The 72,089-nt window shown below is 46.1% G+C and overlaps 3 protein-coding genes across 3 annotated transcripts; 1 reads left to right on the forward strand and 2 right to left on the reverse strand.

The window, feature by feature from the left end:
* The first annotated feature begins 21,371 nt into the window (after window positions 1-21,371).
* On the forward strand, window positions 21,372-26,264 carry LOC100381333 (uncharacterized). Its single transcript, NM_001345997.1, has 2 exons — window positions 21,372-21,654; window positions 26,034-26,264. The coding sequence occupies exon 1, from the start codon at window positions 21,427-21,429 to the stop codon at window positions 21,628-21,630; it is 204 nt and encodes a 67-aa protein (NP_001332926.1). The 5' UTR covers window positions 21,372-21,426; the 3' UTR covers window positions 21,631-21,654; window positions 26,034-26,264.
* Window positions 26,265-26,351: 87 nt separating this feature from the next.
* On the reverse strand, window positions 26,352-28,312 carry LOC100275538 (uncharacterized). Its single transcript, NM_001149594.2, is given in 2 exon segments — window positions 26,352-27,059; window positions 27,144-28,312. Coding segments are annotated over 2 exon segments (1,740 nt in total). The 5' UTR covers window positions 28,212-28,312; the 3' UTR covers window positions 26,352-26,387.
* Window positions 28,313-29,767: 1,455 nt separating this feature from the next.
* LOC100272516 (Cyclic pyranopterin monophosphate synthase mitochondrial) lies at window positions 29,768-34,503 on the reverse strand. Its single transcript, NM_001146985.1, has 7 exons — window positions 34,192-34,503; window positions 32,677-33,291; window positions 32,370-32,537; window positions 32,048-32,239; window positions 31,011-31,079; window positions 30,485-30,569; window positions 29,768-30,147 (listed from the first exon to the last, which is right to left on the reverse strand). Exons 1-6 carry the CDS (start codon window positions 34,243-34,245, stop codon window positions 30,486-30,488), a joined length of 1,182 nt encoding a protein of 393 aa, NP_001140457.1. The 5' UTR covers window positions 34,246-34,503; the 3' UTR covers window positions 29,768-30,147; window position 30,485.
* Window positions 34,504-72,089: the final 37,586 nt, after the last annotated feature.

Here is a 72,089-nt window from a genome sequence, read left to right on the forward strand (position 1 = left end):
ACACGCCCAGCCTGGAGGCCCAGGCCCACGCGTCATGCAACCGGCGCGCCGACTGCTTCGTGCAAGCAATTGCACCGCCACTTGCGCCACCACCGCGCCTCCTCGATTGCGGAACCAATACCGCGACTCGAGGCGACCCAGCGCACGACCCAGCAGCGCCAGCCTGGCGCGGCGGTCAATGCGGCCAAAAATAGGCCGGCAGTAATGACGGTGGCAGGCGGGCGGGAGCAGCGGTCACATCGTCAGCCAAGCTCACGTCCCATCCAGGGGCAGCAAGAGAACCCCCTCTCACGGCGTGAAGACAACGCGCCCGTGATCCGTTCCTCGAACGGCTCGCGCACGCGCAACGGCCACCCCGCCAACTACTCGCCCCGTCGCATTAACTCCGCGGCAGGACAGGCGGCGCCTCCGGCAGGAGAAGCGGGCGACGCTTCGCCTTCGCCATAATGACCGCGTCAATAAAGGTACGCCGCGTCGTTCGATTTCGTATCCTTTTCCTTTTTTCCTCTTTCTCTCTCTCTTGCAACAGGGACCGGGAAAGGGGAATACCCCGAAAAGGATCCTTCCCCAGGAAGGAACCAGGCTCCGAGCCTCCCTACTGATCAGAGGTTCGAATGCTGGCCCCCCGAAGGGTTCGACAGCCGCCTCAGATCGCATGGGCCCTACACCCACTACTGGTCAGAGGTTCGAAGGCCGGCCCCCCGAAGGGTTCCACGGCCGCCTTAGGCTACTCGGGCTCCGCGCCCATTACTGATCAGGGGTTCAAAGGCTGGCCCCCGAAGGGTTCACAGCCACCTCAGACTCCGGGCGAGGGATGACCATGGGTACGTTCGATACATAACCAAGGCTCGGGCTGCGCTCCCGAGGTACCCTAGGAGGCTAGGACATTTCCGAGACCAGCGGGAGCGATCTTGTAACGGAATCCCATCAGAGGGAGGCATCGAGCCCTCGGGCCCCGTCGCCAGGGGACCGGGTCCGGCAGATCACCCGCAGGTACTTTTGGGCGAGCCTCTGGGCCCCTAGCCGACCCCTAACGAACGGGGCACGGACGTCCACTCGGATTACCCGCTTGCAGCTCACCGGAGACACCATGTTCGGCGCCCATCGAGGGCAACATGGCGCTTTCCCCCCCTCCTCCTTGCGGAAAGGCGACGCAGGGGCGTATGTAAAAAAGCCGAGTCTGTCCCTGATCGCCCTCTCGCCCTGTGCGGAGGCTCGGGGGCTGCTCTCGCAAACCCGGCTCTGGCCGAACCGTTGACAGTGTCAACATACCAGCCCGAGAACTTGGGACCCGACCGTACACCCGGGCTACGGCCAGCTCGCATGAGGGAACAACCAGACCAGCCGAAGCATTACGCGAGGCATTAAGACCTCGAAGGAGTAAAACCACTCCTCCGAGGCCTCGGGGGCTACACCCGGCGGGTGCGCTCGCGCGCACCCACTGGAACAAAATGCAACCGAGAAAGGCTGGTCCCCTTGCAAAAAAGTGCGACGAAAGCCTCCAAGCGAGTGTTAACACTCCCTTCGAGGCTCGGGGGCTACTGTCGGGGACCATAATTAGGGGTACCCTCAAGACTCCTAATTCTCAGCTGGTAACCCCCATCAGCATAAAGCTGCTAAGGCCTGATGGGTACGATTAAGTTAGGGATCAGTCCATTCGAGCGACTCGATCACGCCTCGCCCGAGCCTAGCCTCGGACAAGGGCAGCCGACCTCGGAGGATTTCCGTCTCGCCCGAGGCCCCCCTCCAACGGCAAACGTATTTCCGGCTCGCCCGAGGCCCTGCCTTCGCTAAGAAGCAACCCTGACTAAATCGTCGCACCGACCGACCAAGTCGCAGGAGCATTTAACGCAAAGGTGGCCTGACACCTTTATCCTGACGCGCGCCCCCCGGCAGAGCCGAAGTGACCGCTGTCACTTCGCCGCTCCACTGACCGGCCTGACAGAAGGACAGCGCCGCCTGCGCCACTCCGACTGCAGTTCCACTTGACAGAGTGAAACTGACAGGCAGTCAGGCCCTGCCAAAGGCACCATAGGAAGCTCCGATCCGCCCGACCCAGGGCTCGGACTCGGGCTAAGTCCCGGAAGACGGCGAACTCCGCTCCGCCCGACCCAGGGCTCGGACTCGGGCTCAGCCCCGGAAGACGGCGAACTCCGCTCCGCCCGACCCAGGGCTCGGACTCGGGCTAAGTCCCGGAAGACGGCGAACTCCGCTCCACCCAACCCAGGGCTCGGACTCGGGCTAAGTCCCGGAAGACGGCGAACTTCGCTCCGCCCGACCCAGGGCTCGGACTCGGGCTAAGTCCCGGAAGACAGCGAACTCCGCTCCGCCCGACCCAGGGCTCGGACTCGGGCTCAGCCCCAGAAGACGACGAACTCCGCTTCGCCCGACCCCAGGGCTCGGACTCCGCCCTGGCCTCTGCCGACGACCTCCGCCTCGCCCGACCCAGGGGCTCGGACTCGGCCTCGGCCATGGAAGACAGACTCGACCCCGGCTTTGGAGGAGCCTCCACATCGCCCAACCTAGGGCGCGGGCCAGCTACGTCAACAAGGAGGCACCATCATCACCCTACCCCGAGCTGACTCGGGCCGCAGGGAACAAGACCGGCGTCCCATCTGGCCAGCACCGCCAGATAGGCAATGATGGCGCCCCGCATACTCTGTGACGACGGCGGCTACCAGCCCCCTTACGGAAGCAAGAGGACGTCAGCAAGGACTCAACCGCTCCGACAGCTGTCCCTCCGCCAGGCCCCATCGCTCCTCCGACGGCCACGACATCACACCAGCTGGGTGCCAAAATCTCTCCGGCTGCCACATCGACATGTACTTAGGGCGCTAGCTCTCCCCCGCTAGACACGTAGCACTCTGCTACACCCCCCATTGTACACCTGGATCCTCTCCTTATGCCTATAAAAGGAAGGACCAGGGCCCTCTTAGAGAGGGTTGGCCGCGCGGGGACGAGGACGAGACAGGCGCTCGCTTGGAAGCCGCTTGCTCCCTCACCCGCGTGGACGCTTGTAACCCCCTACTGCAAGCGCACCCGGCCTGGGTGCGGGACGAACACGAAGGCCGCGGGATTCCCACCTCTCTCACGCCGGTCTCCGACCGCCTCGCTTCTTCCCCCCTTCGCGCTCGCCCTCGCGCTCGACCCATCTGGGCTGGGGCACGCGGCGACACTCACTCGTCGGCCCGAGGGACCCCCCGGTCTCGAAACGCCGACATTACCAGACATTACCTGTTTTACTTTATAAGGACCCTCCCAGCTTGGCGACCATTTCCCAAACTTCCGGTCTTTATTCCTTAGAGGCAAGATGGTCTTCCACACCAGATCCCCTACTTGAAATGACTTTGCTTTGACCTTCTTATTGTAGGCCCTGGCTACCATAATCTTGTCCTTTTCTATTGCTCCCAAAGCTATCACCCTCTTGTCGGTCACCTCATCAATATTATCCATCATTGAATTATAATAATCAGTGATAGTTAGATCATTTTGTCTGGCGAACCTGACAGCATTCAAACTTATTTCCACAGGCAATACTGCTTCCTGCCCATATACAAGCTCAAAAGGAGATACTTTAGTAGCACTATGTTTAGATATTCTATGAGCCCATAAAGCTTCGGACAAAATCTTATGCCAATGTTTAGGATTATCAGATATTTTCTTTTTTATCAAATTAATCAATGTCCTATTGCTAGACTCGGCCTGACCATTGGCCTGAGCATAATATGGAGATGAATTAAGCAGCTTAATTTTGTATAATTCAACAAATTCACGTACCTCCTTTGACATAAAAGAAGTACCTTGATCTGTAGTTAAGGTCTGGTGAATGTCGAATCTTTGAATGATATGCTTAGTTATAAACTCAATTACCTCCTTGTGTGTCATGTTCTTTAGAGCAACAGCTTCAGTCCATTTGGTGAAGTAGTCAGTGGCAACTAACACAAACCGATGCCCCTTTGATGATGAAGGATGAATTTCTCCAATAAAGTCTAATCTCCATCCTCTGAACGGCCAAAGCTTGATAATAGGATGTAATTCGGCTGCAGGGACCAATTGTAGGTCGCCGAATTTTTGACATACTTGGCAACCCTTGTAGTACTTGAAACAATCAGCTATCATACTATGCCAATAAAAACCAGACCTTCGCAACAACCACTTCATCTTTGGAGCTGATTGATGAGTACCACAAATTCCCTCATGTACTTCGGCCATAGCTAATATAGCATCATCTGGGCCCAAGCACTTAAGCAGGATGTCATTGACTGTTCGGCGGTAAAGTTCATCACTCATCAAAATATACTTGAAAGTTGTTCGCTCAATGTTCTTATCTGTCCTGATATTGGGATTTCATAAATAATTAAGTATAGGTGTCCTCCAATCACTTGCATCGGCTTCATTGTCAGCCGAATTGATGAAAAGAACATTTCTGGTAACCCCGGACGGTCCGGCGTCATCACGCGGACAGTCCGCGACCTGGGAATTTGGCTTTGCACTAGTTATCAGATTTTCAGTTTTGTGAAACTTCCCTCTCTTTATCCGATAACCTGATGCATCTTGTGCCAAATCATTAGCTCTATGATTCTCAACTCTAGAGATATGCCAAATACTGAATTCATCAAATGAATGGATTATGCTCCAACATTTCTTAAGGTAACTATTTAGAGTACCATCAAAACATTGATATTCTTCTAACACTTGTTGGACAACCAGCTGAGAATCACCAAATACCTTCACATGTTTTACTCCCATACCATTTAAGAGTTCTAAGCCGAATAGGAGGGCCTCATATTCAGCTTGATTATTAGTGCAATAAGTTTTCAATCGGCTAGAGAAGTCAAAGGAGACATTACTTGGTGAAACAAGTACAATGCCAATTCCTTGCCCTTCATTGCAAACTGATCCATCAAAATATAAAGTCCAAGGAGTAATAGTGAGGTATGACATGTCTAGCTCATAAACATCATTAACCCGATGTTCTACAATAAAATCCGCTACGACTTGGCCTTTCATAGATTTCAGTGGTTCATAGGCCAAGTCATATTCTATTAGTGCATAAGCCCACTTACCAATTCTACCACTCATAATTGGGTTATGCAACATGTATTTGATCACATCGGCTTGACCAGAAACAGTGCAATGACTAGACAGTAAATAACATCTACATTTGGTGCAGGCATAAAACAAGCATAAACATAACTTTTCAATAAAAGTGTACCTTGTTTCAGCATCCACCAACCTTCGGCTTAGATATGTCACCACATGCTCCTTCCCCTCAGTTTCTTGTGTCAGAACAGCCCCAATGACCTTATCCTCAGCTGCAATGTATAATCGAAATGGCACTCCAGCTCGTGGTGCTTTTAATACGGGAGCCGAAGATAAGTATTTTTTGATGAGATCAAATGCTTCTTGCTGTTCTGCCCCCCAAGCGAATTCAGCATCATTCTTAAGCCGAAGAATAGGGGTAAACACATCAATCTTCCCGGCTAGGTTAGAAATAAACCTTCGTAAATAATTCACCTTGCCGAGGAACCTCTGTACCTCGACCTTACAGGTCGGAGGCCCCACATTCCGAATAGACTTGATTCGGTCAGGGTCTATCTCTATACCATGTTCATGTATGACAAATCCTAAAAACTTACCAGCCGACACTCCAAAAGCACATTTATGTGGGTTCATTTTCAAACCATACTGACGCATTTTATCAAAGGCTTTGCGCAAATCAGCTATATGAGAACTAAACTCAGCCGATTTGACTACAATATCATCAATGTAAACTTCCACAATGTTTCCTAACAATTCATGGAAGATCAAATTCATAGCCCTCTGATAAGTGGCACCAGCATTTTTCAGACCAAATGTCATGATGACCCACTCAAATAAACCAATGAAGCCTGGACATATAAAGGCCGTTTTAGACGCATCTTCTTCGGCCATGAAAATCTGATTATATCCGGCATTACCATCAAGGAAGCTAATAATTCTGTTTCCTTATGCATTATTGATTAATGTGTTGGCTATGGGCATGGGGTATTCGTCTTTAGGAGTTGCTCTATTTAAATTGCGAAAATCAATGCATACTCTAAGTTTACCTGACTCCTTCTCCACCGGCACAATATTGGAGACCCACTATGCGTATCTGCAAGGTCTGATAAAATCAGCTTCTAGTAGCCGGTGGATTTCGTCCTTGATGTGTGGGAGAAGATCTGGACGAAATGTTCTAGCTCTTTGCTTGAAAGGTCTGAAACCAGACTTGATAGGCAGCCGATGCTCTACGATCTCTCGGCTTAATCCAGGCATCTCAGTGTAATTCCAAGCAAAGCAATCTGAATATTCCTTCAATAGACCGATCATCTCATCTCTAGGATCGGTCTCCAGGGTCTTGTTTACAAAAGTCGGCCTTGGAGTTTTACCATCTCCTATGTCAATCTCCTCCAAAGGATCGGCCGATGTAAATCCCTGTCCTAGTTTATCAAGATCTCTTAATTCCTCTATCATGTTCCCCACAGAGGAATCAGAAGGTCTTTGTGTGACGGCGGACTTTCCGGTCTCGGGGACCGGATCATCCGTAATACTGTCCTTTTGCTGTGATACATGTTCGGTCTTAAAGTCCGAACCCTTTTGTGAAAGACCAGACCATCCGGCCTTGGAAGCCGAACTGTCCGTGATCAGAGACTCATGAACTTTGTGTGTATTCATCATTTAAACTTTATTTAGGATTTAGCCGATTCTCCATCGGCTCTAGCATTACAGGAATGAAACCTTTCTTATCTATACTTATGAATTGATAATCAGAAAAATCTACTCCTGTGAGACATGTAGCAGTCTCATAAGTCCAGAGTACAGGGGCATCGGCCACAGCGATGCAGGCCGATACATCAGCATGTACTTGTTCTATGTCATCGCCTACCCATTGTATTAGCATTTGATGTAATGTAGAAGGTATACATTGATTGGCGTGAATCCAATCTCTGCCTAGGATTAAACTGTAATTTCCTTCTACATCAGCGACAAAGAATGCAGCAGCAAGGGTCTTAGTCCCTGTTGGGGGCCTTCGGCTTACGAAGGTCCTCAAAAACAGGATTTAACAATATTTCTAGAGTTTAATGTGTGAACAGGCATCTTCGGACTCAAGTCGGTATCACAGCAGACCAGAATAATACGAAGGTTGATACAGCGCCGAAGGTGTGAGCAGGAAAGCTTCGGCATGATAGCAACAAAATGAAACCGACTTAAAGATGAAAAGACTATTCAGACCTCGATAGATTACAATAGAATTATTATCAAATGTAAAGGGCATGAATGTAATTTTGCATAGGCTGTGTCCTGTGCCTATAAATAGGTGAACAGTACCCCCGTACTGTTCACGCTGATTTGGCATTCACTTTTGTGTCACGCTTGTACTTTCATCTCCTTCAAGTTGAAGGTACATTTGTAATTCAACGTTATTTCTGTTTATACATGATAATAATATATAATTGTTTATGTTGTTCATTATATTCTTTACAATTCATCCTTCATCATTATATAATGTATTTATGAAAGTATGCCCTTCATAACCTTCGTCCGAAAACCATTATATCCTGAGAGGAATAATGCTTCGAAGGACGAAGGACTTTACCGATTAACATTTTCTATGTTGCCTTGTTCTTGACACATAGCATTTGAGAACAAGTCCCCAACATTGGCGCCCACCTCCGGTGAACTCACTTCCACTCTTTGAGTTTTTTGAACACCTTCGGCGATCATAAACCTTCGTTATGGCGCCGAAGAAAGCTTCAGCAACTGGGGCTGCAGCTCTGCAACCGCTGGACCACAATCAGGAGACAGTCTCCCTTCGGGAGGCCCGAAGCCAGAAAAGGAAGGCTGTCAGCCCGACACCACCAGAGGACGAGATAGATCAAGAAATCAGAGATATGGAGATGCTTCATCAACAAGTGCAGAGGAAGAAAGAAAAGATGGCCAGGCTAGCTGAACTGCAGAGGCAGATAGACGAAGCCTCTGAAGAAGTTCGTCATCTTGCCCAGGATGAGCAACACCGAAGGCCTCAGCACCAAGACCTTCATCAGGAGGGTTTTCCCAACGAAGATGACTGGTATGACAATTTCCATCATGGGAATTTTGTTTTTGACGATGCTTCTCCTCTGTCCGCTGAGCTGCAGGCTACACCTTGGCCTCCGTCCTACAAGCCGCCTCAGCTTCCCGTATTCGATGGCCACTCAGACCCGAAGCAGTTTTTGATGAGCTACGAAGCAACAGTATCTTCGTATGGTGGCAATGCTGCAGTCATGGCCAAATCTTTTGTTATGGCTGTCAGGAGTGTCGCTCAAACCTGGTATTCCTCCCTTCGACCAGGAACGATCACTTCATGGCAGAAGCTGAAGGACTTGTTGTTAACTAGCTTCCAAGGGTTTCAGACGAAGCCGGTTACTGCTCAAGCTCTGTTCCAGTGCACCCAGGATCACGAAGAATACCTTCAGGCGTATGTCCGAAGGTTCTTGCGTTTGAGGGCACAGGCACCAACGGTGCCCAATGAAATTGTCATTGAGGCCATGATCAAGGGGCTTCGGCCAGGACCGTCAGCTCAGTACTTCGCTAGGAAGCCTCCTCAAACTTTGGAGAAGCTGCTCCAGAAGATGGACGAGTACATTCGGGCCGATAATGATTTTCGCCAAAGAAGGGAGGAGGCTTTCAGGTTTTCTGAAATGACCAGGGGCTTCGGAGGGAGGTTCTACCCGAGGCATGTTAGATCAATTCATAACTCTACACAAAATGATGATAGAGGGAGCCAACAGCAAAGGCCACAATGTTCCTCACAGGCTTCGGGGCAACAGCAAGGCTCCTTCCGACCACCAGCTCCAAGAGGCAGAGGCGCCAGGGGCTTCGGAGGAAGATTTGGCGATCAACCGAGAAGAATCTTTTGCTTATTCTGTGGTGAGAACAAAGGTCATACCACCAGGATGTGTCACGTTACCATCCAGAAGCAAAAAGAAATAGCCGAAGCGGCAGCACAACAGGCTCAGCCGAAGCAGGTCATGCACACTGCTTCGTATCATTCGCCTTACATCCCAGAGTATGTAGGCAAGCACCCTGCAGTTTCTGTTGCTTCGGCGAGTCAACCTCAGGCTTCCTGGCAACAACCTCCGCCTCCACCACCGCTGCAACAAGGTCAGCAGCCAGAAGGGAGCCAATATGCTCCACATCAAAGGGACTTCAGAGAACAGTCCGAAGCTCGCACAGTCAACAGCACTGTGCCAGAGTCAAAGCACATCTATTGACAAATATCCTACCTTAATAGCAATCTTTTTCATTCAGTTTTATTTTCTGTAATAAAGGACATTGTTCAGGTTTCATGTAAATAGTTTCGTTGATTCCCACAAGGAAAATATATTTTCTTCACAGGCTTAAATTGTTGAAAGACTTGTGATAACAAAGAGGACCTTCGAATTATCGAAAATTCTTCGAAGCAACAAAAAGTCGTTCTAAGGAACGCAGAGTAAGTTTGCCGAAGTCACAAAAAAGTCGTTCCAAAGGGAGCGCAGTATAAGTTTTCTGCTCCAAAGTCGTTCCAAAGGGAATGCAGAGCATACAGCGAAAAGTCAACGCTGATACCGCCTAAGTAAAAGGCGAAGCGCGAAAAGTCAACGCGAATACCGCTGAAAGTAAAAGGCGAAGAAGCTCCTAAGGGAGGCTTACAGCGAAAAATAAACGCTGATTCCGCTGAAGTAAAAGGCGAAGAAGCTCCTAAGGGAGGCTTATAGTAAAAAGACAATGCTGATTCAAAAGATTATGTGTTTTGTCGCAGGAATGTGTGTATCTTCGGAATAAACACCATCTTACACAGCATAGCATCATCGCATCATTTCGCATAGCATAAGCATCATACATCATGTTGCATACGGCACAAGAAGGGGACATGACATCGATCTTCGGAAGAATGTTTTGAAAAGGGAAAATCATGCTAAGTAGCTTCGGACAACATTTTCACGAAGCTTGGATATTATTCATCAGAGCACCACGAATATTGTGGTGACAAATGGAAATTATTCTTCACGAAGCATGAAAAGAAGGGAAGGTGTTTTTTTCGTCAAAGACTCAAAAACGGTACGTATGTAAAATTTCATGCATCGTAAAGAATTAAATAATAAAAGCAGGTATATTACATTCAGGGCCACAAGATGTCACACATATTACATTTCAGAAGTATAATTTACAATAAGTATTTAATCTTCTTTCAGAACAACTTCTGCAGCCTCATTCAGGAGCCGATTGACGACTTCATCCATAATGGCTTCAGCTATCTTTTTAATTTCGTCGTCTCCTTTCGGCTGAGGGCCCGGAGACGCTTTAGCAGGATCTGAAGAAGAACAGGATACGGCTACATTGCTATTACAAATGGCAAACGAAGCTTAAAACCAAAAATTACAACACAATAAAAACTATTAGTTAATACCTAATTGACCTTCGGGCTCTGCGCTCTTTTCAGCAGCCTCAGCCACTTCTCTAGCATCGTGAATGCCCTTTTCACTTTTTTGAATAATTTCTCCGGCCATTTCTCGGCCACCATTATCCCAGATATCGGTGAAAAATTTTCCACCGATCATGCTAGCTTCGGCCGAAGGATCTCTTGCATCTTCAAAGGACAAAGCAGCTTCGGATTGTGCTAAAATTTTTACATGTTCGCAGCCCTTCTTCTCTAAAATGGTGGCAATTCCTCTGGCACCAGAGAAAACACATATATCTCCACGGCTATTTAAAATTTCTTCGAAGGCCTCAGCTTCGTGGTCGATCCATTCAATGGGACCTTCGGGATTGCCTCTCGTAAAGTTTTCTTCGCTTGAGAAGGCGCCAACCCTGGCGAAGCTAGCCTTTAACTTCTTAACACACTCTATAGATTTGTTATAGCATCTCTTCTTGGACGACCGAAGCTCTTCAACAGTTCCTTCTAAGTGATCTGCCCATTGGTCGCTGAGTTCTCGCTTTGTTTCTTCAAGTATGCGTTCTTCCTTGGCTCTGGCCAGTTGTTTCCGAAGATCTTCAATTTCGCGCTTCTGAGCTTCAGCTTAACTTTTAAAAGCAGCTTCGTCTTCTTTTATTTTATTTATCAATGAATGTAATATCTTATCTTTTTCGAGACCTTCGTTCCTCAGTTCAATTACTTCGGAACGAAGGTTGCTCAAGGCTATAGTACACCCTTCGTCTTCAGCATCTTTTTGTGCCCTGAGGGCATTGCTAAGTATCAGGCCCTGCAAAGAGAAATATGTGTGTGTCAATAGATTTAACTAAAGGAAAAATTTTGGTCCCAGCAAGAAATTACAAAGATTCCATTTGTTGTACCTTTAAGCTATTATATGCTAGACTGTCGGCCAAATCATTTTTCGATAACACTGAGAGCCCGTCTTCCAGTGTTGGGAATCCGAAGCTCTTGCTCATCTCCCGGCAGACAGAAATCTCTTTGCTGTCAGGGAGACAATACAAAAAGTCTTCTTCTCCACTGCCATTGAATATTAACGCCCCCTTTGGATACTTCAGTTTTTGGGCGTAGCGCTGGGCCTCTTGCTCTTCTTTTTCTGATATTTTTTTCCCCGAAGCATGACGAACAATATAATCACGGACTTTGGAGGATGCTTCGGGGGCAATGACACCGATTTCTTCAACAAAAGTTGGCTCTGTTATTTTTTCTTCCTCAGTTTCCAAGGATTTCATCTTCGCGGGCTCTGAGGACCCAGCTTCGGCTTCAGTTTCTTGCTCTGGAGCTTTAATATTAGAAATTTCAGTTTTCGCTTCGGGAATGGCAGTAGTCTTCTTTGGAGGAGTGCTTGAAGATTTAATTGTTTCCAGTACATCTAACACATTTGCCATTCTCTTTCTTTTCGGAGTCACTGCTGGCACTTTTTGATTTTTTACTGTCTCAACATTTGCTGCAGGACTCAAAACTTCTGATGTTTTTTCTTCAGTTGGTTTTTTCACTTCTTCCATTTTTTCTGTGGATGGCGCTTCGGCCATCCCTTTGGTTTATGGTAGCAAAATCTCTGGTTCTTTCAATTTTATCCTTGTTGGCGCTTCGGCCATTTCTGCAACTTCTGGCAGCAAGGTTGATTTGGTTGGCTTTTCAGCCTCGGTGGCCGAAGAAGTCTCTCCGGTGAACTCGGGCACCGAAGCTGGTTCAATATAGCGCGGCCTATGTGTGAGAACCTTTATCCTTTTTCTTTTCGGTTCTGGCTCGCTAGGAGCAGTTGCAGCTTCTTCTTTTGCAGAGGTTATGTTTTTTCTCTTCTGCCCTCGAATGGGATAGCGATAGTCAGGGTAGACGAACCCGATCGCATCAAACACCCGATTCAGCCTCTTCTTTTTTCGGCCTCCAAAGGCTGCTGACAGTGCAGTATCTTCAGCCTTCGAATAAGCCCCAAGCAGCTCATCACTTAAATTTTCAATGCTTTTTAACCAGTCATCATCTGGCTCAACGAATTTATCTCCGAACTTGAAGGTGTACTTCAGTCTGACAAGTCCACCTTCGTCGGCCTTTTTTATGGTTTCTTGCGGCATTTCCCATTTCTCCGCGAGCGGCCATACCCTGAAGGCAATATGCTCTTGTACTAAATCTCTCGTTCCAATAAAAGAACAGATAACGCCGAAGGCCCTCTGGCATTCTTCGGCAGCTTCATTCATTTCAACCTTCGGCCTCCGAAGGCCGAAGCTTTGCCAAATAAGGCGCATAATTATACCTTTGATATCTTCTCGTACTGACAGGTCATTCTTCACATAAAACCATTCTGTCATCCAGTCGCCGGGCCATCTCTTCCGAAAGGTTGGCACGGGACATCTTGACCCAGACCGAGAAACGAAACTTTAGCAGCCAAAATTATTATGATACTGTTCCTTACCCCAAGGTTTTATTTCGTATGATAATTCGTGTACATTGCAGAAGCTTTTTGCATCAGGCTTCAGACCTTGGCTTCTCACGGCCCACACGAAGATATTCAGCCTTACAATTGCCTCGGGGGTAAGTTGGTGAAGATAGACTTCGAAGATTTTCAACACCTCCACGACGAAGCTGCTCAAGGGAAATCGCAGCCCAGCTTTCAAAAAGCTTCGGTACACTACGACTTCATTCTCTTCAGGGTGTGGACAAGTCTTCTCCCCTTCGTCGGCCCTCACAATGGACAAATCCCGGAAATACCTTCCTCTCATATTGACAAGATGATTCTCTTTGATAGTTGATTTACCATAAACTGAATGGCTTGGTCGCCAGGGGCGATCTTCGGAGTCTTCACCACCGCTGTCCACATCATAACTGTCGCTGTCACCAGTATCCTCAGACAAGCCTTCTAGAATCTCCTTGGTGATTTTTTCTGTGTTGGTCTTCGACATCGCTATAAGAAACCCCAAGTTTTTCTCTTCGTCAAGACTCAGCTTCATCTCAGCAGCAGCCTTCTTATCTCCAGACATCTTCGGAAACACTAAAAAATTGTTTTCAAAGCCGAAGCTTCAAAGCTAAAAGCTCAGCAAATCTTAGTACGCAAAAGCTAAAAATCGAGTGAGCGAGAGCAGATGGCAAGAGAGCGTGCCAAATGAGTTTGCGGTATGACCGTATTTATACGCCCAGTGCGTTGAAAATTGAAAGACCCCGCTTGTCAGTGAATGTTGCTATTCTAGCAGAGGGAAGGTGTTTTTTCGGACCTTCGGCGTAAAGCCTTCGTCCATGTCGCAATCTAAATTTATTGTTTTAAACAAATTAATATTGCGAGGGGCTACTGTTGTGGGCCTTCGGCTTACGAAGGTCCTCAAAAACAGGATTTAACAATATTTCTGGAGTTTAATGTGTGAACAGGCATCTTCGGACTCAAGTCGGTATCACAGCAGACCAGAATAATACGAAGGTTGATACAGCGCCGAAGGTGTGAGCAGGAAAGCTTCGGCATGATAGCAACAAAATGAAACCGACTTAAAGATGAAAAGGCTATTCAGACCTCGATAGATTACAATAGAATTATTATCAAATGTAAAGGGCATGAATGTAATTTTGCATAGGCTGTGTCCTGTGCCTATAAATAGGTGAACAGTACCCCCGTACTGTTCACGCTGATTTGGCATTCACTTTTGCGTCACGCTTGTACTTTCATCTCCTTCAAGTTGAAGGTACATTTGTAATTCAACGTTATTTCTGTTTATACATGATAATAATATATAATTGTTTATGTTGTTCATTATATTCTTTACAATTCATCCTTCATCATTATATAATGTATTTATGAAAGTATGCCCTTCATAACCTTCGTCCGAAAACCATTATATCCTGAGAGGAATAATGCTTCGAAGGACGAAGGACTTTACCGATTAACATTTTCTATGTTGCCTTGTTCTTGACTCATAGCATTTGAGAACAAGTCCCCAACAGTCCCGATGGTTAATTCAACGGACGTGACTCCCCTGGCTTTGATCGAACTATCAGTTCCAACACCGCTGAGGGTCATGTTGGTCTTGACAAGTTCGTCATCTTGTTTACCTAATTTTCTGTACAATGAATAAGGCATTAGATTTACAGCCGCCCCTCCATCTACCAACATCTTAGCAATCGGTATCCCATCAATGTGGCCGCGCACGAAGAGCGGCTTTAAATGATTTACCGATTCTTTTGGTTTAGTAAAGGCGGCTTCTTTAGGACCAAAATCAAACTGGGCAACCACAGGTTCATCGTCGCCGATAATAGTACAATCGGCGGAAAATGTAATAATATTTGCATCCATACCTGGGCGTTCTGGAGAAGCCTCGTAGTCGACCAGGTCTTCTCCCAGCAAGTCGTCCTCTTCCATTGATGTTGTCGTGTCGTTGGAGGCCTCCCGGTGAACGGCGGACGGTCCGCACGCGGGGGCCGGACGGTCCGCGCCTGGTGCAGGTTGTCCAGAGGCTTCCTGGTGAACGGCGGACGGTCCGTGCGCGGGGACCGGACGGTCCGCGCCTGGTGTAGGTTGACTTTCTATTTCTGTGGTCGTTTGTTTTTTCTCAACGGCCTTCGGTCTCCATTTCTTTTGCGGTGGCGGGTATAGTGGATGTGTGTCATTAAATGTCTTTTCCGCCTCCTTCTCCTGGCTCTCCTTTCCTCTTAGGCGCTGTAATTTTCTCTTTTGGGATCGTGTCAATCCCGCTGGGCACCATCGAGGCATGGAGTATTTTGGATCGGCTGTTTTGATGGTAGCCGTATCCTTTTCAGTTGTGTTGGCCGATTCGCCGAAAATCATCGGCCCTTTATTGTCTCCCTGTATGACAACATCTGCGGTGCCTATTTTGATGATGTCCTTTTTTGTTGTTCTTTGAGTTGCTACAGGCATATGCCCCCCTGCCGGATTGGTAGGCCTAGGAGGCCGAGTAGTCCGGCAATCTTGTTGGGCCTGTGCCTGGTGACCTGATTCAGCAGCGCTCAATCGGTCTTGCACTGGCGGCGCCAACCTATCAAAAACGGACGTTTGGGGTGCCCCCCAGGCGGGGTACTATGGCATCCCAAATGGATATGGTGGCATGCCCCACATTTGATTTGGGACATATGGTGGAGGTAAGTATGTGTATGGATATGACATAGATGGATAAGGAGGTGGAGGGGTCCATGTCGGCATGTTAGGTCTCAATTGTACAATAGGATCTTTCATTTCTTCCGATTGGTGAGGTGGTCCAATCGGCCTGACCTGACGTTGCTCATGAATGGGTGAGCGGGGTCGCTTCGGTGGCCGGTCACTGGGGCCGGCCTTCTTTTTCACATATTTAGACAACAATTGATCGAAAGTTGGGCCAGGCTTGATCAGCTGACCAGCTGCTTTAAATGTATTTGTTTTCCACGTACCTATCTCTGGTCGTCGTGGTTTGAAGGTACGTGGTCGCTGCGAGTCCTGAGCATGGCCGGACCGTCCGCCAGAGTCCTCCGGACCGTCCGGAGAAGCGTCGGACCGTCCGCGTCGGGACGGCGGACTGTCCGTGATGCGCAGCACGGGTTCCCGCAACTGTCTCCCTGTCGGCGCTTGCCCCCCAGTGCTAGAGGCTGTGATGGTCACCTTCAGGGTCTCCCCTCCATCGGGAGTCTTCTCGGCCACCACTTTCCTGCAAGAAACTTTACAATCCCCATCGGCCTTTTTAGCATTACCGAGGATTGTTTCCTTGCCTTTGCCTTTATCGGCTGTATTTGGCCGAACCAGGACTTTCTTGCCCTCGAAGTCAATCATGTTCATCGGAAAGGGCTCTGTATCCACCTGCATTTCCTGAAATTTCAATCGTCCTTCGTTAATGGCCGATTGAATCTGTCGCCGAAATACATTACAATCATTAGTGGCATGAGAAAATGAGTTATGCCACTTGCAGTACGCACGACGTTTTAGCTCGTCGGCGGATGGAACAGTGTGATTTATTTTAATATTGCCATTTTTAAGTAACTCATCAAATATTTTATCACATTTACCAACATTAAATATAAACTTTACCTCCTCTTGCCGTTTCTTTTGAACCAGCTGTAAGGAAGCACAAGCCGAAGATTTGGCCTGCTTTGGCCAAACCATTTCGGCAGCGTACACTTCTGCTGATTCGTCATCTGAGCTACTTTGGTCGCATTCTACTATGTGTACGTTGTGACGCATTGTTTTAGCAGTTTCTTTGCTCCGGCTTTCGCAAGCCAAATCTCTCTGGTGTAACTGTGCTAGTGTAAAAAATTGGATGCCTTCTAATCTTTCTTTTAAATAATATCGCAGACCATTAAAGGCTAATCCTACTAGCTGTTTCTCTGCTAAATGAATTTGAAAGCATCGGTTTCTTGTATCTCGGAATCTCCGGATGTAATCATTAACCGATTCATCTTTTGTCTGTCGCAACGACACTAAATCTACCAAATCCAACTCATAGTCACCGGAGAAAAAATGATCATGAAATTTTTGTTCTAGATCCCCCATGATGAAATGGAATTAGGAGGTAAAGTGGCATACCATGCAAACGCGGTTCCTGTTAGCGATAATGAAAATAAACGTACGCGAAATGCCTCTGTGTCGGCCAATTCTCCCAATTGTGCTAAGAACTGGCCTATATGTTCGCGTGTGTTTTTCCCTTGATCACCCGAAAATTTTGCGAATTCGGGTATCCTGGTTCCCTGTGGGTATGGGTGGTGATCAAATCGGCTGTCATAAGGTTTCCGATATGATTGCCCCCCAGGGACCATGCTTACTCCGAGCTTATCTCGGAACGCCCCGGCTATTTCTTCCCTTACTATATCAATGGCAGCCAGTGCGAGACCATCGGCTCTCTGGTCAAACATAGGTGGGGTTGGCTGGATATTAGCATGTTGTCTTTCCCCCCATTGGTTTGAGTTACGTGGTGCATTTTCATTTGCCCTATATGGGTCATAGGTTTGATCGTTTCTTTCCGGCCTCCTGGGTGGGGCCGGAAAGCTTTCCTGGGCTCTAGATCTTGAATTAATGGGTTGATGCATTGTATAGTGCGATGGGAAGTGCTGCTGGGACGGGTGAGGATTCCGGTAACAATCCTCCTCAAAAAGGTCATGTGCGGACTGTCCGGACATTGGCCCGGACCGTCCGTGATTATGTGCGGACCGTCCGTTGTTGTACGCGGACGGTCCGACTGGGTAGTTTAGATTCTGTGTCGTGTGTGGTGATTCGGGCGCATATCTAGGTAACTCATTAAAAATCGGCCCGACTGTTGTTGGTCCGGACGGTCCGCGCTCACGTGCGGACGGTCCGGGCATGTGCAGATCAGCTGATTTGCTGCCGATTTGCGGTTGCTCAGGGTATGTGTCCATCGGCATCCCATAAAGGGGTTGTGACTGGTCGTGACAACCTATAGCCGATGTGTTACGCGTGTTACCTCCTAACTCAACCTCGTGCGAAGGAAAATTTGTGATACTAGATTTATCAAATGCACGCACTAGTTTTTTAAGATCGCTTTGCATACCCCCTATGATGTTCTGCATTTGTTCACGCTGATCTTCTACATAATTTCTAAGAGATTGCAGATCGTTGGTATTACTTACATTGGGGATATCTGGCGTGGGTTGGAGCGAAGCCGGATCCGTCGCCCGATGTCGGACGACCTTGTTGTTCCTGTCCACTTTGAAGTTGGCCAAGAATTTTGCTTTCGCCTCCTGGATCATCCGCTCCTTGTGCTCCTCGAACTGGAGCTGCTCGTCAGCCGGCAAGGTTTCCCAAGTCGGCTCTATGATGTTGCTTGGAGAAATATCAGAGCTATCCCTTGAACCGGCCATTGAGGGCCGATTTGATGAGCTTAGATATGTTTTTCCCCAGCGGAGTCACCAAAAAGTATGTTGACGCTTTTTTGGAGCGCCAAATACTCAAGAAGAACCGGCGGCGTTGCTCTCTGGTCAGGCGCGGACGGTCCGCGGCCTGGGGCCGGACGGTTCGCGACCTGGCGTGAGGCGACGGTGCTCTCTGGTCAAGCGCGGACGGTCCGTGGCGCAGGGCCGGACGGTCCGCGACCTGGTGCAGGAGCTCTGGTTTCCTGCCTGACGGCCGGACGGTCCGCGCCCTAGGGCCGGACGGTCCGCGCGTGCGCAGGGGCGGCGGAAGATCGCCGGCGACGCCTGGATCTCGCTCCCGGGAGGGACCCCGTCGGGGAGGAGAGATCCTAGGAGTTGTCTAGGCTCGGGCAGGCTGACCTAGACTCCTCTAATCAACGTAGAGTCGAGGAGAGGCGGAGAATTTGGGGATCAAGAGGCTAAACCTAAACTAGACTAGAACTACTCCTAAGGTAAAATGCGAAATAGAAGTTGTATTGATTCGATTGTTGATTACAAATCGGCCGTAGACCTCTCTATTTATAGAGGAGGGGGGCTGGACCCTTTACACAACTGATTCCGAGCTAATCCCGTGAATATAGCTAACAACCGTAGCACAAAACTCGAAACCCTAATCTGTTCTGCGCACGCGCGGACCGTCCGGCCCACAGGCGCGGACCGTCCGCTTGCTCATTTCTGGTTCAAACGCTCAGTCTACGAGTAGTGGCTTTCTTCCTCGATCAACTTCTTATCTAAAACGCCAAGAGAACACAGGCTGGCTAGAAGTCGTTTTGCCTCGTCCAAAAGACCCCCATAAGCAAGAGCCTCAAGGAGGATAACGTAGGTCGATTCATCAGGCATGCAGCCACTGGAGACCATATGAGCAAAGCAATCGATGGCAAGATCCGTTCTCCGATCTCGACAGAAACCAAGAAGAACATCATTGTAGAATGTAGTGTCAGGCGACAAGCCCGTATCTTGCACCCTGCGGAGCATTCTGACCGCCCTGTCGGTTCCATCTTCTCTACAGACACCATAGGCCAAAGATCTGTATGTGGTCGTGTCCGGGCAAAGGCCATTAGAGACCATCACACGCAACAAGTCAAGAGCTTCCTCCATTTTCCCGGCCTTGGTAAGATTGGAAATTACTGTATTATAAGTAATCAGATCTGGAGTACCATTTGTCATGCCACTCAGCAGCTCAAGGGCTGCCTGAGCCTTTCCGGCCTTCAGAAGTGCATCGACTACTATGCTGTAGGTAGATGAGTTCGGAACGCAACCATTCTCAGCCATTATCTTCAGAGTTTCGATTGCCTGCGTAAGTAATCCTTTCTGGCACAAAGAAGTGATTACCGTATTAAACGTCAATTCGTCAGGGGGACAGTTACTGCGCATCATGTTAGCCATGAGCTGCTCAGCATCCTCCCACCGGTCAACGCCACACAGGCCCTTCAGTAAAGTGTTGAAGGTAACTATATCAGGCTTGCACCCACAGGACTGCAGATCGCTTAACAATTCCATGGCATCGTCAATACAGCTTTCGTTGCACAGACCATCGATGATACAGTTGTATGTGACAATGTCAGGGCTGCAACCGTTCTCTGACATCTGCTCAACGACTCTGATTGCACGATCGACCAACCCTTTCTGACATAGAGAAGCAACTACTGTGTTGAATGTCACTTCGTCAGGGGGGCAATCGCTGCAGAGCATCTCGGCCATGAGCTCCTCGGCACGCTCCCATTGTTCTGTGCTGCACAGGCCCTTCAGAACAGTGGTATAGGCAATTGTATCGGGTTTGCACCCGTAGGATTTCAGTCTGCTTAACAACTCAACTGCGTCGTCAACGCGCCCTACGTCGCACAAACCATCAAGAATACTGCTGTATGTGACGATGTCAGCGACGCATCCGTGCTCTGACATATGATCAACCACTTCGATTGCACGATCAACCAAGCCTTGCTGACACAGGGAAGTGACTATTGTGTTGAATGTCACCTCATCTGGCGCACAATTGTTGCTGGTCATCTCAGCCAAGAGCTCCTCAACCTCCTTCCACCGTTCAGAGCCACACAGACTCTTCAACACAGGTGTGTACGTGACAGCGTCAGGTTTGCATCCATGAGACGGCAGGTTGCTCAATATGTTCAGAGCTTCATCAACGTCGCCCTCGTTGCACATGGCATTGATGAGGACATTGTACGTGACAATGTCCGGCTCGCAGCCCTTGGCGCGCATCTCGTCGAGGAGCGCCATGGCCTGCCTGTAGCCGCTCTCCTTGCAGGTGGCGTCCAGGAGGATGCTGTAGGTGACGACGCTCGGGGAGCATCCCCGGTGGAGCATGTCGTCGAACACCGCCAGGGCGTCAGGGATGCGCCCGCGGACGCAGAGCGCGCGGATGAGCGGGTTGAACGTGAACGTGTCCGGCGGGAACGGCATGCCGTTGATGAGGCGGCGCGCGTCCTCGATCCGGCCGGCGCGGCAGTACCCGTTTACCATGGTGTTGTAGGTGACGACGGTGGCGGAGGGGCCGAGCGCCGCGAACACGCGCTCCGCGTCGGAGACGCGGCCGTCCGAGCACAGCCGCTTGATGAGGATGTTGCAGGGGACAACGGGCGGGCAGTTCCTGCCGCCGCCGGAGGCCATGGAATCGAAGAGCACGAGCGCTTCGTCGATTTCCCCGCGCTGGACGAGGCTGCGCAGGCGTCTCTTGGCTCCCTCGCCGCGCCGGGGCGGGGCCCTCGGCTGCCTCCTCCACTTGGTGTCGACATGTTGGTCCTGCTGTTCTGGGGTGGCTCGCTGTATCTTGGACCTTGGATTTGGGGTGTGTAGAGAAGAAGAGGACGCAGCTCGGAGTGCGGGCTTCGGGAGCAGCGGCGCCGACGACGTCGCCGTCGCCATGAGATAGAGCCATAGAGGCATAGAGCTGTAGCTGAACGTCTGAACCAGAAGAAGCCGAGAGAACAAACTCTCGCGCTGTCACGACAGGTCGCGCGGGCAGAGCAGAGTTCGGGCCGTGTGAGCCCAGGTTGGGTGGGTGGACTGGGCTGCGTATATTACCTGGGCTTGGGTTATTGTGCGCGTGCCTATCTTCCTGCTTCGGACAGTTGTGAGAGAGAGGGGAAGGGATCGAGAGCGCGGCGGAGGCGATGGCGAGCGGAGGGAAGGGACTCAACGCGACTGGGGAGTTCTTCCGGCGGAGGGACGAGTGGAGGAGGCACCCTATGGCGGGGAACCAGCTGCGCCACGCCACACCCGGGCTCGGCATCGCCATCGTCGCCTTCGGGATCTACCTCGTCGGCGAGGCCGCCTACAACCGCCTCTACCGCCCCTCCGGCGACAACCACCACTAGATCGCCGGCAGGATCCGTGACTCGGTAAGCCCCCACCCGCGCCCGCGCCCGCGCCCTTGTTTACCTGGAGAAATGAGTTTGTTTGACCAGGCTTGGATTGAACAATCCATTTGGAGGATTTGATAGGGTTTGTTCATGTAGATCTGCCCTTTCAGGATTGCGTTCTATTGTTTCCTTTATATCGGGTTATGAATTCGCACACTGGACACAACAGCCCTGCGCGGTTATGTTCACCAAAGCTTTGGGACCAGACGCGTCTCTTATCTGCACAGTGTTCTCTATGCATTCACCTTTTGTCGAATAGCATGTCAACACACTGTCCGGGAACCAGTAAACCACTAAACATAATATATTTGAAATGAAAGGGTTAGACTTATTCGGAAATCTCGCGAGACCATTTTACTGACTACGAGAGTTTGACCCATAAACATTTATCTTCTCCACTTGTATCTATCAGCCGTGACACACCAGCTTAAAGGGGTGTTTCAATGCACTAGAGCTAGCTTTCAAAATTAGCTCAAAACATTCAAACAGTCTAGGTAATATTTCAGCTATTAGCTACTTTTAGCAAAATAGCTAATAGTTAGCTAGCTAATTCCACTAGCATTTTTTCAACTAACTATTAGCTCTAGTGCATTAAACACCCACTAAATATTTCAGATTTGAGAGAAATGACAAACTTCTGCAACTATTTATCTTCTCCACTGGTAGTTAGTACAGTACTTAGTAGTCTGCCAACATAATTATTGTGGCATCAAGACCATCAATTCTGGGGCAGCTCACTTGTATGTAGACTAGAACAGACGGCGCCCTTACGGCCGCCCTATCCAGGGTTATGTCGTGGCGGCGAAGATGTGGATTTAACAATGCACCAGATAACGATCGGAAACTTACATGACATAGACAATAATAGTATGATACATACCCCTTCTATCTTTTCTGCTAAACAATACTTTTGTTCAAAATCCTTCAGATGATCCTCTTTGATACAATTAAGGAGTTCTGTGATATATATACATCCTTCCAAGGCCGTTCCTCTGTGAAAAAGCCTTCGGGCAATGAAGAATCTTTTAGTTTGTCATATATTTCCTGGAGTGATGGAAAATAGATTAATAACAATGATTACGGGTTCTCAAGTTGATGCACACGAACACAACAATACACACAAAAAAGTTATTGTCAAGGCAATCCTTCAATATATTCACAAGAAATATCTCATTTGTAGACACAAATGATCAGGAACACACCTGAATATCCCCTCCCATTGCAGTCGCTTTGTTGTTTTCATCAGAGATTGTAGATCCCTTCTGTGCTCCCTGAATGCATATCCTTAGTTACAAAGTTATGAAGCAGAATGCCACAAGACAATGTGTAATAAAATATAAAGCCACAAGACATGTGTTCAGCATAAGAAAACAGACAAAGCCGCCTCTTTGCCATAAAATGAATCTCATCCACAAATAATTCAATCTTCCCCGAAACATAAGCCCAACCAGAACCAAGGCATATCATTCCTTTCAGCAGCACACGCTCTGATCCCACTGGCACCCTCAAATCCACGGGAACAGCATACACGTACTCATAAACGCAAAAATCACACATCCCTAAGCCACAACACACTCGTACACTAATTCCAGAACGAAGTTCCAACGGGAATACACATTACGACCCAATCCAGAACAAGCAAACAAACCACCCCGCAGCTCAGTCACAGCGCCCGCACGCTCACGCTCTTAACCTGAGAGAGGCAGCAAAGGTGTGATGAGGAGCAGACGAAGGGGAACTCACGGGCGAGGCCGCGGAGAGGCCGGTCATGCGCCAGAACATGGCGGCGGCGGTGGGACGACCAGCGGCGGATCTAGGGTTTGGGGCGCCGGGGAGAGCGAATCTGAGGGCGAGCCCACGCGAATCCGAGCAGCGGCGGCCGAATTGCCCGGCCGCGGAGGGCGGGTCGGATCGGTAGAGCGGATCGAACTGGGATCGCGAGATGGGGAGGGAGGCGCACGCTCGCTCGCACACACGAGACACGAGAGGATGAAAAAACAACACGCTTTCACCTGCGGGACCGCGTCGGCGGTGTGGGGCGGCTGAGATCCGTAGAGGCCAGCTATGAGGTCCTTCAGATCCGCGGGGCGCGACCCGTTGGATGGGACGGACAGAGCGCACTGGGGCGCCGTGGCCATCGGCGGCGGCCCGGCCGACCCTTCCTCCTCCTCCTGGCCGTCGTCGTCGGCATCGGCGCCGAACAGGGAGAGGGGCAGCGGGCCCCGCGGCTTCTCCCAAGGCGAGGAGGAGGGAGCGGCGGCTGGCACGGTCGTTGGGGCAGATGTGCCCGCGTCGGATCCGAGCCCGCTTGCCACAAAGTCGCCCCAGTCGTCGTCGAAGGTCGCGAAGGCGGCGGTGGGCGGCTGCGGCTGCGGCGCGGAGACGAAGGTGAAGTCCCCGAAATCGAGGTCGTCGTCGAGGAACGGTGCGGGCGACAGCGGGAACGCGACGGCGTCCATTGGCACACGTGGCGAGACGCGGTGGGCGGAAGCCCCGCCGAATGCGGAGGAGCCTCCAATTTCTAGTGGCTTTTAACAAGAAGTAATTAATTATATGTAGATTAATCACTTATTACTAACATAGTTTTTGGTTGGTGCGCTTCAAGTGTTAATGTAAATGGCGTCAAGTTACACTGCAAATGTAGGGGGATGGTAGACAGCAGAGATTGTTTGGCTCTGACCTGCTTTCAAATCCCATGGCACAATCACGATCCTCTCAGAGACTCAAACACCCAATGCTGTTGACCTCCCCAATGGACTAGCTTTGCCAGCCCCATCGACACTACTTAAACACTCCACCCTGTAGATCACCTTGACGGTAACCATGGCTGCCGCATACTCCATCATTGTCTCTGATGTAGCAAGGGTATAGAGATTGAGAGATGACAATAGAAAGATATCAGATAGGACCGACAAGGATCCACAACGATCATAAATCTGCTCTTTCTGAACAAGCAGAGATGTCAGGGACACCATGGGGTAGCAATGGTATTCATCTTTTTAAACAAGGTCCTGGGTGGTATTGGGGGGAGACGAGAGCCATGAGTATGGTATAATTTTGCAAGCAGAAGGGGGGGGGGGTGGGGGGGAGAGAGAGAGAGAGTAGGATTGGCAAGGATCCTCAGCAAATGGGAACATGCTCTTCCTGAGCAAACCGAGAGGTGGCCTGCTGACTGTGCAAAAGCAATGATGTTTGTTTTTTTCGAGTAAGGTCTGGGTGGTACAGAGGAAGGTAAGAGCCAAAAGATCTTGTGAAATAGATTACCATAGACACGGGTTAATAGTTTGAAATATCTTCTAAGGTGCATGTGCATTGTATATGATGTTAAGCAGACATTTGGCTGAGGTTTTTTCCTCCTCAAGTTTTATTACTGTAGACCTGTTTAAAATTGTGGAGATATCCTTTGGTTTATCAATAAACTGATTTCCCCATGCTTTAATGCCCTCTCTAAGGGCATGTTCGGTTGCAAGGGGATCGGAGGGGATTGAATGAGATTAAATCTCCTTCTATTCAATTTTGACTAGGAAGGGATTTAATCACCTCCAATCCCCTTCAATCCCTTCCTAACCGAACAAGCCCGGAAAAACGCAGGATTCCCATTCCTATGGATAGAGTCATAGAGCTAAGCCCCGTTTGTTCGGTTACACCAATCCAGAGGGGGGATTGGAGGGGTTTAAATTCCCGCCTAGTCATTTTTGACTAGGAGGGGATTTAATCCCCTCCAATCCCCCTCTGGATTAGTGTAACCGAACATACCCTTAGGATTGCGGGAACTTTTTCCTGTTTTTTATGTGAAAATGAACTGATTTCTGAGGAATTGATGTAGGGCCATTTTGGTTCGCACAAATAACAAACAGGAAAAACATGGGAAACTTCTCTCTGAAAACCATGGGGAAAAAACATTCACTCAAACCATGGGAAACTATAGAGTTTACTGTACTGTCTTTGGTTTCTTGTTTCCTCTGTTTTCCTGCGGTTCATCCAAACACCTACTCCTATAAAATTCATGTTTTTCATTCTCATGTTTTACATATGCATTCCTATCCTATTTTTCCAAAATATATATATAAATCCTGTGTTCCAAAGGAGGTCCTAAGTATCATTAGTTTTGAGGGTTTTCGCTTTATATTATGCTGGGGTTGGTCAAAATTCACAGCACATGTCTGCAAATGAAATCCAACGAATTACCTCATGATTTGGCTATTGGCTTTCTGGTTTGCGAGCTATGAATATGAATTTCCTCCTAGTCATAGCATTCCTACACTTGATTAATTTGCGTTCAATCTCTGTTTCCTCGTAATCCAATACCCAGCTACTTTAATGTTTGTGTGATTAATTGGTGATACTATATGTTGCAGGTCAAGAAGCTGGAGCCAACTTTACCAAGCACTGGTGCTGTTGATGTTTTTACAGTTTTGAGCTCATAAGGTCAGCCATGACCATATTGTAATCTGTGACCAGGTAGACTTGCCCACTGGTCCGTCCAACTATTGTCTTGGGACCCTGTGTTAATCCTTGCTATATGGATCTGACAGTGCTCATGTAATTCAAGAATCCTGGACTATCTTTTATGTGCTTATTTGAGTTTGCAAGTGCGTTTCCGTTAAAAGTTGAGATGTTCCATTGTTGGTTGGTGGAGTACATTACTTTTCAGAGGTCTAGTTTTACAAAAGTTAGCACGAAGAAATCATCAGTCTGTCTTTGGTAGTAGCCTACAATCTATGCGATCCAGTGTCCCGCCAAGAGCCGCGCAATTCCGACGTTGGCCGCAGCGAGTACTCGTCTCCCCAGAGCAGTCGTCCTCCATTCCTGCTCCGTTCACCATCCGCGCTGCTGCCATCATCTCCGCTCGTCGTATTGATTGGTTTCGCGTTTGCCCGTAGCCGTCTTGCCACTCTATCATCGCCTCGCCTGAATCTCCCACCCATGTCATCATCTCTGCCACCATTGCTGCTCCTAGCTCGATTCATTCTTCTCGGCTTCCATTTTGGTGCCTCCAAACCCTCCGCAAAGCCATTGCTGCTGTTTGCGCGCGGGTCACCGTCACCGCTCAGGTACTTGAACAGCTTCTCCCCGCCGTTGGCATTAGCACTGTAGTTGTGTTTCGATCTTCCTCTAAGACTATCGCTTCCGTTCATCTTACTTCTGGCTCCCCGTCTTGGTTCCGGTTCCTTCCCTCTTGCACTGCCTGACTCTGAATCAAACCCACCACCATCACTCACCCTATCCTTTCTAGGAGCATTCCACCGGCCGGCACCATTCCTCGTGTCATCTCTGTTCCTCGTTCCCCATTTCGGCTCGGAGCGCGCGCGGGTCACCTCAGATTCAGACAACGAACCAGCACCTGTTCGGCCCCTCTGTCTGACATGGCTGCGCGCCGTGGCCTTCGAGCCAGGGGTCGCCTCAGATTCAGACAACGAACCAGCACCTGTTCGGCCCCTCTGTCTGACATGGCTGCCCGCCGTGGCCTTCGAGCCAGTCCGTCTTCCACTCGAACCTCTGCCATTGTCGCTGCTGGCAGCCGTTGCACCGGCAGCTCCCCATCTTGCTGCACCGTTGCTCCTTCCATTTCTCCTAACCATGGCTCGCTGCTCACGCCAAGAACCCGCATCTACCATGCCCTCTGATTCAGGAGTTGCAGCGTCATTTCCGCTGCCGGCAGCCATTGCACCTGCAGATTCCCATCTTGCTGCACCGTTGCTCCTTCCATTTCTCCTTACCATGGCTCGTTGCTCACGCCAAGAACCGGCATCTCCCATGCCCTCTGATTCAGGAGTAGCAGCAGCTTCGTCGTCATCGTCTTCCGAGGTCCAGTCACCGGCGTCGCTGACATCGGCGTCGCCGAGTGCATCCACCGGCTCCCATGTTCCATCATCCCTTTCCGTGAGTTCAACCGCAGGCTCGCGATCGGTCGCAATGCTACTGTGCGCGCCATCCTCCGCGGCATTCTCACGAACACCCTGCGCGCTCGCCTCTACGCCGGCGCCGACGAGCGCGTAGGGCTGGATGCTGTGGAAGGCGTTCCTGGGGAAGAACCTGGCGGAGGCGGCGCCTGTGGCCGGGGACGCGAAGACGCGGGGCCCGTCGCGGTCGTTCCACAGGTCCACGCCGCCGGGGCGGTGGAAGCGGTCCGCGAGCGCCCTGAGCTGGTCCTCGGCCGCGACGGAGAGCAGAGTGGGAGCCACGGCGGACGCGCCGGCGGAGGAGCCCGCGTCCCAGGGCCGCTCGAGGTGCGCCACGGCGTCGCGGAGCTCGACGCGCTTGCGCATCTCGTAGAGCTGGCGCTCGCGGGCCAGACGCGCCTTGAGGAGCTGCCGCGCCTTCTTGGCCTGCATACGCTTCCACTGCCACTTGGACACGCCGCCGGGGAAGGTGCGCGGCCCGCCGCCCATGCGGATGGCGAGGTCGCCGCGGCGGAGCGGGGGAAGGACGCCGCCAGGGGGGAGGAAGTGGGACGGAAGGAGGAGGTAGTGTGACGATAGGGAGCGGAGAGAGCACAACGGCGGCGCCGGTGCCGACTGGGCGGGGACCAGCATGGCGGTGGACCAGCGGTGGCGCGCGCCTCCGGCCACGAGGTATATCGCCGTGCCTCACTTCCTTGTGTGTGGCTTGCGCCTAGCGGCGGGTGTCGATCCGTGTCCTATCCTATTGCTGTCTGCAGCCTATACAACCAAGATCTGGAACGGGCTTACGGATACTGTCCGCTGCTGAACCCGTTTGCCGCTAGGTCACCCCGTCCTGCCGTCTAGAGAGTCCATATCCAGACTCGACGACACGGGGCATCAATAATCTGGGCGCAGGATTTTACGATTCAGCTGGAATATACAGGAGCTAAAATCCATTTGTATCTAAATTTAGATATTTCACATTTGATAACGTGTATGTACCTAAATACTTAAATCGAATACTCAATTGGTCCTAAAATATAATTCGTTTTAAACTATAATACATTTATTAATTAACCTATAAATACATTTATTAATTAACTTTTAAATATAATTTATAGGTATGTCTATATTTATTATTATTTAATCGAATATGGATAAAGAAGACTAAAAAACTATATTTTAGAACCAAGGGGCATTTATAATGTCAGTAGTCATTCGTATCATAGCAGATAACATATGTATTTAGATTTAAATTAGAATATAAATATAAAATAATGATAGCTTTTCTAAAGTCTTATCTAGATACAGAAGACTATTTTCCATCATCTATATATATATTTTGAGTTTTGTTTAAACAATGATATAAAGTACAAAAATAATTAGAAGTGACTATCTCTTCTAATTTATTTTTATTCTTTAGATATTTTAGGGTATGAGAAATATGTATGTATACAAATCTAGAACAAAACACATTCTTAATATGGGTTTTTTATTGTGCAGAGGACGAGATATAAAGAACAATGTTAAAGAGAAATGAAGTATGGAAGAACTGCATCTAAAAATACATTCTTGATATAGATATGTCTTTTAACATGTAGACGACACATTTGAAAATGAATGGGATATAGAGAAATAATTCTTTTAAAAAATGATATAAATGACCAATATACTAGATAAAAGCATATATATGCTTTGTTGAGATGTCAATATTAAAGGGCATATAATTAAATTGGGTTTAATACTAAATCAGCCATAGTATTGAAATGAAATGTAATTCCAATTCTATTGTTTGGATATAGCTAAATTGGAGTTTGAAATTATACGGTCTAATTCTATGCAATACAAAGCGGTGTGATACTCGGTATTGGGAAAGAGAGTTTTTAGTTATGGTCCAATTCCAAAGAATTTGATCTATAATTCCAAATCTCAATTCCATGTGCAACCAAACAACGGAAAGCTGATTTCAATTTTCAATTATATACTTCAGTATCGACATCTAAACGGGCTAATAGAGAATACAGCTAGAGACCTTAGTTTTAGAAATTTCAGACCATTCCATCCGTATCCCTGTCATTTACTCAATACTGCTCTGATTTACTGTCAGCCGATTTGGTTCTTCTATTGCTTTGTTTCCAAATTAGCTGTGTGCAGCTCGGTGTAGGCTAAAGATTATCTCCATTATCTGAATTCTGAAATGCTCATTTCTAAAACGGAAACGAGGATGTGCGATTGATCTCAAGGTAGCAGTTTAATTCACAAACGGTGAGATCTCAAAAGAGAGCTTACACAACGTGACATTATGAGCATACAACATACAAGTACACAACCAAAACACCTTGGCACGCGAAGACTGAGTGAGTTTCTGTGACACTGTTCATTTGTTCAAGTATACGGATCTAAATTGTATGACTGCAGTGACCAATACACTCCACTTCCTCCTCTAATGTTTAAACCACTCGGAAAGAGTTTGGTCCATTGCATCAGAGAACTTTTTCATGGTCGTTCAGGTAAAACCAGGCAGCAACCCAGCAGTTGGCAAATCCATTTTATTGGCTCATATTCGACATGAGGAAATTCTGCACACCTGATTCCAAATAAGAGAGATGCACGTGAATTGAATGCTGAACACATTTGATCACCAGATTCCAAAACGATATCTTAAACAGCAGTAAAAATCCATGGGATGTTTAAACTCAGCAGTGATCTCATGAAATGGTTTGCAATTTTTTTCCTCATTAGAAGTTAGAACATAAAAGGGACCGACTACTGAAGTTTGAGAACCACCAAACTGGGCGTGCAACAAGGCAACTATAGAAGGTGCCATGCGATAAATCATCTCAAATATCAATCTTGTCATGTCCGTGAACAATCTATTACATAGTCATTGTAGTAAAAATGTACAGATGTTGATAAGAGGATACCTCAGCCACCTATATGTATCATGGGTCTATTTGCTGTCTTGGCAATATCAAACATCCCGGCATGTTTAGCTTTCTTCCTTTTAACCTGAACATAGGGAGGTCAAGTCATGAAATGCGGTAAATATTTGGTTAGTACCCACACAATAACAGTGACCTCCAACCATTAGCCCTAGGAACGGTAAAACATATTTGCCAAAAAGACTATTTCAACATCCAGTACAAGACAAATATCGTAAATTTCAAGCAAGTAGATAAGCAAGCGAGAAAGGATATTGTAACTTCCGAATAAGTTGGCATCTACGGCAATGCACACATTTCTCCTCAAGAAAGTGTTGGCGCTTTCTAGCCATTCTGAGGATCCACGATATTGAATACATTTGCACCCTTAACCAACCGAGCTAGGTTCAGATGCTAGTCCTCAAAATGATAGCAGAAAAAAAGGCAAACAAGTCCTAATCCTAAAAAGTGAAAAAAAAAGAGCATGCCATACTTCCTACATAGTAACTTGGTAAATTTATTTACATACCGCGGCACCAATTATCTCCTTCAGTCCAGCGTCATCAACACCAGTACGGATGGGTTCTCTCAAACTTACCTGTACAAATCAGGACAATCATACTAAGATATTTGTATGCTGTAAGGAGCATCCATTTCTCCCTTTCTTCGATCATGTCCAGAATAGCCAATGGAATTGAAATAAGCTGGAGAGTGAGATTTATTTTCTTAAAACAAAGAAGGTCGACTACAAACAGGAACATAATCATCAAGGATGCTACAACTAACAAACTTTTAGTTTACCTCCTTGAAACCTGGTATTGAGATCGAAAAATGAAATAAGTAACAAATAAGTTGATGCATTTTAGACTTGAAGGAAATCAAATATTTGTCCACAAAAGAAGTATCATGTTTGGAATTTCTTAGACATAATAAAGTTCCAAAATAAATTATTAAACAGTACCTCAATTACAGCTAGGTGCATAGGTAGATCAAACAGAAGCTGAGAAAAGAATTATCATTGTCTAAATTTGCATACACAACATCAAGTGTAACACCATGTCCAATATGTACTGATTCTAACTCCTGAAGCAACACCCGTAAGAGTACTTTATATATTTTTTATGGAATACGAAGTTGAAAAAGTAAGTAGTTCATTTTCCAAATTGAAGGTCAGGCCAGCTACAATGGTGAGAGTTGTCTCACTGAGTCTTGCCTTGGTTTATTCCTTCTCCAGACCCCACTTATGTGTGAGCCTCTGTCACTGGGTTTGCCCTTTTGTTCATTTTCCAAATTACAAAAGGACTAGAAACATTACAAATGTATATTATCATTGCAACTGACTGAAATCACCAGAACATTTAAAATTGTGCTGCAACACTGTAACCACTACTGACGCAGGGAAAACAGCATGACCATGAACTAGTCAACCATAGCGAACTCTTAACACTGGCTAAGTGTGTTTACTGATACTTTTATATTAATGAGCCCAGAAAGTGTAACACGTTAGCAAATTACATGAGAAAGAAAATCAGAAACATGAATCAATGCCATAGCAGTACGGCATACCTCTGAGGGGCCAAATAAGCACACCTTGAGGTTTCCATCAGCCAATAACCGTAATCTATTGCAGCCAGCACAAAAATGCTCTGTCATTGATGTAATAAATGAAATAGTGCCAACATGTCCATCAATCCTGAAATTCTTTGCAGTGTCTGTGGGGTGATCTTGAAGTCTCTCTACTCCTTTATAACTTTGCCGCTGATCAACATGAATGCCAATGAAATAAGTTATTATTCCAAAATATATTAAGAAAGGATTCAGTACATAATGCCATGGATAGACACTAGCAGAAGAATATAGTAGTGCACTTTCCACAGGTGTACCTTACCACTTTGTCCAACATCTCTGCATAAGGAACTAGCTTCTTCACATTCCAAACATTACCATCAAATGGCATAAACTCAATAAATCTAACGTTGATGGGCTTGTGTCTCGTCAATTCAACAAAATTGCAGATCTCATCATCATTTATACCACGCATGATGACACAGTTGACCTGGGTATAGAAGAAGTGGGCAAAAATAATTGATCAAAACTAAATACTAGATGTTCATTTTGAGAATATGTTTCCATCATAGAGAAAACAGTTGACTTAATAGAATTGCATGAGTTGTAGCATGCAAAAAACTAGATACCTTAACAGGGCTATACCCAAGTTCTACAGCAGCATCTATTGATTCCAAGACCTTTGAGTGCCCTTTACGCCTTGTCATGAACTCAAACTTTGCAGGTACTAGTGTATCTAAACTTATATTTAAAGCATTGAGTCCACATTCTTTCAACTTTGGGAGTTTCTTTGAAAGAACAATTCCATTTGTGGTCATTGCAAGAGTTTTCAGTCCCTTCAAACTAGAAAGATGCAAACAAATATCTTCAATATCTTTTCGTACGGTAGGTTCTCCACCAATTAATCGGATCTTATTCACACCAGAAGTAACAAAAAGGTCAGCGATTCGAATTATCTCATCATGTGACAGAAGCTCTGACTTTGGTGTTAGTTCAACTCCTTCAGCAGGCATACAGTACTGGCACCTCAGATTACAGCGCTCGGTCAAGGAGATCCTCAAGTAATTGTGGAACCTCCCAAATGAATCAACAAGCATTTCTGATGACGATGTTTCTCTCGATAAAACATCTGGATCGGTAGCACAGGAAGTAGCACACGTACTTGAGCACCTTTGGCTGTCAGTGTCCCTTATTGAAGAGGAAATGTTAACCAAACATTGGAATCGTGCCTTCATAGTATCAACCTGCAATTGTGAATTATTTAGAAGTGGCCAAAACAAGAATCGGACAAAATAACATATTGGAAAAATGATTTGGTACAATGAAAAGGTAAATGTGATGCATGTTTGGAGCAAAGAAACAAGGTCTCAGGAGTGTTCCAAAGTGCTTAAGAAACAAACTTAGCTCGTTTTCAGTAATAACCAACAAACTGTTGAGCCCTGAACTGCCTCAATCTTAATTAAAACTTAAATATGATGGAATAAAAATAATAACTAGAACATTTAGTTACTCCATCCATACATTCGGACAATTTTATGCAGCAATAACTACCCCCCCCCCCCCCCCCCCAAAAAAAAAAACTGAATAGTATCGAAATCTTGAACAATATGATGCACGAACTGAACACACAAATCAGTACGAAAAAATTGTAGCCTCAATCAGTCTAGCAGAGATATACAGAAGTACAGACTAATCACCAAAGTACCAAACTCTTACAGAAACATGCTGAAAGCAATTCAACCAACAACTACAAGTATGGTGAGGAATCCTACTAATTTTCCCCTAGAAAAATCCAGCGACGGATGGAGATAAGATTTTACTCATTGAACCAGCAAAGAACAGCTTGCAAATTTAATACCAGTAATTAAGTTCTCTGGTACTACTTCATGTGGAAACAATTTCCCAAAACTGAGTTCCAAAGGAATAGCTTTACAATCACTGCATTCAATTGGGATGTTGCTGGTTTACAAAAAAACAGGGGAAGGAAGCAGAACTTAAACTAATATCTATAGCACCGATCGAGCCGCAGGAAATACACGATAATTATGTGTAAGAAGCTTAAATGGACTAGCAACAATAAAAAAAAAACACCACCAGCCGCAGGACCGATTCAAGAAACCCATCCGCCTAAAAACAATACTCACCGTGCGATCTGGACGGCGGCGGCGGGCCAACGCCGAGACGCAGCGTCGCATCATCTCGTCGCCTCTTAATCCGAAGTCCTGGAACGGATAGCCGGACAAGAAGAATAGCCGGCCGCTGATGCGGCCAGAAAGAGTCAACCCGTCCCTGAGACGCTCTATCCAGCAGTAGGGTCTATCCAGCCACGTACCTACCTATAATCAGCTGGGCAAGAGCTCGAAAAGAATCCACCTTCCTGGCGGCTGAGGAAGAGAAGAAAGAGAGAATCACCCCCCACGTGCTGCGAGAGTGCGAGGCAGTCGGAGAATTTGGCGGTTGCAGCGCGGAAAGGGTAGGAAGGAGAAGCCAACCTTCCCTTCTTGGCGCTCTGGTGGTGCCCAAAATACCCTGACTCGCGGTCGCGATCTCTTTTTTTTTTGTGGGTACTGCAGCAACTCGCGGTCGCGGCTGACTCGTGTCGTCCTCGCAAGTCGCAGCCGACGAGTCCGATATCGGTATTTTTCGGTTCGGTTTTGGGTGTTCACCGAAGTTCATTGCAAACAACTGATTCCAGCATCTCAAGAAAAAAAATACTACATTCCTTCACAACTGGGCGCTCGCCGCTCCTTGTGGCCAGGCAGGAGCTCGTGATGGGGTGAGCGAATCAATGTCAGAATTATAGACATTTTTCATATCATTTTAATTCCATAAACTAACATTATAATAATAATATATAAAAAATAATTAATCATAGAAATTATGATCTTAAATATATCTATAACAATATAGATTATAAGAACATAAAGCATATGAATCATAAAAATATAATAAGCATATAAACATGGTACATGTATTATGATGAAACAACTGAAAATAAACATATAGCAACATAAATAGTATGATTGTAAAATTAAAACAAACAAATATAACATATTATAATATAACAGAACAGATGAGATAAATTCATGACTACATATGAAACAGCAGAGATGAATATAGGAAACATATATAATCTGCAGAACGCAAAACAGTAAGTGTCGGCGTTTCGACCCGGGGGGGTTCCTGGACCGATGAGTAAATTGTCGTTGCGTGTCCCTGCCCAAATGGGTTGACGCGGGATGGAACACAAGATGTGAGACAAGCCTTGTATTATCCTGCACCAGGGGTGCCACTCGCAGTAGGGGTTACAAGCGCGTCGCGTGAGGGAGAGAGAGGGGGACACAGAGCTCGTCCGCTACTTCCCCCGCGCGAACCCCCCTCAGGGTGGCCCTGAACTTCCCTTTTATAGAGGCAAGGAGAGAGTCCAGGTGTACAACGGGGGGCGTAGCTATGCGCTAACGTGTCCGGCAGTGGAGTGCCTAAGCCATGTGTACATGCCAACGTGGTCGTTGGGGGAGAGCTTGGGCGCTGTACATGTGATGGTGTGGCCGCTGGAGGAGCGCAGCTGGCAGCGCGGCGAGGACCCTGCTGACGTCTCCTTGCTGTCGTAAGGGGCTGAGAGCCACCGACGTCATGGCGCACGTGGGGCACCATCATTACCCGTCGCCAGGGTAAGCCGGATGGGACGCCGGTCTTGTTCCTTGTAGCCTGAGCAGGCTAGGAATAGGGGAATGATGCGTCCCCTATCTGCATGGTCAGTCCGAGCCCAGGGTCGGTCGAGGCGGAGACTTCTCTTGAGGCCGAGGCCGGGGTCGGGCGAGGACGCGATTCCCCCCGAGACTGGGGTCGAGGCCGAGTCCGGGGGTCGGGCGAGGCGGAGACCTCCTCCCGAGGCTGGAGCCTGAGGTCGGGCGAGGCAGAGCTTCCTGTTGCGCCCGAGGCTTGAGCTCGGTGGTTGATCGTGACTTGTTGTCAGTCGTTGCCGGGATGGCTGACACGGCAGTCGGAGCGAAGCGGGCGGCGCTGTTTTCCTGTCATATCGGACAGTGAAGAGGAGGGGCAAAGTGACTGCGGTCACTTCGGCCTGGTCGACTGAGGCGCGCGTGTTAGGATACGGTGTCAGGAATCCCCCGCATTTAATGCGCCTGCGAAGCGGTCGGTTGGTGAGGCGGTATGGCCAAGGTTGCTTCACAATGAAGCCTGCCCGAGCCGGGCCTCGGGAGAGCCGAGGGGGGCGCCTGCCGTCTGAGGAGGCCCTCGGGCGAGGCGTGAATTCGTTTGGGACCACTGTTCCAACCCGAGGCTGGGCTCGGGTGAGATCGCGTCCTTCGGGTGGACGAAGTCTTGGCTTGAACCGCACCCGTCAGTTGGTCTGAGGGTGTTAACCAGTCGTGATTAGGAGTGTTGGGGGTACCCCTAATTATGGTACCCGACAGTAAGGAGATAAATTGATCATACCCTCCCATGCGCTCTGAGGATCCAGATCCTTGTCCAGCTTCTCTTGTCATGTCGCCAGGAAGTTTTGGGCAGTCACGTAGATGCTCCCCAAAAACCTAATTGTCGATCCCCCGTGCAAGGTCTCGAACGACAAGGGCTTCGGAGGCACCTGCCCTCTCGCTTCTCTGTGCGCGCAGAGCTACGAGATGGAAATACCCACACTTGCGGCTAGACTGTGGTTCTGAAAGTGTTCTGCTCGCGTACCAAATGACAGGGGTTCTCCCCTACTTAACCTTTCGCGGAAGGAAGTTGAAGGAGAAGGGTCGCATGCGGCACGCCAAGAGACGGGCAGCTGAAGGATAAGGGTCTCGCATGCGGCACGCCAAGAGACGGGCAAGAGTTGAAACTTATGCGGTTAATGAGTGCTAAAAATTAACACAACCACACCACGCCCGCTCACCGCCTGCCTGCCTACCACGCCACGCCGGCGGCGGCGGCGCGCGCGCGTGTGGCACGCCCTTGTACGTTTCTTGACTTCTCAAATTAAGTGGAATAATTACCACCATATAAGTCAAGCCAACGACCCTTGGACTTCCAATATGGTACTATTGGTATTCTCCACCATTACACACCATAGAGTTTATTGAATAAATGGGCCAAGCCCATAAAAGATCCAACAATCCCTAAACCGAAGCAAACATAAACAATAGAAGTCTATGTGCAATTGTTTACACTTTAAGCAGAATGGATAAAGATATATAAAAAAGGACGTCGATTGTCCTCGTTCATCCCTGTTACGTGTGTAAGGGAATTAGACTTACACCTACTTCCTAATTGATTTTGGTGGTTGAATTGCCCAACACAAATAATTGGACTAACTAGTTTGCTCTAGATTATATGTTCTACAGGTGTCAAAGGTTCATCTACAACTACTAAATCGACTGTCCGGAATACCGTAGATTATTCCGGACAGGAGAAGCTTTTTGGAAAAACAGGCCAAGCACGGACCGTCCGGGCGCTTGTGGCGGACCGTCCGCGACACAAGGATGACCCTCGGACAGAACCAATGCAAAAATCCGTGTCTGCACTATGGACCGTCCGGAGGATAAGCGCGGACCGTCTGAGACCTCGCTCGGACCGTCCGGCCTCAGGCACGGACCGTCCGGTAGGCAAGGATCCGAAAAACCCGAAGGTGACGGATTCGGAAGAATGAATTATAGCGGAGTTGCAGACCGTCCGGGGTGCACGACCGGACCGTCCGCGACTGGGTCTGTCTGACATCTGACGACGCATTAAATGCAATATAGCCGTTGATATAGCCGTTACTGCTGACCGTTGCATTTTCAGCCGTTGATCTACAGGGGCGGACCGTCCGCGCTCAGCAGAATGGAGTAACGGCTAGGAAGTGGTTGGTGGCTATAAATACAACCCCAACCACCTCCATTCACTTGACCCAAGCATTCCAACCTTCAACATTCAATACAAGAGCTAGCAATCCATTCCAAGACACATTCAAAGCCTCCATCTCTCCAAGTTTCACAATTGAGAAAAGAGATCATTAGTGATTAGTGACTTGAGAGAGAAAGTGATTCGTGTGTTATTTGTCGCTCTTGTCGCTTGGTTTTTGCAATCGTGCTTTCTTTTCTGATTCTTTCTTGCGATCAAAACTCACTTGTAATTGAGGCAAGAGACACCAATCTTGTGATGGTCCTTGTAGGAACTTTGTGTTCCAAGTGATTGAGAAAAGAAAGCTCACTCGGTCCGAGGGACCGTTTGAGAGAGGGTAAGGGTTGAAAGAGACCCGGCCTTTGTGGCCTCCTCAACGGGGAGTAGGTTTGAGAGAACCGAACCTCGGTAAAACAAATCCGCGTGTCTCACTTCATTATTCGCTTGCGATTTGTTTTGCACCCTCTCTCGCGGACTCTATTATACTTCTAACGTTAACCCGGCTCGTAGTTGTGATTATTTTTAAGATTTTCAGTTTCGCCCTATTCACCCCCCCTCTAGGCGACTTTCAATTGGTATCAAAGCCTGGTGCTTCATTAGAGCCTAACCGCTCGAAGTGATGTCTGAAGATCACACAAAGAGGGAGATGGAGACCGGCGACAAGCCCACTACGAGCCATGGGAGCACTTCATCGGAAGAATCTCGCACCAAGAGGAAGGAGAAGAAGAAGGACTCCTCCAAACGGAAGGAGAAAAGATCCTCCTCTTCTCACCACAAAGAGAAGAAGGAAAAATCTTCTTCTCACAAGTCGCATCGGAGAGGCGACAAGCACAAGAGGATGAGGAAAGTGATCTACTATGAGACCGACACTTCATCAACATCGACCTCCGACTCCGATGCACCATCTGTAACTTCTAAGCGCCAAGAGCGCAAGAAGTTTAGTAAGATCCCCTTACACTATCCTCGTACATCTAGACCTACTCCATTACTTTCCGTTCCATTAGGCAAACCGCCAACCTTTGATGGCGAAGATTATGCTAGGTGGAGTGATTTAATGAAATTTCATCTAACCTCACTCCACAAAAGTATATGGAATGTTGTTGAGTTTGGAGCACAGGTACCATCCGTAGGGGATGAAGACTATGATACGGACGAAGTGGCCCAAATCGAGCACTTCAACTCTCAAGCTACAACCATACTCCTAGCCTCTCTAAGCAAGGAGGAATACAACAAGGTGCAAGGGTTGAAGAATGCAAAGGAGATTTGGGACCTACTCAAGACCGCGCACGAGGGTGATGAACTCACCAAGATTACCAAGCGGGAAACGATTGAGGGGGAGCTCGGTCGTTTTCGTCTTCGCCAAGGGGAGGAGCCACAAGATATGTACAACCGACTCAAAACCTTGGTGAACCAAGTGCGCAACCTCGGGAGCAAGAAATGGGATGACCACGAGGTGGTAAAGGTTATTTTGAGATCACTTATTTTCCTTAACCCTACTCAAGTTCAATTAATTCGTGGTAACCCGAGATATACACTAATGACTCCTGAGGAAGTAATCGGGAATTTTGTGAGCTTTGAATGTATGATTAAAGGCTCAAAGAAGATCAACGAGCTTGACGAACCCTCCACGTCCGAAGCGCAACCGATGGCATTTAAGGCGACGGAGGAGAAGAAGGAGGAGTCTACACCGAGTAGACAACCAATTGACGCCTCCAAGCTCGACAATGAGGAAATGGCTTTAATCATCAAAAGCTTTCGCCAAATCCTCAAGCAACGGAAGGGGAAGGATTACAAATCCCGTTCCAAGAAAGTTTGCTACAAGTGTGGTAAGCTCGGTCATTTCATTGCAAAATGTCCTATATCTAGTGATAGTGACAGGGGCGACGACAAGAAGGGAAAGAGGAGAGAAAAGAAGAGGTACTACAAGAAGAAGGGCGGCGATGCCCATGTCTGCCAGGAGTGGGACTCGGACGAGAGCTCCACCGACTCCTCCTCCGACGAAGACGCCGCCAACATCGCCGTCACCAAGGGACTCCTCTTCCCCAACGTCGGCCACAAGTGCCTCATGGCAAAGGACGGCAAAAGGAAGAAGGTTAAATCTAAATCCTCTACTAAATATGAATCCTCTAGTGATGATAATGCTAGTGATGAGGAGAATAATTTGCGTACCCTTTTTGCCGACCTAAACATGCAACAAAAGGAGAAATTAAATGAATTAATTAGTGCCATCCATGAGAAGGATGATCTCTTGGACTCCCAAGAGGACAAGGAAAATAAAAAGCATGTTAAAGTTAAAAATGCTTATGCTCTACAAGTTGAAAAATGTGAAAAATTGTCTAGTGAGCTAAGCACTTGCCATGAGACTATTGACAACCTTAGAAATGAAAATGCTAGATTAATTGCTAAGGTTGATTCTCATGTTTGTGATGTCTCAATTCCCAATCTTAGAAATGATAATGATGATTTGCTTGCTAAGATTAAGGAATTGAATGATTCTCTTGCTAGCCTTAGAGTAGAAAATGAAAATTTAATTGCTAAGGCTAAAGATTTTGATGTTTGCAATACTACTATTTCCGACCTTAGAACTAAGAATGATATGTTGCATGCTAAGGTTGTTGAATTAAAATCTTGCAAACCCTCTACATCTACCGTTGAGCACACTTCTATTTGTACTAGATGTAGAGATGTTGATATCAATGCTATTCATGATCACATGGCTTTAATCAAACAACAAAATGATCATATAGCAATATTAGATGCTAAAATTGCCGAGCATAACTTGGAAAATGAAAAGTTTAAATTTGCTAGAAGTATGCTCTATAATGGGAGACGCCCTGGCATCAAGGATGGCATTGGCTTCCAAAGGGGAGACAATGTCAAACTTAATGCCCCTCCTAAAAATTTGTCTAACTTTGTTAAGGGCAAGGCTCCCATGCCTCAGGATAACGAGGGTTATATTTTGTACCCTGCCGGTTATCCCGAGGGCAAAATTAGGAGAACTCATTCTAGGAAGTCTCACTCTGGCCCTAACCATGCTTTCATGTATAAGGGTGAGACATCTAGCTCTAGGCAACCAACCCGTGCCAAGTTGCCTAGAAAGAAAACTCCTAATGCATCAAATGATCATGATATTTCATTTAAAACTTTTGATGCATCTTATGTTTTGACTAACAAATCCGGCAAGGTAGTTGCCAAGTTTGTTGGGGGCAAACACAAGGGCTCCAAGACTTGTGTTTGGGTACCCAAAGTTCTTGTTTCTAATGCCAAAGGACCCAAAACCGTTTGGGTACCTAAAGTCAAGAACTAAAATTGTTTTGTAGGTTTATGCATCCGGGGGCTCAAGTTGGATACTCGACAGCGGGTGCACAAACCACATGACAGGGGAGAAGAAGATGTTCTCCTCATATGAGAAAAACCAAGATCCCCAACGAGCTATCACATTCGGGGATGGAAATCAAGGTTTGGTCAAAGGATTGGGTAAAATTGCTATATCACCTGACCATACTATTTCCAATGTTTTTCTTGTAGATTCTTTAGATTACAATTTGCTTTCTGTATCTCAATTATGTCAAATGGGCTACAACTGTCTCTTTACTGATGTAGGTGTCACTGTCTTTAGAAGAAGTGATGATTCAATAGCATTTAAGGGTGTGTTAGAGGGTCAGCTATACTTGGTAGATTTTGATAGAGCTGAACTCGACACATGCTTAATTGATAAGACTAACATGGGTTGGCTCTGGCATCGCCGACTAGCCCACGTTGGGATGAAGAATCTTCATAAGCTTCTAAAGGGAGAGCACATTTTGGGACTAACAAATGTTCATTTTGAGAAAGACAGGATTTGTAGCGCATGCCAAGCAGGAAAGCAAGTTGGGTCTCATCATCCACACAAGAACACCATGACTAGTGACAGGCCACTGGAGCTCCTACACATGGACCTATTCGGCCCGATCGCTTACATAAGCATCGGCGGGAGTAAGTACTGTCTAGTCATTGTGGATGATTATTCTCGCTTCACTTGGGTGTTCTTTTTGCAGGAAAAATCCCATACCCAAGAGACCTTAAAGGGATTCTTGTGACAGGCTCAAAATGAGTTCGGCTTAAGGATCAAGAAAATTAGAAGCGACAATGGGACGGAGTTCAAGAACTCACAAATAGAAGGCTTCCTTGAGGAGGAGGGCATCAAGCATGAGTTCTCTTCTCCCTACACGCCACAACAAAATGGTGTAGTGGAGAGGAAGAATCGAACTCTATTGGACATGGCAAGAACCATGCTTGATGAGTACAAGACACCGGATCGGTTTTGGGCCGAGGCGGTCAACACTGCTTGCTACGCCATCAACCGGTTATATCTACACTGAATCCTCAAGAAGACATCCTATGAACTCCTAACCGGTAAAAAGCCCAACATTTCATATTTTAGAGTTTTTGGTAGCAAATGCTTTATTCTTGTTAAGAGAGGTAGAAAATCTAAATTTGCTCCTAAAACTGTAGAAGGCTTTTTACTAGGATATGATTCAAATACAAGGGCATATAGAGTCTTTAACAAGTCCTCAGGACTAGTTGAAGTTTCTTGTGACATTGTGTTTGATGAAACTAACGGCTCTCAAGTAGAGCAAGTTGATCTTGATGAGATAGGTGAAGAACAGGCTCCGTGCATCGCGCTAAGGAACATGTCCATTGGGGATGTGTGCCCTAAGGAATTCGAAGAGCCTCCAAATACACAAGATCAACCATCCTCCTCCACGCAAGCATCTCCACCAACTCAAAATGAGGATGAGGCTCAAGTTGATGAAGGAGAAGATCAAAGAGATGAGTCACCTCAAGATAACGGCAATAATCAAGGGGGAGATGCAAATGATCAAGATAAGGAGGATGAACAACCAAGGCCGCCACACCCAAGAGTCCACCAAGCAATCCAACGAGATCACCCCGTCGACACCATCCTCGGCGACATTCATAAGGGGGTAACCACTCGATCTCGTGTTGCACATTTTTGTGAGCATTACTCTTTTGTTTCCTCTATTGAGCCACACAGGGTAGAGGAAGCACTCCAAGATTCGGATTGGGTGATGGCGATGCAAGAGGAGCTCAACAACTTCACGAGGAACGAGGTATGGCATTTGGTTCCACGTCCTAATCAAAATGTTGTAGGAACCAAGTGGGTCTTCCGCAACAAGCAAGACGAGCATGGTGTGGTGACAAGGAACAAAGCTCGACTCGTGGCCAAGGGGTATTCACAAGTCGAAGGTTTGGATTTTGGTGAAACTTATGCACCCGTAGCTAGGCTTGAGTCAATTCGTATATTATTAGCCTATGCTACTTACCATGGCTTCAAGCTTTACCAAATGGACGTGAAGAGTGCCTTCCTCAATGGACCAATCAAGGAAGAGGTCTATGTTGAGCAACCTCCCGGCTTTGAAGATAGTGAGTATCCTAATCATGTCTATAGGCTCTCTAAGGCGCTTTATGGGCTCAAGCAAGCTCCAAGAGCATGGTATGAATGCCTTAGAGACTTCCTTATTGCAAATGGCTTCAAAGTCGGCAAGGCCGATCCTACTTTATTCACTAAAACTCTTGACAATGATTTGTTTGTATGCCAAATTTATGTTGATGATATCATATTTGGGTCTACTAACGAATCTACATGTGAAGAATTTAGTAGGATCATGACACAAAAATTCGAGATGTCTATGATGGGGGAGTTGAAGTATTTTCTAGGATTCCAAGTCAAGTAACTCCAAGAGGGCACCTTCATTTGCCAAACAAAGTATACACAAGACATTTTAACCAAGTTTGGAATGAAGGATGCCAAGCCCATCAAGACACCCATGGGAACCAATGGACATCTCGACCTCGACACGGGAGGTAAGTCCGTGGATCAAAAGGTATACCGGTCGATGATTGGTTCATTGCTTTATTTATGTGCTTCTCGACCGGACATTATGCTCTCCGTTTGCATGTGTGCAAGATTCCAATCCGACCCTAAGGAATCCCACCTTACGGTCGTAAAACGAATCTTGAGATATTTGGCTTATACTCCTAAGTTTGGGCTTTGGTACCCTCGGGGATCCACATTTGATTTGATTGGTTATTCGGATGCCGATTGGGCGGGGTGCAAAATCTATAGAAAGAGCACATCGAGGACTTGCCAGTTCTTGGGAAGATCCTTGGTGTCTTGGGCTTCAAAGAAGCAAAATTCAGTCGCTCTTTCTACCGCCGAAGCCGAGTACATTGCCGCAGGACATTGTTGCGCGCAATTGCTTTGGATGAGGCAAACCCTGCGGGACTACGGTTACAAATTAACCAAAGTTCCTCTTCTATGTGATAATGAGAGTGTAATCCGCATGGCGGATAATCCCGTTGAGCATAGCCGCACTAAACACATAGCCATTCGGTATCATTTTCTTAGAGATCACCAACAAAAGGGGGATATCGAGATTTCATACATTAACACTAAAGATCAATTAGCCGATATCTTTACCAAGCCACTTGATGAACAAACTTTTACCAAACTTAGGCATGAGCTCAATATTCTTGATTCTAGGAATTTCTTTTGCTAATTTGCACACATAGATTATAAATATACCTTTGATCATGTCTCTTTTATATGCTATGACTAATGTGTTTTCAAGTATATTTCAAACCAAGTCATAGGTATATTGAAAGGGAATTGGAGTCTTCGGCAAAGACAAAGGCTTCCACTCCACTCTACTACTCATCCTTCGTCGTCGCTCCGCATCACTCCATCTTTGGTATAATCTTCACTTATATGTTTTCCTTGCCAAAGGGGAGAAAGCAGCTAGAACGGGCCTATACTTCATTCCAAGTATCCGTTTTTGGCGATTCATGCCAAAGGGGGAGAAAGTATGCCCAAAGCAAAAGGACCACATCACCACCCTGATTTTTTTTAAAATTAATGATTTTCAATTGGTAAATTTCAAATTGGTATCTCTTTATGTTCTAAAGGGGGAGCAAGTAGTATTTTCAAAACTTGATATCTCAAAACCCTCTTGAACACTAAGAGGAGGATTTCATTTAGGGGGAGTTTTGTTTAAGTCAAAGGAAAAACATTTGAAACAGGGGGAGAATTTCAAATCCTGAAAATGCTTCTCGAAATCTTATTCATCTATCTTTGACTAATTGCAAAAAGACTTTGAAAAAGATTTACAAAAGAATTTGCAAAAACAAAACGCGTGGTGCATGCGTGGTCCAAAATGTTAAAAATAAAGAAACAATCCATGCAAGAATTCTTATTGGCTCAATTCCAAGCAACCTTTGCACTTACATTATGTAAACTAGTTCAAATGTGCACTTTTATATTTGCTTTGGTTTGTGTTGGCATCAATCACCAAAAAGGGGGAGATTGTAAGGGAATTAGGCTTACACCTACTTCCTAATTGATTTTGGTGGTTGAATTGCCCAACACAAATAATTGGACTAACTAGTTTGCTCTAGATTATATGTTCTACAGGTGTCAAAGGTTCATCTACAACTACTAAATCGACTGTCCGGAATACCGTAGATTATTCCAGACAGGAGAAGCTTTTTGGAAAAACAGGCCAAGCGCGGACCGTCCGAGCGCTTGTGGCGGACCGTCCGCGACACAAGGATGACCCTCGGACAGAACCAATGCAAAAATCCGTGTCTGCACTATGGACCGTCCGGAGGATAAGCGCGGACCGTCTGAGACCTCGCTCGGACCGTCCGGCCTCAGGCGCGGACCGTCCGGTAGGCAAGGATCCGAAAAACCCGAAGGTGACGGATTCGGAAGAATGAATTATAGCGGAGTTGCGGACCGTCCGGGGTGCACGACCGGACCGTCCGCGACTGGGTCTGTCTGACATCTGACGACACATTAAATGCAATATAGCCGTTGATATAGCCGTTACTGCTGACCGTTGCATTTTCAGCCGTTGATCTACAGGGGCGGACCGTCCGGACCTGGCGGGCGGACCGTCCGCGCTCAGCAGAATGGAGTAACGGCTAGGAAGTGGTTGGTGGCTATAAATACAACCCCAACCACCTCCATTCACTTGACCCAAGCATTCCAACCTTCAACATTCAATACAAGAGCTAGCAATCCATTCCAAGACACATTCAAAGCCTCCATCTCTCCAAGTTTCACAATTGAGAAAAGAGATCATTAGTGATTAGTGACTTGAGAGAGAAAGTGATCTGTGTGTTATTTGTCGCTCTTGTCGCTTGGTTTTTGCAATCGTGCTTTCTTTTCTGATTCTTTCTTGCGATCAAAACTCACTTGTAATTGAGGCAAGAGACACCAATCTTGTGATGGTCCTTGTAGGAACTTTGTGTTCCAAGTGATTGAGAAAAGAAAGCTCACTCGGTCCGAGGGACCGTTTGAGAGAGGGTAAGGGTTGAAAGAGACCCGGCCTTTGTGGCCTCCTCAACGGGGAGTAGGTTTGAGAGAACCGAACCTCGGTAAAACAAATCCGTGTGTCTCACTTCATTATTCGCTTGCGATTTGTTTTGCACCCTCTCTCGCGGACTCTATTATACTTCTAACGCTAACCCGGCTTGTAGTTGTGATTATTTTTAAGATTTTCAGTTTCGCCCTATTCACCCCCCCCCCCCCTCTAGGCGACTTTCAACGTGTCCACATACAACGTCACGGAGTTGGATATGGATATATTTTTTAACCCGTGTCTTAAACCGTATCCGAACCAAAGTCAGACGGATATGGATTATAATATTACCTTCCACCCACGGATTATCCGTTGGATATCCGAAATCGATCCATAGTCTTTTTTTTTGCCTAGCCCATATTACACAACAAAGAGCAAACTCTAACTCCATTAACCCCATGCCTAACTGTCCTAATTCTCCACCGCTGGCCGCCCTTTCTAGCCTTGCTAGCTTTCTACGCTGTGCCGAGTGCTCCATTCTAAGACTCGTAGGCCGCAGCAGCACAACCGACGACTTCCCTTCCAAGTTTCAGTGCCCCTCCCCGTAGCGCACATGCCCATAATAATTCTTTTATCTCTACTATTGTATATGTTAGCAGTGTAGGCGTCTACACTGCCTCGTTCTGCTATCGCGCGCTCCGCCTCCCTCCCCGCGCCCGCAGTCCCCGCCGCCGAGCAGTCCCGCCGCGCCCGCAATCCCGCAGTCCCGCCGCCCCCCTCCCCCTGCAAACCCCGCCACGATGCAGCAGCAGATCCACCATCGACGCACGAGACGCGCGCCCCGACGCGGAACGCTGGATCCCACGCAGCAGGAGGCAGCCAACCAGTCGCCGTCGCCCCCGGCCCCCACCCCGCCTGCCGCAGCAAGCGGCGTCCGCTACCGCACGCCCTCGTCCCCGGACCTCCTCCTCCCCGCCGACGCTGCCAAGATGCGCCGCTACTCCGCGCTACTGAAAGGGAATTAGGCTTACACCTAGTCCCTAATTAATTTTGGTGGTTGAATTACCCAACACAAATAATTGGACTAACTAGTTTGCTCTAGTGTATAAGTTATACAGGTGCCAAAGGTTCACACTTAGCCAATAAAAAGACCAAGTATTGGGTTCAACAAAAGAGCAAAGGGACAACCGAAGGCACCTCTGGTCTGGCGCACCGGACTGTCCGGTGTGCCACCGGACATGTCCGGTGCACCAGAGGACTCCAGTGCAAACTCGTCGTCTTCGGGAAAATCCAGAGTCAACTCCACTATAATTCACCGGACTGTCCGGTGCTCCAAGGAAGAGCGGCCTCAGGAACTCGCCAGCTTCGGGAAACTGCAACGGCTGCTCCGCTATAATTCACCGGACATGTCCGGTGTACACTGGACTGTCCGGTGTAACTGCGGGGCAACGGCTACTTCGCGCCAACGGTCACCTGCAACAGCAATTAATGCGCGCCAGAGCGCGCAGAAGTCAGGCACGCGCGTAGTGGCGCACCGGACACTCTACAGTACATGTCCGGTGCGCCACCGGACATCCAGGCGGGCCCAGCGTCAGAGCTCCAACGGTCGAAATCCTGACGGGCGGGTCACGTGGCTGTCGCACCGGACATGTCCGGTGTGCACCGGACTGTCCGATGTACCATACGACAGACAGCTTTCACCAACGGCTAGTTTTTGGTTGGTGGCTATAAATAACACCCCAACCGGCCACTTCAAGGTGTGGGAGCCCAAGCAACATTCCAAGTCATCTAGTTGACATACTCAAGCCCTCCCAACCACATATATTCATTGATCCATCCTATACACAAGATCTAGACCACTACAACCAACACAAGTGCCACAAAAGATAGAGCAAGCAAAAGAGAGCTACTCATTTGAGTTTAGCACTAGTGCCTTGTGAGATTCATCGAGAGATAGTGTGTGCTTCATCTTTGTGTTCATTTGCGCGTGGAGTTTTGACTCCCATTGAACTTCCTCCAAAGTTTTGGAGGCTTGTAAAAGCTAGCAAGAGACACCAAAGTGTGTGGTGGTCCTTGCGGGATCGAGAGTGATCCTTGAGAAGAAGAAGAGCTCGCCGATCCTTGTGTGATCGGGGGAGAGAGGGAAAGGGTTGAAAAAGACTCGTCCTTAAGTGGACTCCTCAATGGGGACTAGGCCTTCGAGGACCGAACCTTGGTAAAACAAATCACCCGTGTCCATTGTGTTTATTGCTTATGATTTGTTTGTTTTCTCGTATTCTAAGTTTTTCTTGCTCCATTCTTTGCCAATATCATTTGGTGTTGCTTCAAGTTAAATTTCCATTTAGTGAAGCAACACGTTGCAAGAAAGAACTTGTCCTAGTGCTCTTCTCATCTAAGGCTTCTTGCTTTGTTATTCTATAACTTATTAGTTGTATTGATTTATCACTCCCGCATTATTTAGCAATACTTTTTTCAAGCAAGAACTTAGTTTGTATACTCCTATATTTGTATATCTTGTTCTAACCACTAATCAAGGGATCTAGTTGGGGGATAAAGTTTTAATTTTCAAGTTTCGCTTATCCACCCCCCTCTAGGCGACTTTCAATTGGTAGCAAAGCTAGGCACTTCATCTTGAGTCTAACAACTCGAAGTGATGGCTCGTAGAAGATCCCAAAAGAACAAGAAGACTCCTCCATCGAACGTAACTCAAAAGGAGGTAACTCTTGAAATATTATTTGATGATTGTTCTAATTATGACTCATGGTCTACTAGTGTGATAAATGCTTTTAGAACCATAGATCCACGATTAGAACAAATTATAGACAAGAGTATTTTTTTCCTCTAATTTCAATGGAAAAATTAATTCCGAGGAGGATCAAAGATGTTATCGCTTAAACTATCTAGCTTTTGACATCTTAACTAATTCTCTTAGCAATGAAGATTATCGTGCCTTCATATCAAAATATGATGAACCTATTCATGATGCGCATGATATTTGGACTAGAATTAAAAGCAAAATTGATGAGTCCAAACATGATAGTTCATTTTATGCTTCTACTGCCTTTGGTATTTGTGATACTAACCCTTGCAAGGAAGAAGAAGAAAATGAACGGTGGAGACCAAACGATGAATCCACCTCTCCAAAAGGTTTGTCTTCCCATTTCGATTCCCACATATGTTGTGTGGCCAATGCAAATGATAGCGGAAGCACAAATGAGGATGAGGAGGAAGAAAGAAGCTTTGTGCAACTCTATGCTCGCCTAAGCCAAGAAGATAAGGCGGTCATGCTCAAACTTCTAGAAAGAGCGAGAGAGCAAGGCGAAGCTCGTCAAAGGCTAGAAAGTATTCTCTCCATGAAGATGCAATACTTTGACGAGTTGACTAAAGAACATGAGGAGCTAAAGTGCTCTCATGATAATTTGGTCCAAAAGTATGAAACTATTTCAATTGAGCAAGATAACGCTTTACATTGTATAACTCAATTAGTAAATGAGAATACCTTGCTTAAGGACCAAGTAGAAAAGCTAAAAATTGAAAATCTAGCTTTTCAAGAAAAATATGATATGCTCCTATGCTCTAATGAAAATCTTAGAGATGATCATATCATATTAAACATTGCTCATGAGGTTGTGATAGAAAACTTAAAATCCCAACAACCTCACTCATGCACATGTATTCAAATTGATACCATATTACCATGTGCTAATGCTTGTTGTCCGTCGACAAGCAAATCTTCCTTTGAGCTAGAAATTGCAGGAACAAACGATGATTCACATCAAAAGCTCAAGGAAGAAAATGAGAGGCTAAAGATGAGCTTGACACAACTAAAAGGGAAGTGCATTGCTCAACCTTCTCAAGATAACCGTGACCACATGGTGAAGAAGCTTGAGACGGGAACAACTGTGGCATACACTAAAACCCTTGAGGAAAATGTCAAGGATTTGAGGATTGCCAAAAGGAAGAAGCAAAAGATGAAATTCAATACCTCCTCCAAAAGCCTCAACCACGCCTCTACAAAAGGTAACACCCAAGGTAATGATTAAGCCACACTTCACATTAAGAGGTGTAGTGGATGCTTTGAAGAGGGGCACTTGATTAGGTCATGTCCCTACATTAAAAAGGGTTGATTATTAACAAGGATGATAGACTTTGTTTTAGATGCTCCAAGAAGGGACACTTACTTAGATCTTGTCCCCATTTAAAACAAAAAGGCATAAGGTTAGAAAAGAAAGTTTTTACTAACCATGTAGCAAGAAACAAACAAGGAAAGAAGGAAGCTTCAAAACTTGAAAAACGCCTATGCTACACATGCCGAAGGAAGGGACATCAATGCAAGGATTGTCCCATTAGTAACAATTCCACTCCTAACTTGTCAATTGATTTTCATGTAACTAGGCAACCCAAAATTGCAACTTGTGCTAGAAAGGTAATGAGTTTACCTAGTGCTAACACAAAGGAGTTTTGGGTTCCTAGATCTTTGTTGACTAACCGTGATGGACCCATCAAGCAATGGGTACCAAAATATGCTTGACAAGCTTTGCAGGAGAAGGAGATGATATGAAGCTTTGGGGTGCTTGAGAGAGTCCATCTAATACTCAATAACTCAAGCTATCAATCTTCATGATCTATATCCGTGATTGACCCAAGGTTATTTTTCAAATTGCTATGTCTTAAACTCATATCATCTCGAGGAAGATATTATATGTTGTAGGAAGTGAAGAGATATCATGTGCGAAAAATCAAGGCCTACAACATGGAGGAAAGCCAAAGGATGGTAACACTTATCTTTTAAGTGCAAGTATTTTAGAATATCATTTCTTATGTGTCGTGTGTGGTCACATAGAAAAATTGAAGAACTTCAAATATCTTTAAATTTATATTACCATTCTTTGAAGAATTTCCTCTCATATGGTAGATTGCATACCCATCATTTCCATCCTATGGTAATCTACATGCTTTAATTTGTTGCAAGTATCTCATGGCATGTTTCTTCGCTAAGTTATTCTATTATTGCCATGATTCTAGATATAGAGAGATATTTCAAGTTCTTAAAAGACTAAGGTGTCATGTAAGGAATTCAAATCCTTAGGACACTTATAAAAGGAAAACTCTCTCTATAACTAGAATAGTGAGACTAATGATTTTATCTAAGTAACCCAAGTAGTCTCACTTATAGAGAATAGGTTTCTCTTTGGAAAAGCATGTAATCTAACATAAAAGGAAAAATCAATCCAATGATTTATGATGTGCTTCTACTTGCTTAAATTGGATTTGATTCTTTTACATTTATCGATTTCCATATCATGAATTAGATTTATTCCCATAATCTTAAAGGATTATTTATGCTTATCTTATGAGTTAAAATTAAGCATAACATCATTTATGGATAATCTAGTTCATGCTATGAAGTTTCCATGTTTTAGTAATCCAGCTTCTCATTCCTTATCAAAAATGATTACAAAAATGGAAATTAGTGCTTGTGTTACTAACAAAGTATCTCTTGAGCCTACTTACGAATATCTACAAAAGAGAAAGTGCACAAGCCTCAAAGCGTACTCTTCACCCAAGAGGAAGAAAGGTAAAAGCAAAGGTATGGGAACTCATCTTCTTAATCAAATATAGTTCCCATCAATGATTATTTACTCTAATTATACCTCTGTGAAGAAATTGATTCTTTATCGAATTTAAATTGTCTAAGATGTGCATTCAATCAATGCACTTATCCACTAGAATCTATTTCATGCCTTTGCTATATTTGTTATCATATTGATTTGCTTCCAAGTAATGATTAACTAAATTCAATATGATAAAGTAAAATCTCCAATGATTATTAAAATACTTAAAAGGTGCTCACTCATATTTCTCAAATGAAATGCACTAATGTCATGGATTTTACTTCATGTCTGTGTGACCTATGGATGATGAATTGTGCTTATTTCCTATCTAAAAGAAATCATCCTTCATTAAATACTCCCTTGTATTACTAACATCTTTCTTGAGTATTTTAAATTAGTTTGAAAGGAAAAAGAAACATCTACAAAGGGAGGACTCTCAAATGAAAGAGGAGGACATCAAGAACAACACCACCTACTTGGATAGTAAGATCTACAAAACAATCAATGGTGTGGTTGTGAGTATTCTAAATCCTTTCATAATGAGAATGCTAGGCTCAAGTTGTTTATTACAAATTTAATGACCTTGATCAAGATGTATAATGCTTCTCTCTATTTGTCTTTAAAGTAAATGCATCCATTCAATTCATTCAAATACTTGATGCATATCTTTAGGGGGAGCCTCTTTCTATATCTTGATTATGTTGAGACTATTACTTTATCTTAGTAATTTCATATAGTCTCCTGCATGAGAATGAGTTTCTCATAAAGTATTTGCTGGATTCTCCTACCCTAAGCTTAATTGATAATCTAATGCGTATGTTGTTCTTTTGATCACATCTATTATTTGTTTGATCAGTGAATGACTTCAATTAAACATTCATGCTTCTTAGTGTCGTATATTCTATTAATCAATATCTCTCTTGATGTGCACTAAGTTAAAAGGAGAATTCATGATACATTTATGCAATTAATGATCCATTTGATATATGTTTACAATAACTTGGAAAAGGATCACTAGTTGTAGAACTCTCTCTTGTGCAAAATATTTCCATATATTGTCATTGAGTATAGGTCTTAAGCATCTAAAGACTAAGGACAAAGCACAATAAAGAGAGCATCTCTATGTAAAGGTACAAAAAGGTAAAACTATTTCTCTTCATTTAAACTTGTACCTAAATCTTCCTTTTCTATACATTCTTTGCATATCTTGTATAAAAGGAAGAGAAAGCATGTCCATGCATTATCCCTGCTTCATACCTAGTTTAATTTCCCAAAATTCATTCCTGCTTTAGTGCATCTCTGGTAAAACTAGATGAAGTACTTTTATTGTCAAAGAGCTTAAAGCTTAACCTTGTAACGAGGATAAGCTGCCTTTGTTTCAAAGGTGGATGGTCCTTAAGTCTCTTTGAAATCCTTAAGGGACAATACTTAAATTGTTTACAACATGCTTTCATAAGTGCATAAATTGTCATGAACATCACACTTATACTATGACACAATGCACTTCACAATCTGTATGATATAGATATGTTCTCATTAACCTAATTATGTGCAATTGGCATTTAAGGCCAAAATATATGTTCCTCTCCATGCACATATTTAGGGGAAGCAATCTATGTTATATAGAATTATGATCATGCTTAATTTGACATATCCTCTTGATCATATCTCTTTTATGTCTATGACTAATGTGTTTTCAAGTATATTCTCATGCTTAGTCATAGGATTGAAAGGGAAATAGAGTATTCGACAAAGACGACGCTTCCACTCAACTCCATCGGTTTTATCCACTCTTTGCCGGTATTCCGCATAATTCTTCACTTTGGTATAATCTTCACTCATATGTTTTATTTGCCAAAGGGGAGAAAATAGCTAGCAAAGGGCTTAGATCTCACTCAAAGTATCCGTTTTTGGCGATTCATGCCAAAGGGGGAGAAAGTATGAGCCCAAAGCAAAAGGACCGCACCACCACCCTAATTTTAAAATTAATGATCTTCAATTGGAAAGTTTCAAATTGGTATCTCTTTGTGTTCTAAAGGGGGAGAAAGTAGTATTTTCAATTTTGATATCTTAAAACCCTCTTGAACGCTAAGAGGAGAATTTATTGAGGGGGAGTTTTGTTTTAGTCAAGGAAAAGCATTTTAAGACAAAGGGAGAAAATTTCAAATCTTGAAAATGCTTCTCAAAATCTTATTCATTTACCTTTGACTATTTTACAAAAGGACTTTGAAAAGGATTTACAAAAAGAATTTGCAAAAACAAAACAAAACATGTGGTGCAAGTGTGGTCCAAAATGTTAATAATAAAGAAACAATCCATGCATATCTTGTAAGTATTTATATTTGAGAGCACCTAGAGGGGGGGTGAATAGGTGATCCTGTGAAACTTAAACTTATAGCCACAAAAACTTTGATTAAGCGTTAGCACAGTTAATGCCAAGTGGCTAGAGAGGAGTCTCAACAAAAACACAATACCACAAGAGATCAAACACAGAGATGACACAGTGGTTTATCCCGTGGTTCGGCCAAGACCAACGCTTGCCTACTCCACGTTGTGGCGTCCCAACGGACGAGGGTTGCAATCAACCCCTCTCAAGCGGTCCAAAGACCAACTTGAATACCACGGTGTTTTGCTTTGCCTTTCAATATCCCGTTTGCGAGGAATCTCCACAACTTGGAGCCTCTCGCCCTTACACTTGAGATTCACAAAGAAATACGGAGTAAGGGAGGGAAGCAACACACACAAATCCACAGCAAAATGCGCACACACACGGCCAAGAATCGAGCTCAAAAGACTATCTCAAAGTTCTCACTAGAACGGAGCTCGAATCACTGAGAATGACAAACGAATGCGCAAAGACTGAGTGTGGATGATCTGAGAGCACCTAGAGGGGGGGGGTGAATAGGTGATCCTGTAAAAACTTCAAACTTAACCCACAAAAACTTGTTAAGTGTTAGCACGATTATTGCCAAGTGGCTAAGGTGAAGTCTCAACAATCTCAACAAAACACAGTACCACAAGAGAATCAAGCACAGAGTGACACAGTGGTTTTATCCCGTGGTTCGGCCAAGACCAACGCTTGCCTACTCCACGTTGTGGCGTCCCAACGGACGAGGGTTGCAATCAACCCCTCTCAAGCGGTCCAAAGACCCACTTGAATACCACGGTGTTTTGTTTTCCTTTCACTATCCCGTTTGCAAGGAATCTCCACAAATTGGAGTCTCTTGCCCTTACAAGTATATGATCACAAATGAGACACAGAGTAAGGGAGGGAAGCAACACACACAAATCCACAGCAAAAGCGCACACACACGGCCAAGAATCGAGCTCACAAGACTATCTCAGAGTTCTCACTTAGAACAGAGCTCGAATCACTTAGAAACACAAACGAATGCGCAGAGACTTAGTGTGGATGATCAAGAATGCTCAAAGGTTGCTTGTGTATCTCCTCCATGCGCCTAGGGGCTCCTTTTATAGCCCCAAGGCAGCTAGGAGCCGTTGAGAGCAAATCCGGAAGGCCATCCTTGCCTTCTGTCGTCGGGGGCACCGGACAGTCCGGTGCACACCGGACACTGTCCGGTGCCCGATTTGTTTCCTTAAACGGCGAAGACGACCGTTGCAGACCGTTGGCAGATCTGGCGCTGTTGGCGCACCGGACATGTCCGGTGCACACCGGACAGTCCGGTGCCGTCTTCCGACCGTTGGCTCGGCCACGTGTCCCGCGCGGATTGCGCGGCCAACCGTTGGCCCTGGCCGACCGTTGGCTCACCGGACAGTCCGGTGCACACCGGACAGTCCGGTGAATTTTAGCCGTACGCCGCCGGCCAATTTCCCGAGAGCGGCCAGTTCGAGTCGCGCCAGCCTGGCGCACCGGACACTGTCCGGTGCACACCGGACAGTCCGGTGCTCCAGACCGAGCTGGGTCTTGGCAGCACACAGCCAAGTCCCTTCTCCTTTTCTCTATTCTTCTTCTTTCTGTTTCTAGCACTTAGACAAATATATTAGTACTTAAAACCAATGTACTAAGGCTTAGAAACATACCTTTACTTCATGATTTTCACCTTGTTCATCCATGTACATAAATTCCCAATTAAGCACATGTGTTGGCACTCAATCACCAAAATACATAGAAATGGCCCAAGGGCACATTTCCCTTTCAATCTCCCCCTTTTTGGTGATTTATGCCAACACAACATAAAGCAACTAGAACAAGTGCAAACTCACTTCAAATAAAAACTCAAATTGGTTTTGATTCAATTTTGGCATATATGGATCATCCTTTGCCACCACTTGGTTTGTTTTTGCAAATCAAACTCAAATCTCTATCTATAAGTCAAACACACATATTGAAGCATAAAGAGAGTCATTTCAAAAGAATTTGACCACGGATTTCAAAAACTCCCCCTTTTTCCCATAATCAACACTTCTCCCCACAAGAAGCCAACTTTTGAAAATAGAGACAATAAGAGACAATAAAAGCTTTTGACAAAACAAAAACTCTATTCTACTATTTTCAAAATCTCTCAAGTGGTAGCTGATCCATTTATCGCTTTGGCCTTTATTTTCTCCCCCTTTGGCATCAAGCACCAAAACGGGATCAATCTTGGCCTTTTAACCTCATTGCCTCACCAAAGTCTTCAATTAAGAGCAAATGGCAATAAGATTTCATGAGATGAACTTGGAATTAGTTACCCTCTCATCGGAGTGCAGTGGAAGTCTTTCATGGTCCAAGTCCACCTTTTCCCTTTCAATCCTCCTTCGAGACTAAATTATCAAACTCAAGCACATGGTTAGTCTCAAAGGGTCAAGTTGTAACACATCTCCCCCTACACATGTGCATCACTTTGCAACGGACTTGTGAGGTCCAGGGAGTGTTTGTACAACTTGAGCACCATAATAAGCAACATAATGCAAAAAGGAACATGATCAAAAGCATAACTACATGTATGCTACAATTCAATCCAGGTTCCGCGAATCTAAGACATTTAGCTCACTACGCAACCTGCAAAAGGTCTTCTCATCTAGAGGCTTAGTGAAGATATCGGCTAGCTGGTTCTCGGTGCTAACGTGAAACACTTCGATATCTCCCTTTTGCTGGTGGTCTCTCAAAAAGTGATGCCGGATGTCTATGTGCTTTGTGCGGCTGTGTTCAACAGGATTCTCCGCCATGCGGATAGCACTCTCATTGTCACATAGGAGTGGGACTTTGCTCAGATTGTAGCCAAAGTCCCTGAGGGTTTGCCTCATCCAAAGTAGTTGCGCGCAACACTGTCCTGCGGCAACATACTCGGCCTCAGCGGTGGATAGGGCAACGGAAGTTTGTTTCTTAGAGTTCCATGACACCAGGGACCTTCCTAAGAATTGGCACGTCCCCGATGTACTCTTCCTATCGACCTTACATCCAGCATAGTCGGAGTCTGAGTATCCAACTAAGTCAAAGGTAGACCCCTTTGGATACCAGAGCCCGAAGCAAGGCGTAGCAACCAAATATCTAAGAATTCGCTTCACCGCCACTAAGTGACACTCCTTAGGATCGGATTGAAATCTAGCACACATGCATACGCTAAGCATAATATCCGGTCTACTAGCACATAAGTAAAGCAAAGAACCTATCATTGACCGGTATGCTTTTTGATCAACGGACTTACCTCCTTTGTTGAGGTCGGTGTGTCCGTCGGTCCCCATCGGAGTCTTTGCGGGCTTGGCGTCCTTCATCCCAAACCGCTTTAGCAGATCTTGCGTGTACTTCGTTTGGGAGATGAAGGTGCCGTCCTTGAGTTGCTTCACTTGGAACCCAAGGAAGTAGTTCAACTCGCCCATCATCGACATCTCGAATTTCTGCGTCATCACCCTGCTAAACTCTTCACAAGACTTTTGGTTAGTAGAACCAAATATTATGTCATCGACATAAATTTGGCACACAAACAAATCACCATTACAAGTCTTAGTAAAAAGAGTTGGATCGGCTTTCCCAACCTTGAAAGCATTAGCAATTAAGAAATCTCTAAGGCATTCATACCATGCTCTTGGGGCTTGCTTAAGTCCATAGAGCGCCTTAGAGAGCTTACACACATGGTCGGGGTACCGTTCATCCTCGAAGCCAGGGGGTTGCTCCACGTACACCTCCTCCTTGATTGGCCCGTTGAGGAAAGCGCTCTTCACATCCATTTGGAACAACCTGAAAGAATGGTGAGCGGCATATGCTAGCAAGATTCGAATTGACTCTAGCCTAGCCACAGGAGCAAAAGTCTCCTCAAAATCCAAACCTGCGACTTGGGCATAACCTTTTGCCACAAGTCGAGCCTTGTTCCTCGTCACCACCCCGTGCTCGTCCTGTTTGTTGCGGAACACCCACTTGGTTCCCACAACATTTTGCTTTGGACGAGGCACCAGTGTCCAAACTTCATTGCGCTTGAAGTTGTTTAACTCCTCTTGCATGGCCAACACCCAGTCCGGATCTAGCAAGGCCTCTTCTACCCTGAAAGGCTCAATAGAAGAGACAAAGGAGTAATGTTCACAAAAATTGACTAATCGAGATCGAGTAGTTACTCCCTTGCTAATGTCACCCAGAATTTGATCGACGGGATGATCCCTTTGAATCATCGCTCGAACTTGGGTTGGAGGTGCCGGTTGCGCTTCTTCCTCCACCACAAGATCATCTTGTGCTCCCCCTTGATCACACGCCTCCTGTTGATGAACCTGTTCATCGTCTTGAGTTGGGGGTTTCACCATAGTTGAGGAAGAAGGTTGATCTTGCTCTTCTTGTTCCTGTGGTCGCACATCACCAATCGCCATGGTTCGTATAGCGGCCGTCGGAACATCTTCTTCATCTACATCATCAAGATCAACAACTTGCTCTCTTGGAGAGCCATTAGTCTCATCAAATACAACGTCGCTAGAGACTTCAACCAAACCCGATGATTTGTTGAAGACTCTATACGCCTTTGTATTTGAGTCATAACCTAACAAAAACCCTTCTACTGCTTTGGGAGCAAACTTAGAATTTCTACCCTTCTTCACTAGAATGTAGCATTTACTCCCAAATACACGAAAGTACGATACATTGGGTTTGTTACCGGTTAGTAGCTCATACGACGTCTTCTTGAGGAGGCGATGAAGGTAGACCCTGTTGATGGCGTGGCACGCCGTGTTCACGGCTTCCGTCCAAAAGCACTCGGGGGTCTTGAACTCTCCTAGCATCGTCCTCGCCATGTCGATGAGCGTCCTGTTCTTTCTCTCTACCACACCATTTTGCTGTGGTGTGTAGGGAGCGGAGAACTCGTGCTTGATCCCTTCCTCTTCAAGGAACTCCTCCACTTGAAGGTTCTTGAACTCGGACCCGTTGTCGCTTCTTATCTTTTTCACTTTGAGCTCAAACTCATTTTGAGCTCTCCTGAGGAAGCGTTTGAGGGTCCCTTGGGTTTCAGACTTATCCTGCAAAAAGAACACCCAAGTGAAGCGGGAAAAATCATCAACAATAACTAAACCATACTTACTTCCCCCTATGCTTAGATAGGCGACGGGTCCGAAGAGGTCCATATGCAGTAGCTCCAGGGGTCTTGACGTGGTCATCACATTCTTGCTGTGATGCGCTCCTCCCACCTGTTTACCTGCCTGACAAGCTGCACAAGGTCTATCTTTTTCGAAATGTACATTTGTTAGACCTATCACATGTTCTCCCTTTAGAAGCTTGTGGAGGTTCTTCATCCCCACATGTGCTAAGCGGCGATGCCATAGCCAGCCCATGCAAGTCTTAGCCATTAAGCATGCATCTAGACCGGCCTCTTCTTTTGCAAAATCAACTAAATAAAGTTTGCCGTCTAGTACACCCTTAAAAGCTAGTGAACCATCACATCTTCTAAAGACAGACACATCTACATTTGTAAATAAACAATTATATCCCATTTGACATAATTGACTGACAGATAGCAAATTATATCCAAGACTCTCCACTAAGAATACATTTGATATAGAATGCTCATTTGAAATTGCAATTTTACCTAGCCCTTTTACCTTGCCTTGATTCCCATCACCGAATATAATTGAATCTTGGGAATCCTTATTTTTGACGTAGGAGGTGAACATCTTCTTCTCCCCCGTCATATGGTTTGTGCATCCGCTGTCAATAATCCAGCTTGAACCCCCGGATGCATAAACCTGCAAGGCAAATTTAGGCTTGGGTCTTAGGTACCCAACTCATGTTGGGTCCTGCAAGGTTAGCACAAATGTCCTTAGGGACCCAAATGCAAGTCCTGTCTCCCTTGCATTTTGCCCCTAACTTCCTAGCAACTATTTTCCTATCCTTTCTACAAATAGCAAAGGAAGTGTTTAAAGCACAATAAATTATAGAAGGTTCATTCACTACTTTCCTAGGAGCATGAATAACATTCTTTCTAGGCACATGAGCAATATTTCTCCTAGGCATATCCCTATCATGCTTATAAGAAGAACTAGAGGCAAACATGGCATGAGAATCATAAACATGTGAATCAAAATCATTATAAGCATTTCTAGCATTTCTCCTATCATAATACATAAAAGCATGGTTCTTTTTAGCATTACTAGCCATAGGGGCCTTCCCTTTCTCCTTGACGAAGATGGGAGCCTTATGGCTTGTTAAGTTCTTGGCCTCTCTCTTGAAGCCAAGACCATCCTTAATTGAGGGGTGTCTACCAACCGTATAGGCATCCCTTGCAAATTTTATTTTATCAACTTCATTCTTGCTAGTCTTAAGTTGGGCATTAAGACTAGCCACTTCCTTATTTAATTTGGAAATTAAAACTAGATGTTCACTACAGGCATCAACATCGAAATCCTTACACCTAGTGCAAATCTTAACATGTTCTACACAAGAATTAGATTTATTTGCTACTTCTAACTTAGCATTTAAATCATTGTTAACACCTTGTAAAGTAGAAATGGTTTCATGACAAGTAGATAGTTCATAAGAAAGCATTTCATTTCTTTTTACTTCTAAAGCATATGATTTTTGTGCCTCTACAAATTTATCATGTTCATCATACAATAAATCCTCCTGCTTTTCTAAAAGCCTATCCTTTTCATTCAATGCATCAATCAATTCATTGATTTTATCTATCTTAGATCTATCTAAGCCCTTGAACAAGCATGAATAATCTATGTCATCATCACTAGACTCACTATCACTAGAAGAAGCATAAGTGGAGTCTTGAGTACTCACCTTCTTCTCCCTTGCCATAAGACATGTGAGACGCTCGTTGGGGAAGAGAGCCGATTTGTTGAAGGCAGTGGCGGCGAGTCCTTCGTTGTCGGAGTCGGAGGAGGAGCAATCCGAGTCCCACTCCTTTCCTAGATGCGCCTCGCCCTTTGCCTTCTTGTATTGCTTCTTCTTTTCTCTTTTGTTCCCCTTTTCCTGGTCACTTTCATTATCGGGACAGTTAGCGATAAAATGACCAAGCTTACCGCATTTGAAGCATGAGCGCTTCCCCTTGGTCTTGGTCTTGCTTGGCTGCCCCTTGCGACCATTTAGCGTCGTCTTGAATCTCTTGATGATGAGAGCCATCTCTTCATCGTTGAGTCCGGCCGCCTCAATTTGTGCCACCTTGCTAGGTAGCGCCTCCTTGCTTCGTGTTGCCTTGAGAGCGAGAGGTTGCGGCTCGTTGATCGGACCATTCAAGGCGTCGTCCACATATCTCGCCTCCTTGATCATCATTCGCCCGCTAACAAATTTCCCAAGAACTTCTTCGGGCGACATCTTGGTGTACCTCGGATTTTCACGTATATTGTTCACCAAGTGAGGATCAAGAACGGTAAATGACCTTAGCATTAGGCGGACGACGTCGTGGTCCGTCCATCGCGTGCTCCCGTAGCTTCTTATCTTGTTGATAAGGGTCTTGAGCCGATTGTATGTTTGCGTTGGCTCCTCGCCCCTTATCATTGCGAACCGTCCAAGCTCGCCCTCCACCAACTCCATCTTGGTGAGTAAGGTGACGTCGTTCCCCTCATGAGAAATTTTGAGGGTGTCCCAGATTTGCTTGGCGTTATCCAAGCCGCTCACCTTATGGTATTCATTCCTGCACAAGGAAGCTAGAAGAACAGTAGTAGCTTGTGCATTCTTATGAATTTGTTCATTAATGAACATGGGACTATCCGAACTATCAAAATGCATTCCACTCTCTACAATCTCCCATATACTAGGATGGAGAGAGAATAGGTGACTACGCATTTTGTGGCTCCAAAATCCGTAGTCCTCTCCATCAAAGTGTGGGGGCTTGCCGAGTGGAATGGAGAGCAAATGAGAATGTGAACTTTGCGGAATACGAGAGTAATCAAAAGAAAAGTTCGAATTAACCGGTTTTCTTCTCTCGTAGTCGTTGTGGTCCTTTTGGGAAGAAGTAGACTCGTCGCTGTCGTAGTAGACGATCTCCTTGATGCGCCTGGTCTTCTTCTTCTTCCCTTCCTTCCGTCTTTGGCCCGAGCCGGAGTCGGTAGGCTTATCGTCCTTCGGCTCGTTGACGAAGGATTCCTTCTCTTTGTCGTTGATCACTATACCCTTCCCCTTAGGATCCATCTCTTCGGGCGGTTAGTCCCTTTGTGAAGAGAACGGCTCCGATACCAATTGAGAGCACCTAGAGGGGGGGGTGAATAGGTGATCCTGTAAAAACTTCAAACTTAACCCACAAAAACTTGTTAAGTGTTAGCACGATTATTGCCAAGTGGCTAAGGTGAAGTCTCAACAATCTCAACAAAACACAGTACCACAAGAGAATCAAGCACAGAGTGACACAGTGGTTTTATCCCGTGGTTCGGCCAAGACCAACGCTTGCCTACTCCACGTTGTGGCGTCCCAACGGACGAGGGTTGCAATCAACCCCTCTCAAGCGGTCCAAAGACCCACTTGAATACCACAGTGTTTTGTTTTCCTTTCACTATCCCGTTTGCAAGGAATCTCCACAAATTGGAGTCTCTTGCCCTTACAAGTATATGATCACAAATGAGACACAGAGTAAGGGAGGGAAGCAACACACACAAATCCACAGCAAAAGCGCACACACACGGCCAAGAATCGAGCTCACAAGACTATCTCAGAGTTCTCACTTAGAACAGAGCTCGAATCACTTAGAAACACAAACGAATGCGCAGAGACTTAGTGTGGATGATCAAGAATGCTCAAAGGTTGCTTGTGTATCTCCTCCATGCGCCTAGGGGCTCCTTTTATAGCCCCAAGGCAGCTAGGAGCCGTTGAGAGCAAATCCGGAAGGCCATCCTTGCCTTCTGTCGTCGGGGGCACCGGACAGTCCGGTGCACACCGGACACTGTCCGGTGCCCGATTTGTTTCCTTAAACGGCGAAGACGACCGTTGCAGACCGTTGGCAGATCTGGCGCTGTTGGCGCACCGGACATGTCCGGTGCACACCGGACAGTCCGGTGCCGTCTTCCGACCGTTGGCTCGGCCACGTGTCCCGCGCGGATTGTGCGGCCAACCGTTGGCCCTGGCCGACCGTTGGCTCACCGGACAGTCCGGTGCACACCGGACAGTCCGGTGAATTTTAGCCGTACGCCGCCGGCCAATTTCCCGAGAGCGGCCAGTTCGAGTCGCGCCAGCCTCGCGCACCGGACACTGTCCGGTGCACACCGGACAGTCCGGTGCTCCAGACCGAGCTGGGTCTTGGCAGCACACAGCCAAGTCCCTTCTCCTTTTCTCTATTCTTCTTCTTTCTGTTTCTAGCACTTAGACAAATATATTAGTACTTAAAACCAATGTACTAAGGCTTAGAAACATACCTTTACTTCATGATTTTCACCTTGTTCATCCATGTACATAAATTCCCAATTAAGCACATGTGTTGGCACTCAATCACCAAAATACATAGAAATGGCCCAAGGGCACATTTCCCTTTCATGATCAAGATTGCTCTAAGGTTGCTTGGTGTACTCCTCCATGCGCCTAGGGGTCCCTTTTATAGCCCCAAGGCAGCTAGGAGCCGTTGAGAGCAAATCTGGAAGGCTGATCTTGCCTTCTGTCGACTGGTGCACCGGACAGTCCAGTGCCCGATTTCTTTCCTTAAACGGCACAGCCGACCGTTGGCCGCCAGAGAGCCGTTGGCGCACCGGACATGTCCGGTGCACACCGGACAGTCCGGTGCCCCCTTCTAGCCGTTGGCTCGGCCACGTGTCCTGCGCAGATCGCGCGGCCGACCGTTGGCTCACCGGACAGTCCGGTGCACACCGGACAGTCCGGTGAATTTTAGCCGTACGCCGTCGGCGAATTCCCGAGAGCGGCCACTTCGCGCCGAGTCAGACTGGCGCACCGGACACTGTCCGGTGCACCACCGGACAGTCCGGTGTGCCAGACCGAGCTGAGTCTTGGCTGTACCCAGCCAAGCCTTTTTCATCTCTTTTCTTTTCTTCTTCTTTCTGTTTCTAACACTTAGACAAGTATATTAGTACACAAAACCAATGTACTAAGGCTTAGAAACATACCTTTACTCTTGATTTGCACTTTGTCCATCCATAAGCATAAATTCACTTTTAAGCACTTGTGTTGGCACTCAATCACCAAAATACTTAGAAATGGCCCAAGGGCACATTTCCCTTTCAATCTCCCCCTTTTTGGTGATTTATGCCAACACAACATAAAGCAACTAGAACAAGTGCAATATCACTTCAAATAAAACTCAAATTTATTTTGATTCAATTTTGGCATATATGGATCATCCTTTGCCACCACTTGGTTTGTTTTTGCAAATAAAACTCAAATCTCTATCTCTAAGTCAAACACACATGTTGAAGGATAAAGAGAGTCATTCCAAAAGAGATTGATCAAAGATTTCAAAAACTCCCCCTATTTCCCATACTCAACACTTCTCCCCACAAGAAGCCAACTTTTGACAAGAGAGACAATAAAAGAGTTCTGATAAAACAAAAAACTCTATTCTATATTTTCAAAATCTCTCAAGTGGTAGCTGATCCATTTATCGCTTTGGCCTTTATTTTCTCCCCCTTTGGCATCAAGCACCAAAACGGGATTAATCTTGGCCCTTTAACCCCATTGCCTCACCAAAATCTTCAATTAAGAGCAAATAGGCAATAAGAGTTAAAAGATGAACTTGGAGAAGTTACTCTTTTCATCGGAGTGCAGTGGAAGTCTTGCATGGTCCAAGTCCACCTTTTCCCTTTTAATTCTCCTTCGAGACTAAATCAAGCAAACTCAAGCATATGGTTAGTCTCAAAGGGTCAAGTTGTAACACATCTCCCCCTAAAACTGTGCATCACTTTGCAATGGACTTGTGAGGTCCAGGGAGTGTTTGTACAACTTGAGCACCATACTAAGCAACAAAATGCAAAAAGGAACATGATCAAAAGCATAAATACATGTATGCTACAATTCAATCCAAGTTCCGCGAATCTAAGACATTTAGCTCACTACGCAGCCTGCAAAAGGTCTTCTCATCTAGAGGCTTTGTAAAGATATCGGCTAGCTGGTTCTCGGTGCTAACATGAAACACTTCGATATCTCCCTTTTGCTGGTGGTCTCTCAAAAAGTGATGCCGGATGTCAATGTGCTTTGTGCGGCTGTTCTCAACAGGATTTTCCGCTATTCGGATAGCACTCTCATTATCACATAGGAGTGGGACTTTGCTCAGATTGTAGCCAAAGTCCCGGAGGGTTTGCTTCATCCAAAGTAGTTGCGCGCAGCACTGTCCTGCGGCAACATATTCGGCCTCAGCGGTGGATAGGGCAACGGAGGTTTGTTTCTTAGAATTCCATGACACCAGGGACCTTCCTAAGAATTGGCACGTCCCCGATGTACTCTTCCTATCGACCTTACATCCAACATAGTTGGAATCTGAATATCCAATTAAGTCAAAGGTAGACCCCTTTGGATACCAGATCCCGAAGCAAGGCGTAGCAACTAAATATCTAAGGATTCGCTTCACTGCCACTAAGTGACATTCCTTAGGATCGGATTGAAATCTAGCACACATGCATACGCTAAGCATAATATCCGGTCTACTAGCACATAAATAAAGTAAAGACCCTATCATTGACCGGTATGCTTTTTGATCAACGGACTTACCTCCTTTGTTGAGGTCGGTGTGTCCGTCGGTTCCCATCGGAGTCTTTGCGGGCTTGGCGTCCTTCATCCCAAACCGCTTCAGCAAGTCTTGCATGTACTTCGTTTGAGAGATGAAGGTGCCATCCTTGAGTTGCTTCACTTGGAACCCAAGGAAGTAGTTCAACTCGCCCATCATAGACATCTCGAATTTCTGCGTCATCACCCTGCTAAAATCTTCACAAGACTTTTTATTAGTAGAACCAAATATTATGTCGTCGACATAAATTTGGCACACAAAAAGATCACCATTGCAAGTCTTAGTGAAAAGAGTTGGGTCGGCTTTCCCAACCTTGAAAGCATTAGCAATTAGAAAGTCTCTAAGGCATTCATACCATGCTCTTGGGGCTTGCTTAAGTCCATAGAGCGCCTTAGAGAGCTTACACACGTGGTCGGGATACCGTTCATCCTCGAAGCTAGGGGGTTGCTCTACGTACACCTCCTCCTTGATCGGCCCATTGAGGAAAGCGCTCTTCACATCCATTTGGTACAACCTGAAAGAATGGTGAGCGGCATATGCTAGCAAGATACGAATTGATTCTAGCCTAGCCACAGGAGCAAAAGTCTCCTCAAAGTCCAAACCTGCGACTTGGGCATAACCTTTTGCCACAAGTCGAGCCTTGTTCCTCGTCACCACCCCGTGCTCGTCCTGTTTGTTGCGGAACACCCACTTGGTTCCCACAACATTTTGCTTGGGACGAGGCACCAGTGTCCAAACTTCATTGCGCTTGAAGTTGTTGAGTTCCTTCTGCATGGCCAATACCCAATCCGGATCCAGCAAGGCCTCCTCTACCCTGAAAGGCTCAATAGAAGAGACAAAGGAGTAATGCTCACAAAAATTAACTAATCGAGATTGAGTAGTTACTCCCTTGCTAATGTCACCTAAAATTTGGTCGACGGGATGATCCCTTTGAATCACCGCTCGAACTTGGGTTGGAGGTGCCGGTTGCGCTTCTTCCTCCATCACGTGATCATCTTGTGCTCCCCCTTGATCACACGCCTCCTTTTGATGAACCTGTTCATCGTCTTGAGTTGGGGGTTGCACCGTCGTTGAGGAAGAAGGTTGATCTCGTTTATCTTGTTCCTGTGGCCGCACTTCTCCAATCGCCATGGTTCGTATAGCGGCCGTCGGAACATCTTCTTCATCTACATCATCACAATCAACAACTTGCTCTCTTGGAGAGCCATTAGTCTCATCAAATACAACGTCGCTAGAGACTTCAACCAAACCCGATGATTTGTTGAAGACTCTATACGCCTTTGTATTTGAGTCATAACCTAACAAAAATCCTTCTACAGCTTTGGGAGCAAATTTAGAATTTCTACCTTTCTTCACTAGAATGTAGCATTTGCTCCCAAATACACGAAAGTAAGATACATTGGGTTTGTTACCGGTTAGTAGCTCATACGACGTCTTCTTGAGGAGGCGGTGAAGGTAGACCCTATTGATGGCGTGGCAGGCCGTGTTCACGGCTTCCGACCAAAATCGCTCGGGGGTCTTGAATTCTCCAAGCATCGTCCTCGTCATATCGATGAGCGTCCTGTTCTTCCTCTCTACCACACCATTTTGCTGTGGTGTGTAGGGAGCGGAGAACTCGTGCTTGATCCCCTCCTCCTCAAGGAACTCCTCCACTTGAAGATTCTTGAACTCGGACCCGTTGTCGCTCCTTATCTTCTTCACCTTGAGTTCAAACTCATTTTGAGCTCTCCTGAGGAAGCGCTTGAGGGTCCCTTGGGTTTCAGACTTATCCTGCAAAAAGAACACCCAAGTGAAGCGGGAAAAGTCATCAACAATAACTAGACCATACTTACTTCCTCCTATGCTCAGATAGGCGACGGGTCCGAAGAGGTCCATGTGCAGCAGCTCCAGAGGTCTTGACGTGGTCATCACATTCTTGCTGTGATGCGCTCCTCCCACTTGTTTACCTGCTTGACAAGCTGCACAAGGTCTATCTTTTTCGAATTGCACGTTAGACAAACCTACCACATGTTCTCCCTTTAGAAGCTTGTGAAGGTTCTTCATCCCTACATGTGCTAAGCGGCGATGCCACAGCCAGCCCATGCTAGTCTTAGCTATTAAGCATGCATCTAGACCGGCCTCCTCTTTTGCAAAATCAACTAAATAAAGTTTGCCGTCTAATACACCCTTAAAAGCTAGTGAACCATCACTTCTTCTAAAGACAGACACATCTACATTTGTAAAAAGACAATTATATCCCATATTGCATAGTTGACTAACGGATAGCAAATTGTAACCAAGAGACTCAACTAAAAACACATTAGAGATGGAGTGCTCATTAGAAATTGCAATTTTACCTAACCCTTTTACCTTGCCTTGATTCCCATCACCGAATATAATTGAATCTTGGGAATCCTTATTCTTGACGTAGGAGGTGAACATCTTCTTCTCCCCCGTCATATGGTTTGTGCATCCGCTGTCAATAATCCAGCTTGAACCCCCGGATGCATAAACCTGCAAGGCAAATTTAGGCTTGGGACTTAGGTACCCAACTCTTGTTGGGTCCTACAAGGTTAGTCACAATTGTCTTAGGGACCCAAATGCAAGTTTTATCACCCTTGCATTTTGCCCCTAATTTCCTAGCAATCACCTTTCTATCCTTTCTACAAATTGCAAAGGAAGCATTCAAAGCATGATATATTGTAGAAGGTTCATTAACTTTCCTAGGAACATTAGCAACCTTTCTTCTAGGCATATTATGAACAACATTTCTCCTACCAACATTTCTATCATGCATATAGGAAGAACTAGAAGCAAACATGGCATGAGAATCAAAATCATCATTATAACTCCTATAAGCCTTTCTAGTTTGTCTCCTATCATGGTACATAAAAGCATGGTTCTTTTTAGCACTACTTGCCATAGGGGCCTTCCCTTTCTCCTTTGCGAAGATGGGAGCCTTATGGCTTGTTAAGTTCTTGGCTTCCCTCTTGAAGCCAAGCCCATCCTTAATTGAGGGGTGTCTACCAATCGTGTAGGCATCCCTAGCAAATTTTAGTTTATCAAAATCACTTTTGCTAGTCTTAAGTTGAGCATTAAGACTAGCCAATTCATCATTAAGTTTGGAAATTGAAACTAGGTGTTCACTACAAGCATCAATGTCAAAATCTTTACACCTATTACAAGTTTCAACAATTTCCACACAAGATGTTGATTTACTAGCTACTTCTAACTTAGCATTCAAATCAGTATTAACACTTTTTAATTTAGAGATGGATTCATGACAAGTGGATAATTCACTAGAGAGCATCTCATTCCTTTTAATTTCTAGAGCAAGAGAATTTTGTGCACTAACAAATTTATCATGCTCCTCATATAAAAGATCCTCTTGTTTTTCTAGTAATCTATTCTTGTCATTCAAAGCATCAATCAACTCATTAATCTTATTAATTTTAGATCTATCTAATCCCTTGAATAAGCATGAGTAATCTATCTCATCATCATCACTAGACTCATCCTCACTTGAAGAAGCATAAGTACTAGTATCATGAGTGCTTACTTTCTTCTCCCTTGCCATGAGGCAAGTGTGACGCTCGTTGGGGAAGAGGGATGACTTGTTGAAGGCGGTGGCGGCGAGTCCTTCATTGTCGGAGTCGGAGGAGGAGCAATCCGAATCCCACTCCTTTCCTATATGTGCCTCGCCCTTGGCCTTCTTGTAATGCTTCTTCTTCTCCCTTTTGTTCCCCTTTTCCTGGTCACTTTCATTATCGGGACAGTTAGCAATGAAATGACCAATCTTACCACATTTGAAGCACGAGCGCTTCTCCTTTGTCTTGGTCTTGCTTGGCTGTCCCTTGCGACCTTTAAGCGCCGTCTTGAAGCGCTTAATGATGAGGGCCATCTCTTCATTATTGAGCCCGGCCGCCTCAACTTGCGCCACCTTGCTTGGTAGTGCCTCCTTACTCCTCGTTGCCTTGAGAGCAATGGGTTGAGGCTCATGAGTAGGACCGTTCAACGCGTCGTCCACGTATCTCGCCTCCTTGATCATCATTCTCCCGCTTACAAACTTCCCTAGAACTTCTTCGAGCGACATCTTGGTGTACCTAGGATTTTCACTAATATTGTTCACCAAGTGAGGATCAAGAACGGTAAAGGACCTTAGCATTAGGCGGACGACGTCGTGGTCCGTCCATCGCGTGCTTCCGTAGCTCCTTATTTTGTTGATAAGGGTCTTGAGCCGGTTGTATGTTTGAGTTGGCTCCTCGCCCCTTATCATTGCGAACCGTCCAAGCTCGCCCTCCACCAACTCCATCTTGGTGAGCAAGGTGACATCATTCCCCTCATGAGAGATCTTGAGGGTGTCCCAGATCTGCTTGGCATTGTCCAAGCCGCTCACCTTATGGTACTCGTCCCTGCACAAAGAGGCTAGCAACACAGTAGTAGCTTGTGCATTTTTATGAATCTGTTCATTAATAAATATGGGACTATCCGTACTATCAAAGTGCATTCCACTCTCTACAATCTCCCATATGCTAGGATGGAGAGAGAACAAGTGACTACGCATTTTGTGACTCCAAAATTCGTAGTCCTCTCCATCAAAATGAGGAGGTTTACCAAGTGGAATAGATAATAAATGAGCATTAGTACTTTGAGGAATACGAGAGTAATCAAAAGAAAAGTTCGAATTGACCGGTTTCTTTCTCTCGTAGTCGTTGTGTTCGTCGTCCTTTTGAGAGGAAGTAGACTCATCGCTATCGTAGTAGACGATCTCCTTGATGCGTCTTGTCTTCTTCTTCTTCCCATCCTTGCGTCTGTGGCCCGAGCTCGAGTCGTTGGACTTGTCATCCTTTGGCTCGTTGACGAAGGACTCCTTCTCCTTGTCGTTGATCACGATTCCCTTCCCTTTAGGATCCATCTCTTCGGGCGGTTAGTCCCTTTCTTGAAGAGAACGGCTCCGATACCAATTGAGAGCACCTAGAGGGGGGTGAATAGGTGATCCTGTGAAACTTAAACTTATAGCCACAAAAACTTTGATTAAGCGTTAGCACAGTTAATGCCAAGTGGCTAGAGAGGAGTCTCAACAAAAACACAATACCACAAGAGATCAAACACAGAGATGACACAGTGGTTTATCCCGTGGTTCGGCCAAGACCAACGCTTGCCTACTCCACGTTGTGGCGTCCCAACGGACGAGGGTTGCAATCAACCCCTCTCAAGCGGTCCAAAGACCAACTTGAATACCACAGTGTTTTGCTTTGCCTTTCAATATCCCGTTTGCGAGGAATCTCCACAACTTGGAGCCTCTCGCCCTTACACTTGAGATTCACAAAGAAATACGGAGTAAGGGAGGGAAGCAACACACACAAATCCACAGCAAAATGCGCACACACACACGGCCAAGAATCGAGCTCAAAAGACTATCTCAAAGTTCTCACTAGAACGGAGCTCGAATCACTGAGAATGACAAACGAATGCGCAAAGACTGAGTGTGGATGATCAAGATTGCTCTAAGGTTGCTTGGTGTACTCCTCCATGCGCCTAGGGGTCCCTTTTATAGCCCCAAGGCAGCTAGGAGCCGTTGAGAGCAAATCTGGAAGGCTGATCTTGCCTTCTGTCGACTGGTGCACCGGACAGTCCGGTGCCCGATTTCTTTCCTTAAACGGCACAGCCGACCGTTGGCCGCCAGAGAGTTGTTGGCGCACCGGACATGTCCGGTGCACACCGGACAGTCCGGTGCCCCCTTCTAGCCGTTGGCTCGGCCACGTGTCCTGCGTATATCGCGCGGCCGACCGTTGGCTCACCGGACAGTCCGGTGCACACCGGACAGTCCGGTGAATTTTAGACGTACGCCGTCGGCGAATTCCCGAGAGCGGCCACTTCGCACCGAGTCAGACTGGCGCACCGGACACTGTCCGGTGCACCACCGGACAGTCCGGTGTGCCAGACCGAGCTGAGTCTTGGCTGTACCCAGCCAAGCCTTTTTCATCTCTTTCCTTTTCTTCTTCTTTCTGTTTCTAACACTTAGACAAGTATATTAGTACACAAAACCAATGTACTAAGGCTTAGAAACATACCTTTACTCTTGATTTGCACTTTGTCCATCCATAAGCATAAATTCACTTTT

This window comes from Zea mays, chromosome 5 (assembly GCF_902167145.1).
Source record: "Zea mays cultivar B73 chromosome 5, Zm-B73-REFERENCE-NAM-5.0, whole genome shotgun sequence".
Lineage (NCBI taxonomy): Eukaryota > Viridiplantae > Streptophyta > Magnoliopsida > Poales > Poaceae > Zea > Zea mays.

Excerpts from the sequence above, each read along its gene's own strand:
- LOC100381333 (NM_001345997.1), top strand. The coding sequence starts at position 21,427 with ATGGCGAGCGGAGGGAAGGGACTCAACGCGACTGGGGAGTTCTTCCGG.
- LOC100272516 (NM_001146985.1), bottom strand. The coding sequence starts at position 34,245 with ATGATGCGACGCTGCGTCTCGGCGTTGGCCCGCCGCCGCCGTCCAGAT. Across the intron at positions 33,292-34,191 it reads GCCGCCGTCCAGATCGCACG|GTTGATACTATGAAGGCACG; the intron begins GTGAGTATTGTT and ends TCACAATTGCAG. Across the intron at positions 32,538-32,676 it reads TTGGGTATAGCCCTGTTAAG|GTCAACTGTGTCATCATGCG; the intron begins GTATCTAGTTTT and ends TTCTATACCCAG.